Genomic DNA, 69,263 nt, shown 5'->3' on the forward strand with positions numbered 1-69,263 from the left:
CTCTGGGCCCCATTCCCAGAGGGGGAGGAAAGGCTGGGAGACAATGTGACAGCCCCTCACCGGACTGCACAGGCACGTGGGACACGTTGGAGGAGCTCGTCATGTGGTCCAGCATAAGCGCCACAATCTCGTCGGCGGTCGCCATCTGTCAGAGGGAGCCGGGAGTGAGCTGCGTTGGGGGCCTTGGTCTTTGGCCAACCTTCGCTGGGAAGTCCACCTACCTTTATCCGGTGCACGCCAGCCTCCCCGTGGATCCCTGTGGATAGATGCAAGCACTGCTGACCTGCTCGGGGCCTGGGGATTCGCTCAGTGTGGTCTGGTCAAGGATTTTCTAAGCGCTCAGCACCAGGCTAGGCACGTGGGCATGGGGAGTGCGGGCTGGGGGGAAATCGGCAAAATAATGAAAAATACACCGTCTCTGGCTTGGTGGTGGAGAGAGCCAGAACTTTACTTTTTTTTTTTTTTTTTGCCGCCCCGTGCAGCATGTGGGATCCTAGTTCCCTTAACTTTTAACTAGTTAAGTAGCTTAACTAGAGGCAGTCACAGAGGCCAGCTGAGGCCTCTGCCCATCACTTGGGAAGCACAGGAGAGGAAGGGGGAAGGTTTTGCAGCTGGGGTGGCCTCTGAACGGCTCTTGAAAGAGAGGCTGCATCTTGGCAGGGGCAGGGGTATCTGAGAATGGTGGGAGCACAGGCAAGGAGGTGGGTAAGGCACAGAGCCCCTGTGGCCAGAGCCCTGCGTGTGGAGGGCAAAGCTGGTAGAAATCAGGCACGTTGGGCCAGAAGGGCCTCATGCACCCACTTAAAAATACTAAGACCCCCTAGGGGACGGCTCCACGTGAGCAGAAAGACCAGGTACATGGCTCCCAGGGCAGAAGACAAGGAAAATCCCAGGGAGCATGCATGGCTGGACCGGGGAGGGGGCGGAGGTCACAAGCTTACCCAGGCCCAGCTCCACCTCATCGGCTGAGAGCTCAAAGGTGGGTTTGGAACCCGGCACACTGCAGGAGGACAAGCTCACTCCCAGGGTTCCTAAGAGAAATGAGATATGAAAGGGACGACCACTGTGCTCTCGGCGTCAGGCAGCAGCAATGCCTCGGAAGCCTCTTCATCTCAGTGATGGAAGAGAAACCTGGCTCGGGGACCCAAGGCTGCTGTTTTCAGGAGCTCCCGCAGGGAGACCCTCCCTCAGCCCCTGGGGAGTGACTTGGGAGGCCTCCTGTGCTGCTGCTGGGAACCTGCTCCTGGTCCAAGGCGGGGCCTCGACCTCCCCCACCTCCTCCCCGAGCCCTGGGCCAGCACTCACCCATGGCCTTGGCGACCTCGCTCACCCGATCTGTGATCTCCTCCAGCCCCGCACCTGCCTCAGCCAGGGCACCCGCCACCTGCACCCACACAGAGATAGGCCCCCAACGGGAAAGGAGTCACTGTACCACTTGAGGGCAGAAGACAGGCTGGAGCTGAATTTCTAGTTGGGAACAGGGAATCTCTTCGTCCTGCCACAACAACCTGGCCCGCCACATTTAGGACACCTGCCAGGAATATTCAAGAATCCCAGAGCCAGAGGAACTTTACAAATGGAGAGATGGGCCCAGAGAGGGGAGATGATTTGTCCAGTGTCACACAGTCAGTTGGTGGCTAGTTTCTCAATTCCTAGCCTACAGTTCTTTCTCCATGGCATATACACTGTGGCTCACTTTACCCACCTACCCACTTTTTTCCCAAGCATCTAGTATATGCTGAAAAGGGGAAAAAAGGTGTCTAAGTCACAGTCCCTACCTTGAAGGAACTCGGTCTGGGAAGGGGTTGGGGAAAGAGACAACACAAACTGAACATTTCATATGAGGTGGCAAATCCGATGATGGACAGGTGTTATGGGAACACTGAGGAGGGGGTCCTAGCGTGCTTGGTGTGGTGGGAGGGAAAGCCTCCCAGAGGGAGGGATGTCGGCGGTGGGCCTCCACAGAATAGTAGGACGCAGCCAAGCCAAAGGGGGGCTGGACAGGGAAAGGATTTTTGAGGCCAACGACTCAGCAGCGGCAAGGCCCCAAAGGTGAGCCACAGCCCAGTGGTACAGAGAACTGGTGTTAATGGAGCATGAGGGGACCACAGGGATGATGGGAGAGGAACTTGAGGGAGGAGGGGCAAGAGTGTGGTGGGCGCCTGACCGAGGACCCTGGGTTGACTCTGGGAACCCTGGGGGGCTTTCTGTAGGGGAACCACCTGGCCAGATACACATTTTCGAAAGACACCCCTTGGGTGGTGTGGGGAAGAGACTGGGGGGCGGGCAGGAAGCAGGCAGGGGAGCGGGCTGAGGAGGCAGCTGCAGCCACCTGGGCGCGAGCAGATGAGCACTGAAGCGAGGCTGAGACAGGAAGGGCAGGGCTTGGAGGAGGATGTGTGTTTGGAGGCGCTGGGGAGCAGGGTCACCAGGACGGGGCGATGGCTGCAGGTGGGGAAGGGCAGGGAAGGGGCCGGGAGGATGAATGCCTGGATCTGGGCGGACGTGGTTTTGGGGACAGTGGGGCCCTCCTGGATCGGGGAGCACTGGGGAAGGAGTGGCTTCCTGGGGCGGGCGGGGGGGAAGATGGGTGGAAAGGTCCAGCACCAGGTGCTGCCTGGAGAGAGAGGGCTGGGACGGGCTGGCCAGTGGTGTCCCAGGAGGGGACCCTCACCTTGTGTATGAGCACTGTGCCACAGAGCCCGCGCCTGCCTGCCTTCTTCAGGACGGTGAAGGCGCTGTCATCCCCGATGACCACCATCTCCACGGGGATGCCCTCCGCCCGGGCCTGCTCCCGGGCCAGGCCAAAGTTGAGCCGATCCCCAGTGTAGTTCTTCACGATGAGGAGGGTCCCCACTGCGGGAGCAGTCGGTAGGGCCCCATCAGCACTTGCGCTCCCCACAGCAGCCCCTCCCGCATGCCAGGCTTACCTGTGCCCGCCTGGGCCACTGCCCTGATGGCCGCCAGGATGCTGCCCACTGCCGGGGAGGTGAACACAGCTCCCGCAATGACCCCTGTCAGCATCCCCTTCCCTATGAAACCTGAGACAGAGAGGTGGGGAGAGGGTGTTGGGTGGGGACCTGTGCCTGCAATCCCTGGGGCTCCCCACGCTCCTGGGCTTCATGGTTTGGTGAGCCCTACTGTGCACTTGGTGCAGAAGATACCTGTGCTGCTCTCCCCAGATCTATCACCTCCTTGGAGAGGCCTTCCCCGACCTCCCAACTGAAGTAGTCACTCACCCATGCCCAGCTACTTGCTGTCCCCTTACCCTGCTCTCCTGTCTTCACTACCTCACTTACATGCTCTGGAATGATCTCTTTCATTTATGTGTTTACCTGGTTTCTGTCTCCCCAAAGGAGAATAGAAGCTCCATGAGGGCAGGCGCCTTGTCTGTCTGGGTCACTTTTTTTTTTTTTTTGTGGTACGCGGGCCTCTCACTGCTGTGGCCTCTCCCGCTGCGGAGCACAGGCTCCGGATGTGCAGGCTCAGCAGCCATGGCTCACGGGCCCAGCCGCTCCGCGGCATGTGGGATCTTCCCGGACCGGGACAGGAACCCGTGTCCCCTGCATCGGCAGGCGGACTCTCAACCACTGCGCCACCAGGGAAGCCCTGTCTGGGTCACTTTTGCGCCCCTAGTGGCCAGACAGTGCCAGGCACACAATAGGTGCTCACGAATGTTTGCTGAATGGATGGATGAATTTGCCAGAGAGAAACAGGAAAGATACAGAGGATACAAAGCCTGGTCCCTACTCCTCCCCATGCCCCCATCCCCAAGCTCTCATGGAGAGTTCACATGCCTGGCACTAAACAGGAAACAATCCAGGACTGTCCATGTTGAATGTGAAAATGCACAGTGGGAAGAGGAATACTGCGCTAGGCTGGAAAAGTCAGGCAGGCTTCATGGAGAAGGGGACGGCAGGTCAGCTGGGCCTGGGAGGCCAGGAGGAGTCACGGAATCACCGACTATCAGAGCTGGAAAGGCCTGAGAGGTCATTTGGCCCCACCTTGGGCTTTTACAGATGTAGAGACTGAGGCACAGAGAGAGGCCACGACTGGCCCCAGATCACAGCTCAAGGGAGTGGGTGAGCCGGAGCCAGGACTGGGCTCCTGATTCTGGGCCAGGCTCTGTCCTGAACCTCTTAACAGCACCAAAGATCTCCCAGGAGCCCCCTGTCCACTCTGCCCAGAGCCCACTGCCACCTCTGGCCCAGGGTGCTCACCGGCATGCGCGGGCTCATGGCCAGAGCCCCCACCCGACAGTAGTGCCACCTGGCCCTTGAGACTGTCCAGGTCAGAGCGAAGGGCCACACGGTGGCCTTGCAGGAGCTGCAGGTTGGGGTTGCAGGCCACCAGGCCAGCAAGGGCGTCATCGGCACAGCCTGCCACTGAGTTCACTAGCTTCTTGGAGGTCTGTGGGAGAGGAGCGGGATGAGGTTCTGGTAGAGTTGGCAGGGCAGCCCCATCTTGCCCAGCCACGTTGCTATGACTCACACCCCAGCCCACACCCACCCAGGAACTCCAGGCAACAGTGGTTCCTTGAATTAGGCATCTTTTTATAAGGTGGATGTTCCCATGATTTCTTATTTTGCAACTTCTTATTCAGTAACTGATTTATGGCTTAAATTTATCCTGAAGAATGACTCTGATACAAAGAAAATGGGGTAACTGAAGTTCCGAGCATAAAAAAATTAATGAAGCTGGGGGACTTCCCTGGCGGTCCAGTGGGTAAGACTCCGAGCTTCCACTGCAGGGGGCGCGGGTTCAATTCCTGGTCAGGGAACTAAGATCCTGCATGCCGCGCGGTGCGGCCAAAAAAATAAAATAAATAAAGTAAAATAAAATTTAAAACTGGGGCCCAACAGCCTTCTGTCAAAGGAGGAGAAGCCCCAGGTTGGCGCTCCTGTGCCAGGGGAGGAGGCCAGACAGGGCCCACACCCATCTGCTTCCTCTGCAAAATAGGGATTTAATAAACTAGAGTATATGCCCGCTATATAGCAAAAAACTGAGTGCAAAGGAGCTACTCCCTTCTTCAACCAGCTCTGAAAAGCTGGAGCTAGCTGAATGAGGTCTGTAGACTGTGTGCAGCTCCTGCCTTTGTCCCAAACAGTGAAACTGGTGCCCAATAGGGTCAGAGAGGGCCAGGCTATCAGCATCGCCTGGTGGCCTGGGGGAAGCCTGCAGCTGAGCTTTCCCGGAGGCCCCTTCCCCAAGCCTGCCAGAACTCCGTTCCTTCATGCAAACTTTGGCCTTTCCTGGGTCTGGCGGGGGCCAGAGCAGTGACTGTGAGCCACACCTCGTTCTAAGTGCTTTCAAGCACATCTCATTTAATCTTCCAACAACCCTATGGAGGAAAATTAGCCCAGTGAAGAAACAGGCAGATTTACATGACTTTGCCCAGGGTCACACAGCCAGCAAGTGACCAGGTCCACCTGGCTCCAAAGCTGGTTCCATTTTGGCCTTATCGTGCTGCTCTCCCCAGGGGCTGAAGGGAGGCTGAGAGTGGCAGAGGTCCTGTCCTAGGAAGGGCACGGGCTTGTGGCTCTCAGAGCCTGCCAGGGACTGGAAATACGCTATGAAGTTGAGAGTGGGTCTCAATTCCAAGCCCAGTCTCCAGCACCACCACCCTCCAAGAACGTGCTCCCTCGCCATCCCTGACAGTCTATCCTGCCTGGGATTTGCAACCATTCCCGAACCACAGCTAGAGAAGGGCTTGGGGTCCAGTGCCATCGTTGGTTCCCAGTGGCCTGAGGGGATGGAAAAAGAAAGAAAAGTCGACCAGGCAACTATGGGAGGCCCCTAGGACCCTGGTCTGATCAACATCTCACCTTTTAAACTGCAGATGAGGAAAGAGGCTCAGAGAGGTCAAGTCTTTGGTAGAACGTCACATAGCTGGTTGGTGGTAGGCTGAAATTTGAGCCCAGGTCTGCCCAGGCCTGTTTTCCTCCAGATCAGTTCTAGAATGGGCCTGGGGCATGCCCAGGGGCATGCTGAGCCTCCTGCAGTGAGTGTGGATCCCACAAGCCCACACATGCCCAAGGCTCTGGAAGAGGCACTGGGTCCTTCTTCACGACTCCTGTGACTGGTACTGTCTATTACAGAGTAGGCAGCTGGTAATGTTCTAATCTAAAGGCATGACCCAGACCAGGGGCAGATGGGCCCTGGAGGGACTCAGAGGCTGCAGCCACAGGCCCGGCTGGGCCCAGCTGGGAAATGAAGGGAAGTCAGGCCCTGAGACGGAGGATGACCCTCTCTCAACCTCAGGAGGCAGTAGCATCTCTTGGTCAGGGAGCAAGGAACTCCAACATGCCCAGGGCTGGCACCCATACTGCCCCAAGACCAGAGTGCCCTTCCTCTGCCCTGGCCCTCAGGGGACTCACCATGGCGGGGAGGCTCTGAAGGAAGTTGAGTTCACACCTTCGCACTGAGCTGCCGGAGGATGGGCAATCCCGTAGGTGCTACCGGGCCTGAGCACAGTGAAGGTGGCAAGCAGTATCTGCAAGAGGGAGTAGCAACGTGAGCTGCTGAAGGCACTTGCAGCCTACTGGCACAGTCATGCTTTCAGGGCCCTAGTAATTAGGGAGCTGCCCCAGACTTTGATCCAAGTCCAAACTCTAAAATGTGACTTTGATCTAAGTCCAAACTCTAGAATGTGAGCTGGGGATGGAGAAGAGCATGGGGCTGACCAAGGTTCATGCCTGCACCTGGCTGCCAGAACACTGACTGATCCACGTTGGGCACACGGCTGCCTTACGCTCAGGAGTGGTGCCCACCTTATCACCAAGGGGCAAAGTTACCCACAGAGTAACTTCATCTATTACACAGGCCTCGCATGCAGTGATACATTCATAAAGATCTTCACACACTTGCTCTTGTCAGTGTTGGGACCACACCAGGAAGGTGACAGCTGAGTCTGACTCCATTTTGCTTTTGGGAAACCGACCCAGAGAGCTCTGGTGATGTGTCCAAGGTCATACTATTAAGAGCCAGGACTCAAACCTCTGTTTAATTTTTCTACAAATCCCGTGTTCTTTCTACTGATAATTCAATGCCTCTAAAGCAAGGCAGAAAGTCCCAGATGAGTAAAACCACACAGTAAACCACAACGACGTTTTAGCTCCTTTCGGTTCAGTCAGGTTCAGAGGTGTCTTGGAGTCATCCAGGGTCTTGGGCTCACTGCATGTGTCTGCAGTGGAAAGAATCCACACCTGCCTCGGCACCTAGCTCTTACCGGGGGATCTTGGGTAAACCAGTTCCCCTGAGGCTCAGCTTCCTCATCTGTAACATCGGGGCTGCCTCCTCTATGGCCTTGCAGCAGGTGCTTCAAACTACGTGGTTCTCCTCCTATTCCTTGCAGGGCGTGTCTGATGTGGAGCGGCCTGGAAGTTGCAGGGCTAACTGACTGCTTTCCTGGGTCACTAAGGTTCTCACCAGGGAATTTTTGGTTTTGTGTTTGAGGTCAGAATTTGCACAGCCACGGGGGGACTAATTGTGCTGGGCAAGTGGCCTGCTGGGCCCTTGAAACACAAAGTCTCAAACACAAACACAAGCCCAAAGGGGAGAGGGGAGAGCCTAAGGGCCTCCCCCCCGCGCATGCCAGGTGAAGCGGAGTGATCGGTCAATCTAGGGTCAGGGCAGGGTTGGGTTTAGAGGTACTGGGAAAGCTAGCGGAAGGGAGGTACAAACCTCGGTTCTAGTCTGGGAGGTGCACAAATTGTTGTCACCTTCCTCCCCTCTCCAGGCCTCTGCAGTACCTTCCGGTTCCAAAAGGGGGAACAACCCCGAAGGCTCCCGGAGCAGGGAAGATGGAGTGGACGGGGTCTGGGAAAGGGCGAGGGGCGCGGACTAGGGATGAGGTCGGCGGGGCAGCTCCGGAGGAGGAGGAGGCGTCGGTGCACCTCCGCGACCAGCTCTCGCCAGCGTCCACCACCTCAGCAACCGCCACTACTTCCCAAGGACCCGACAGGGAGCCTTCATCCGGGTACTCCAAGCTCGGGCGGTAGAAGGTGGGCGGGGCCTCTGGGGGCGGGGCCTCCCTTGGTTGGCCGCCTCGGCGCCTTGAGTCCTCCAAGAGGCCAGGTGAGCCCGTCCCGTGATGCCCCGCGCCCCGGCCGCTCTGGCCTGCAACGTGTCTCTGGGGCGGAGACAGCGGCAGTGGAGTTCGCCGCGCGCGGGTGGGGGCTCCCTGTCTCTTTGCTCGTGTCCGTCTTTTTTACGTTTCGCCTGAGTCCCGCTGGGCTTCCCCAGGCCTCGACATGTCGTACAACTACGTGGTAACGGCACAGAAGCCCACCGCCGTGAACGGCTGCGTGACCGGTGAGGCTGCCGGGGCAGGAGACCCCGGTGAGGGAGGGAGCTGGGGGGAACCGAGGCCTAGGGAAGCCCGCGGCCCCCGGGTTGCCGCCAGGACCGGGCCCAGGGAATGGAAGGCGCTGGCGGCCGAGGGACCTCCCACAGCCCACGGCTTAAAAGAAGCTGTCTCAACACGCGCCTTTGGGGGAGTAAAAGCTGCTCTTGAGGGTCCCCTTTCGTTCTCGGAGGTCACTTGGCCTCGAGGACAGGGACGCGCCCAGTGGGACAGAGAGTGGAGTGTGAGTTGTTTGTGCGGTGTTGCTTGGGCCGCGAGATTGGCCTCGTGTGGTTAGGGGGGAAGGGGCGGTGATGATGGCGACTTTGGGGCAAGAGCCTGGGAGGTGCAGGAGGTGGAGGGATGTGAGGAATGTCCGTACTCACCCGACAGAGAGGAGTGCGCTTTGCCTGGGGCTGTTGTTTACGAGAGGGAGCTGTTGGAGAAGAGGGTTTGGAATGGCCCAGCCCAGTCCTGGGTTTGCCTTGTTTGTTTATGCAAGAATTGTTAAGGACGCAAATGTCCAGAACCCGGCAATAATCATCTTGAACCAAGTTCTCAACAGAATATGAAGCCCTCAAACTTGTATTTTTATGTAAATCCGAATCATGATTCCGAAAGAAAACTGCTGTTGTGGAGTTGGAGGCTATGAAGGAGTGTGGATGGGGTTTTGGAGGACTGCTGGGAGGGCAAGAGGTGCAAACAAAACAAGGTTTTAAGATAAAGCTCTGAGAGTTGTCTTCGTTTGATCTAGTCTGTTTGGTAAAGATTTTGTGAAAATTCAAATTTGGACTGAATAGGGAGGAACACTTTCTCCAGCATCCCTTAATTAGAGTATGAGTCGGCCACTGCGATAGGAAAAGTGAAATTCGAGGGCACAGAGCCATCTGAAGGGTTTTCACAGTCATTGGCAGTTGAAGGACATGCTGCTCTTAGGCCCAGTCCAGTTTCTTAATCTGATGAGGGAAGTAGCGTTCTTGAATGTGTGAAGTGAGACTCTGAGGATTTGGTGAGAAGGGAGTGAATGGAGGGGACCGGAGAAATATGTGAAGTAAATCGAGAATTCAGGAGGTTTTAGGTAGAAGTGATAGGATCACTTAGATAGTGCTTTGGCTTCAAAAATTAGAGGATCTGTTCTTTCAGGACACTTTACTTCAGCTGAAGACTTGAACCTGTTGATTGCCAAAAATACGAGATTAGAGATCTATGTGGTCACTGCTGAGGGGCTTCGGCCCGTCAAAGAGGTGGGCATGTATGGGAAGATTGCTGTCATGGAGCTTTTCAGGCCCAAGGTAAGTGCTCTGGGTTGGTTGGGCCCAGCAACAAAGGGAGAACTATTAGTTGTAGTCGGTTTTACGTTGTTTTATGTCACTGCTTGCTTAGGATGGGTGCAATAAGGCTTAGGAGAGAAACTCTTCTCTTTTTGAATGGCAGATTTCAATTTATATTCTTATTTAAAAAGCTTCCAAGAAATAGAAGGAGAGATTTGCTAGGGAAAAATTTATCAAGTTGACTTTTTTTTTTTTTAATCAAGTTGACTTTTTAGAAGGGAATATTAAAGCAGTTTGAAATGTGGGTCACCATCCTGTGGGTCATCATAGTGATTCAGAGAGTAGGCTCTAGAGTTAGGGCAGTACTGGCTTTATTCCTTATTAAATCTAATTTTGGGTGTCATCTAACCTTTCAGAGCCTTTTTCCCCCATCTGCCAAATGGGGATAACAGTATCCAGTCCTCTGGGTTATTGTCAAGATTAAGTGATTTAATAACAGGACGTAGCACATAACAAGCATTCATTGTTAACACATCATCAAATTATTATTGTTATTATAATTCGACTGTTTCTATCTGTAAGTGAATCTGATGGGGAAGCAGTGGGTTCAAAATTTAAGTTATAACCCTTTGAACAAAATACTCACTTTGTTGGGGTCTGTGTTAATAACTAAGAGAGACTTTGTAGATGCACTTCAGCTTCCTTCACATTTTTTTTTCTTTTTCCAAGTACTTGGAGGGGATTAGAGGAGGCGTTACATTCATCTTTCAGAATTTGAATGGAGTAATTGAGATTAGCTGATGTGGAACTAGATGAATACGTTATATGTAGAGCAGAGATGAAGAATCATGAAAGTGGACTAGATGTTTACCAGCTTCAGTTCTGGCCTTTCTGTACACACCCTTAGGGTGTGTGCGTAACTAATGTGTGTTACATACTTACCGGGGGTTTTTTCAGGGAGAAAAGAAAATTCTTGAAGAATTTAATATGCTTAAAGGATGATTAAAGGCTAGACAGCATTCCTGTTTTCAAAAGAAACCTCTTTTGATAGTATGATGTTGGTTTCCAGGGGGAGAGCAAGGACCTACTGTTTATCCTGACAGCTAAGTACAATGCCTGCATCTTGGAGTATAAGCAGAGTGGCGAGAGCATTGACATCATAACGCGAGCTCATGGCAATGTCCAGGTGAGGTGGCTGCTTCAGGCTGATGAGAGTTTTCCAGGTAGGGCTGTCATGATTTGGTGAAGAAAACTGTACTGCTGGGGCAGCTCTCTCTCTGTGTGATCAGAGAAACAAGGAGAAAACACTAAGGACTTCTGTAGTTTACTCAGAGTCCAAGGGAGAAGGTAATAATTCACTGAGATTCAGTGTTTTGCAAAAAGGTGTACACTGACATTTGGGCGTCCTGACATGTCCAAAAGACGCCACTAGTTTTACTGCCACTCTTAAAATCATCCTGGGAAGGTGGTGCCCAGCGTTTTCTGTTACTCTAGGTGTTTGAGGTTCTTCGCTAACCCCAGTTTTATTTCTCAGGACCGAATTGGCCGCCCCTCAGAGACTGGCATTATTGGCATTATTGACCCTGAGTGCCGAATGATTGGCCTGCGACTCTATGATGGCCTTTTCAAGGTTATTCCACTAGACCGGGACAATAAAGAGCTCAAGGCCTTCAACATCCGCCTGGAGGAGTTGCATGTAATTGATGTCAAGTTCCTATATGGTTGCCAAGCACCTACCATCTGCTTTGTCTACCAGGTACTGGAGCAGGAGGAGAGAGGGAGAAGCTGTATGGTTTGGCACAGTGGGAGTCCATTTTGCCGGTCAGAATGTCTGGACGTCATGGTAGGGCAGGCAGAAGTGTTTAATGTATTTGTCCTAAAATGTTTTGAATGATACAATTAATATGTGTCAGGTTTTGGTTGCACCTTGAGAGAAGAAGTACTTATCGTGGAGGCAGGAAGCAGTCGGGGGCCTGTAGCAGGCTTTAATCCTGAGATTACACTCTGGTTGTGGGCCTTGGAGATTTTATAGGGTGACCCAGTTTATACTTTGTCTCTTACTGGCATGCTAGGGGATTATTAAAACTTAGCTCTAAGGAAATGATCTGGAAATTCCCTTACAAGCAATGAGAAAATGTCTTGGGGATGCTTTATGTGTCTTCCAAGAAGAGGTACGTTTTGATCAGCACTCACTTTCTGGTGACCGCTGGCTCTTGACTTCTATTTTAGTCTGTGCCTAAAACTTTTGTAGAGCTGATCCTGGGCAGCTGTTCTCTGGGCTAGATCTGTTGAGGGGGTGTGGGGTGGGGGCAGGGTGGCAGAGCACCAGACTACTATGCTTGTATCTTGGTAATATCTCAGCCTTTTAACAAAGGGCCATAGAGTATGAGGTTATTTCACTAGCATGTGGTTGAATAAATGATGGAAGAAAGCTTAGTCCAAGTCTAAGTACTGTGTGTGGGCATGTAAACACTTTTTTTTCTTTTTTTTTTTTTTGCGGTACGCGGGCCTCTCACTGTTGTGGCCTCTCCCGTTTTGGAGCACAGGCTCCGGACGCGCAAGCTCCGCTCACGGGCCCAGCCGCTCTGCGGCGGCATATGGGATCCTCGCGGACCGGGGCACGAACCCGCGTCCCCTGCATCGGCAGGCGGACTCCCAACCACTGCGCCACCAGGGAAGCCCTGTAAACACTTTTTAAACACTGTGTTAAGTACTGGAAATACTGATGTACTTTTGTATATTTCTTAGTGTCACAGTAAGTGCTGTAGTTTTGAGGCTGGTTGATATAAAGTTCATTTGAATAGGTTGAAACCAGCTTAGGAGATTTTGTTTAATCTTATTTACAATACATTAAATATCAGGTCTGAAATAATAATTTGGAATCTCTCTCACTTCTTCAGTTTTGTAAATATCACATCATTAAAACATTGATGTTGGTTATTCAAGGCTGACTCTGTGCAGCCTCAGGGCTGTGGGTTGTGAATGATCTTCATTTCCATATGTGTGTCTCAGAGGCCCAAATCCAAACCCCAGCTTGAATTTATGGTGAAGTTGAGTCTTACCCCTAATCATTGATGGGAAAATCTTTTCATCAACTAAAAATGATTTTTTGCTCCTGTTTTGTGCCCAAAGGTCAATTTGAAAAATACCACGTGAGGGAGTTCCTTGGTGGTCTAGTGGTTAGGATTCAGCGCTTTCGCTGCTGTGGCCCGGGTTCAATCCCTGGTAGGGGAACTGAGATCCGTCAAGCCACGTGATTTGGCCAAAATTTAAAAAAAAAAAGGAAAATACCATGTGAAAGGTAGTCATGCAGAGTGCTTCAGGAGCTGTAAACAATGATGAAGATGTGGGCCCTGCCCTGAACACACTGTCGGATTCCTTCCATAACTTCTTAGAGCTTAGTCTGGCCTTTGATGAGGCCACCCTCCACTGGCCCCATGCCGGCTCTTTTAGTCTCTTAAAGGTGTCTTTGATAGCTCCAGGTCTGAAGTGAGTCAGGATTCAAAAAAAGGAGGGGAAGATGGTGTTGACAATGTCAGGACTGGAGGTTTTGACTAACTTTAGGGGAGCAGCATGCTCTGTTCTTTACCACCACCCTATCAGAATGCAGAATGCATCCGAGAATTGTATCAAACAGAGTTTTGTTTTAGACTGTAATTGATTTTTATTTTATTAAAAAAATTTTTGTTGGAGTATAGCTGCTTTACAGTGTTGTGTTAGTTTCTACTGTGTGGCACAGTGAATCAGCTATACATATACATATATCCTCTCTTTTTTGGATTTCCTTCCCATTTATGTCACCACAGAGCATTGAGTAGAGTTCCCTGTGCTATACAGTAGGTTCTCATTTGTGTCAAACAAATTTTAAAAATTTGTTAGATGTGTTTCACTTCTCAGTGTGTTTGTTTTTCCTCTTTAGCTATTTTATAAGTTCTTTGAAGGTAAGGACCAGAGAATATATATATACATATATCTTATATATGTACATATACACACACAAATGTACACATATGTACATTATATCTCTGTAGTGATTAGTACAGGGTGACAAGTTGATTTTTCTAATTTTTAAATCTCTCTTTGTTGGTTCAGTTGTTAGAAACAGTTAGCCTCGGTCACAGTCTACCCAGACTGTCACAAGCTCAGCTGGTGGCCCTTAGCATGCTGATGGATAAGGTCGGGAAGGCTGGCATGACAGGAGTGTCAGATGCTGACCCTTTCAGGGCCCCTCTCCAGCCCAGGGCACCCTTCGTAGGGACTAATGATTCTACCTTTCCTCACCTAGGACCCTCAGGGACGGCACGTAAAAACCTATGAGGTGTCTCTCCGAGAGAAGGAGTTCAATAAGGGCCCTTGGAAACAGGAAAACGTAGAAGCTGAAGCTTCCATGGTGATTGCAGGTTTGTTGGAGGATTTAGGAAATCTGCCTCTGCCCCACTTCTGGGCCAGTTCCCTACTGCTCCTTCCTCACCTTCTCTGCCCTTCATCTCAGCACTCCAGTGCTGTTGAGCACATGCATTGTTCAGCCCTCCCTTATGTCTCCTACCTGTAAATGTGCTTCCCTTTGTTTTTTGCATTTTTGTCTTTGGGATTGTCTTGTGTTTTACCCTTCCCCCAAAAGTATAACTTCCCTTTATTTGGGGTGGTGGGGTTAACTAAAACAGTGAGATTGATTTGAAGAGTGGCATATGGAAGTTAGTCTCATTATTTTATTGTTGGGCAAAAATTAAAAAAAACTGAAGGGGACCAATAGAGCTTATTTTATCTGGCTCCTTTATTTCACAGATGAGGAAACAAGGCCGAGGGACTTGCCCGTGCCTGGGCCTCACTGACAAAGCCTAGGCTGGAATCCAGGCATCTTTGCTCTTTATCCTATATTCCACCCCCAACACTGTTGTGTGTTTCACCTAGTAGAGAAGTTTTAAAACTCTTAAGTGCAAATTGGCTCTTCTATATGGTAGCCCTGATAATGGGGGAAATGAAGCTAAGGAACAAGGAAAAAAATCTCAGAAACTCCGAAAGAGTGGCAGTAAAAGTACGACCAGGAGTACAGAGTGGGCAGCCTACAATTTCTAAGACAGTAATCTCAGAAAAAGCTTATCATATTCCCTGGACTTTGATGTCTAAAAAATGATTATCTTCAAGGTTGCCTCAGAGATAACTGGATCAGTGCCCTTGCTGCCTCGGGGTTTGGCAGGTCCCAAATGCTGAGCATTTTAATGCTACTCTTTCTCCTGCAGTCCCAGAGCCTTTTGGAGGCGCTATCATCATTGGACAGGAATCAATCACCTATCACAACGGTGACAAATATCTGGCGATTGCCCCTCCCATCATTAAGGTGAGCAGCATTCTTTTCCCTTTTTCTTCTTTCTGTTTGTTCCCCCCCTTCCTTTCCCCACCATTTGTCAGAAGGGGATTCAGAGGTATCTGTCACATTATTCACTATGTATATAAGATGTTGTGTTGGTCATTGGGAATACAAAGAGATTGGCTTGGTGTTGCTTACAAAGAGCTTGCTTGCTAACTAAGGGAGAGAAATAATCAAAGTTTGGTTTATCCTTTCCATTCACTGGGGCAATTTGAAGAAAGGAAAAATTTCGGGAATTCTAATAAATGTTAATGTTTTTAGAGCTCAAATCAGGTAAAATAATATAGTGAAAAATATATATAGACTTAAAAAATTAGTCATAAAAATTTCACCTTAAAATTTCAAGTCATAGAAATGAAGGCTTAAAAGCTTAATTTTATTTTCTTTTTTGAGGATAAATAACAAAATGTGTCGTAGCATGAGTAGTCCAGTCAATACTTACAGCTGCCTCCTCTTTTATGTATTTGTTTTCCAGTAAAGTAATATGTGAGTAAACATTTAAAGTATGTTGAGCTCCTCAGAACATTGTCTTCAAAATAAAACGTCCTCAAAAAAAAAAAAATAAATAAAAAAATAAAACGTTCTCATTTTTGATCACACATGTAATGTGAGCTGAGTGGATTCCTTGCTCATGAAGTGGCTGGGTTTGGCAAAGGGAATGGTCTGCTAGGGTTTATTTTCTGGTTGTGGAGGACGCTTAATGTCTAATGACTGTGTCTTCCCTCTTGGCAGCAAAGCACAATTGTGTGTCACAATCGCGTGGACCCCAATGGCTCCCGCTACCTGCTGGGAGACATGGAAGGACGGCTCTTCATGCTGCTTTTGGAGAAGGAGGAACAGATGGATGGCACCGTCACCCTCAAGGATCTCCGAGTGGAGCTCCTTGGGGAGGTAGGCCCTGTCCCTACTCTTCTACATTCTCCTAGGTGCCTAGTGACCCCAGATGTGTGGTCCCAAACTGCACCTGGGAATTATATTACTTAACACCCAACAACAAATGCTCAGTCCTGCTGTGGAAGTTGGTTTTTGAATGAGTAGATTCTAGAGAATCTCACAGGCAGTGGGTACTACCTCAAGTATTAAAAAAAAAAGAGAAACAAAAAGGATACACTGTAGAATTAAAGGTTAATCTAAGGCTGATATTCAGTTATGGGAAGACGTTCTACAAAAGTATTGTTAAGAACAGTGCAGCAAATTTTAGAGGCCTCTAGCTATTTTGGGGAGACTGGAGCTGTTGGGATTAAAATGATCATTTGGAGCAGGCACCTGCAAGACAAATCATTGATTTTTCTGACTATAGGGATGTGATAAATGAAGAGTCACAAACTTCAGAGATTTAGGAATGATTGTTGAGTGTGACCTGGGGATTTGAAATGGAGAATTGTTTTGGGAATCATGACTGCAGGTGTGATTTTTCTCAGCACATGCCTGAGAGGTGGGTAGGACGGTGTCTGGATCCCACGTGAAGTCCATTCTCATGTCTTTCATGCCCTTGCTTTTCTTTTAGACCTCTATTGCTGAGTGCTTGACATACCTTGATAACGGTGTTGTGTTTGTCGGGTCTCGCCTTGGTGACTCCCAGCTTGTGAAGGTGAGAAGACATTTTCTTCTTTCTGGCTTCTCTTTTGCAGTCTTCACTGCTTCTTCATTAAGTTCTTTCTGTGTTTAGTACCTCTCACAGTTTCTTCAGTTCATCCATATGTCTGCTATCCACCTTTCTACTTGGTTGATTTAGCATCCTACCCTGACTAGCTCTTTGTCCTAAATGTTCATTCAACAGATGTCCCAGGCAAGGTGCTAGGTACTGTGGATACAATGATGAACAAGAACTAGCTTCTACCTTCAAATACGTCATAGTCTAATGTATTTGATCCCCTCTAGAATATGAGAATTTGAACCTTCTCTGCAGAAGAATGCATGCAAACATTTTACATTAATTTCCAACTGTTCCTCTGAAATCCATCCATGGGATGCCAGATTAGAAATCCCTGGCTGGTTAGTGGGTCACCTGTAGGATAGCCATGTTCCTTAGCAGTTCCCTTCTAGAAGCATCCAGTAGAGCATAAGAAGCATCCGTAAGAGCATAAGATCTTCTTAGAGCATAAGAAGATCTAGTAGGGTTGAGTTTCTTTTGGATGATAACTCTCTCTTTAGGGTGGGTCTGGAGCATTCCAGGACTAGCATTGTTCTTTCTTTTTCAGCTCAATGTTGACAGCAATGAACAAGGCTCCTATGTAGTGGCCATGGAAACCTTTACCAATTTAGGACCCATTGTGGACATGTGTGTGGTGGACCTGGAGAGGCAGGGGCAGGGACAGGTAAGGGGGTCATCCTGGAAAGGGATAGTTGGTATGCCCACTCAAACGGTGTCCTCCTGGGTCTGCTTAGCTAGAATGGGGAGTGTGCACTGCAGATAACTTTTAAGAGCCTCACTCACTAATTCCAGTGATGTGAGGATAACTACCATTTATTGAGTGCCTATCTTGGTCTGCCAGGCAATTTACATACATTATCTATAATCACATAAGCACTGTGTTAGATAGGGATTCTTGGCCATTTCAGAAGTGAGGAAACTTAAGGCTGAGAAGGATTAAGCAACTTGTCCAAGGTTACATAACTACTAAATGGCAGGTGTGTCTGCCTTCAGATCCTGTGCTCTTTCCAGTGAACTAGGTTCCCATGGTGGAAACAAGCTTGCTAGGGATAGTGGTAGGAACCTTTTGCTTCTTGGACTAGGACATCCTGTCTGCTTGATAAATTTGAGAGACTTTGGAGATCAACCTCTGCTAAGTCTGCATCCTCAAACCTAGCTCCACAACAAAGGGTCCTTGGATTTAGGTATAGCTTGTTTACTTGCTGAGCATCAGTCTAGTTGCCCCAGTCTGGAGGGGGTTATTTAGAAACCATTTCTCTACTTGCAGCTGGTCACTTGCTCGGGGGCTTTCAAGGAAGGCTCTTTGCGGATCATCCGGAATGGAATTGGAATCCACGAGCATGCCAGCATTGACTTGCCAGGCATCAAAGGTATCCTTTTGGTGGACATAGGATGCAGATCTTACTTGAGTGACTTTGGCCTCATTACATGTCATGAAGACACTTCTGGGGGGGAGCAGATCAAAGAAAGAGTAAAAAAAGTCATAATGCCAAATAAGTGTTAGAAGCTTAAATATATTGAAAAGTTCCAAAGTAAACTTTGGTCAAAGAGAATATTGACCAAAATTGGATAATGGAGTAGAGGAATGGTGGAAGAAAGATTACAAGTGAAATTTAATGTTGTTTATATAAGGGAACTGATAGAATCCCTAAAGAGAGAGGAGACTGAGAATTTCATAGAAAGATGTACATGTAAAGGTAACTTCTAGAACAAAAGTACAGATCTTTGTAAATTCCAAGAGAACTCTAATAATCAAAAAGATCAAAGAAAGACTACATAATGAAAGACTTTTATAATATACAAACAGTAAACATAACCTAAAATAATATGACAGAACTGATATCAAACATCTGTATGAGTAACTCATATATCAGATATCTGGTACCAGTAAACATAAATGGGCTAAACTCAGCTGTTATAAGAAAAAGATGATCAGATTGGATCATAAGGCAAAAATTAATTCAAAGTAGTATATAGGAGGCACATCTTTAAAAAAAGTAATTCAGAATATAAAAAAGTAAGAGGATGAGAACATATTAATAAAAAAATAGAGTTTTATGAATTGGGAAGAGATCATAAAACTACAAAACAAGAGAATCAACTGAAAAGCTGACTACAGGCAATAAGAATTCATTAAGGTAGGGTATAAAATTAATGTACTGAAATCAGTAGTTTTCATGTAAAAACACAATTAGAAGGTGTAATAGAGGGAAAGAGACAATTTACAATAGCAATAAAATACCAAGGAATAAGTTGAACAAGAATTGTGCAAAATCTATGTAAGGAAAACTTTTAAGATACTCTTAAAGGATTAAAAGGATAGATTGATCAAATGAAAAAGACATGCCAAGGTCTTATAAATTAACATTATAAAGCTTTTTCTCTCTGATTTTTATATTTAATGTATTTCAATAAAAATATCAATAGGTTTTTTTTCTTTGGTCCGGGCAAGTCAAAGTCTAAATGGGAAACAGAAGCAGCAAGAAAAGCTAGGAAAACTTAAAAAAGAGCAATGAGACGGGCCTAGTCCTACCAGATATAAAAATGTACTATTAAACCTTAGAAATTAAAAGTTTGGTTTTGGTGCACGAATAGGCAAGAGTCCCATGGGCAGACTCAGATGTCCCGAAATAGACACAACTGTGTGTGGGACTTGAGTGTACAATAGTGGTGGTATTTCAGGTCAGTGAGGTAAAGATAATTCTTTTGAATAAATGGTGTTGGGATAACTGGAGTCATTTGGGAAAAGATAAATTTGGATCCATATTGCGCAGTGTCTACCTTGCTAGAATCTAAATGGATCAAAGACTTAATGTAAAAAAATGAAGCCATACAAAAGCTAAAAGAAAAAGGTGGTGAATTCCTTTCTAATTTTGGAGTGAGGATAGTCAAACAATGACTCAAAAGTACAGAAGCCAAAAAGAAAGATTAATAAATTATCAGCATAAAAATAAAACACTTCTGCATGGCAAAAACAAAACACTGTAAGCTAAGTAAGAAGAAATGGCAAATTGGATAAAAACATTTTGTAGTTCATCTTATAAGCAAGGGCCTAATCTCTCTCAATTCATAAAAAATTTCTAGAAAGACCACAAAATTTCCTGCCCCCAAATTAGCAAAGTACATGGATGGACAGGTAACAAACCTAACTTATAATAAGAGAAGTGCGAATCAAAACAAAATAGCAATACAATACTTTACCAGGTGCCAAAATCGAAGTTTGACAACACATTGTGTTGGTGAGGCTGTGAGAAAATGAGCATGCTCACTGAAAATGTGTACGGAAACTACAACTGCACCTAGTGATTTGCCCCACAAGCCCAATTCTGGGCATCTAGCCCATAGACCTTTATATGTATAAAGTGACATAAATACAAGATTACTCATTGTGGCGTTGTATATTGTGGCAATATACTGAAAAAGGGTCCATCAGTGGGAACTAACTAATAAACTGTTACATCCATACAATTAAATACTGTGCAGATGTCAAAAACAAGGAACTATTCTGTTATGATAAAGGCCCAGGCATATATTAGATGAAAAAACAAGGTACAGACAGTTTGTGATAGGCTATTGTATATATTGGCTTGCAACACAGTGTTTACCTATTTTCCTAAATTAAAAAGAATTGGAAGGATAAACTATTATTGCTTACTTATTTGGGGGCTAGGTTGGAAGGAGAGGTATAGGGGTGAGACTTCTGTGTTAAATATTTAAAAAATAAATTTTGGGACTTCCCTGGTGGTTCAGTGGTTAAGAATCTGCCTGCCAATACAGGGGACACAGGTTCGAGCCCTGGTCCGGAAAGATTCCACATGCCATGGAGCAACTAAACCCATGTACCACAACTACTGAGCCTGCGCTCTAGAGCCCGCGAGCCACAACTACTGAGCCCATGTACCACAACTACTGAGCCCATGTGCCACAACTACTGAAGCCTGTGCACCTAGAGCCCAAGCTCCGCAACAAGAGAAGCCACTGCAGTGAGAAGCCCACGCACTGCAACAGAGTAGCCCCCACTCGACACAACTAGAGAAAGCCCGTGTGCAGCAACGAAGACCCAACACGGCCAAAAATAAAATAAATTTAAAAAAATTAAAAAATAAAAAACAAATTTTGACTTTGAGTCATGGAAATGAATTATCCCGTCCAAAATCAAATGAAAAACTTAAAAATACCAGGCTCAAACAGCTTTAAAAATATCTAACTTCTTCAGAATCTTAAAGCCAGGGAGGAACAGAGTGGGTATTTCATCTCAGGACTGACGCCAAATTTCTTGCTCTTCCCGTGGGGTTAGGCTGCTCCTTCCTCAGATTGTGGGAGCCGAGTGTTGGTCTGTGCTGTGCCTCTTAATCTTTGATCTTTGTTCCAGGCTTATGGCCCCTGCGGTCTGATCCTAATCGGGAGACTGATGACACTTTGGTGCTCTCTTTTGTGGGCCAGACAAGGTAAGATGAGTCTGGTGCCAGCTCCAGGTGCTCATGTGAAGGTTGCAAGGTGGGGCAGCTGGTCTGGCTGACCCTGGCCTTCCATTCTGCTGCAGAGTTCTCATGTTAAACGGAGAGGAAGTGGAAGAAACGGAACTGATGGGATTTGTGGACGATCAGCAGACTTTCTTCTGTGGCAACGTGGCTCATCAACAACTCATCCAGGTAGTAACAGAGAAAAGGGCGGACCTCGTTTACACTTGAATTTGACCTAGAGTGCAGTACAGAGCACTACCGGATTTTTGAAGTCAATTTTTATGGCTCTAAAAGTAATGTAAAAAGGCTAGGGAAAAAATTGAAATTACCTGATCACCCACTACTGAGAGCAACTTAATTAACTCTTTTAACTTTGGAGTTGTTCCTTTTAGCTTTAATTTTTCTTTGCAAATGTATATACGGTCGGCCCTTTGTATCTGCGGGTTTCGTAATACGCGGACTCAACCAACCGTGGATCAGAAATATTTGGGGTGGGAATTCCCTGGTGGTCCAGTGGTTAGGACTTGGCATTTTCACTGAGGGAACTGAGATCCTGCAAGCCAAGTGGCACGGCCGAAAAAAATGGGGAAAAAAAACTTCAGAAAGTTCAAAAGCAAAACTTGAATTTGCTGTGCACCAGCAGCTATTTATGTATCATTTACACTGTATTTACAATTATTTACATAGCATTTACATTATATTAGGTATTATAATTAATCTAGAGATGATTTAAAGGACACTTAAGGATGTGAGTAGCTTATAAGCAATTATTGTTCCATTTTATATAAGGGACTTGAGCATCTGCGGATTTTGGTATCGGCTGGGGGATTCTGGAACCAGTCCCCTGCAGATACTGAGGGATGACTGTATATTGTGTTTATTCACATTTTCTTTTATGGATGGGATCATTATATATATATTTTTTGGGGGGTGGGCAGGGGCATATTGTTTTCACACTAATTATCTCCTGTCTTCTGAGACACATTTTTTTCCCCGTGTTATAATAGTAGTATATACTTATTTGGAGAATACTGAAAAGCACAAAGAAGAAAAATAACTAGTCATAGGCTACCATCCATATATGACTTTTGGCAGCACTTTCAAGGTACTAATTATTATAACCAGAGTTCTAACTCTGTTCAGATCCTTATGTTAAATCTTTCTGTGATATGGGGGGCATATAGCCTTTTGGCACTTTTGTTAGCTGTGAGAGCCTGATTTCTTCGCACCTCTCAACGCCTGGCAGTCTTTTTCAGTTTGGAGTGACCATGATGCTCTTGGTTTTTTGCACACCCTCCTCACCTTTTGAGCCGTTCTCCACACTGAGCAGAGTCAGTGATTTGCCTGTGGCAGGTATAGCACTTGAGAACCTGAGGACTATTGAACTGTCTCTATCTTTTTATCCTCTTGGTCTTCCTTTTAGGCAACAGGCAGTGGTGGGTTTGGTAAAAACCGGAGGGAAGCTTCTGTCAGTTTGTTGAACAAATGTGGGAAATGCCCAGTTACTGACTCATCGCTTTGTCAGTGTTTTCTAACTGGTGGCCTGAATACTGGCCCCAACTCATTTATCTGTTGTTAAAGGGCTTTCCTGTTTTTTTGTTTTTTGTTTTTTTTTTGATTTTCAGAATTATGCTGCTGCCCTGGTTTTGTAATTTACACTAGACCAGAACCTTCAAAAGCTGATTTCCTATTTTATACCAGCCCAATTACTAATGATGGGTTTCTTCTCTTTTTTTTTCAAGGGCAGTATTAGGTTTTTTATTAAAATCTTTAGTCTTCCCCATTGAAGCTTCTGAAACACCTTTGTTCAGCCATCAAAAGGACCACATTTTCTGTGTATGAAACCAGAGTTCTGCTTTCTGATCTCTCCCAAACTATAGCCTTTCCTTTCCCAGAGCTGTGATCCTGCAGCCTCGGCTCGGCATCACACCCTGTCCTTGGTCCTCTAGACCCTGCACTGGGGCTTGAAGACAACCACCCCTCCCGCTTTGGCTCCTCTAGCTTTGAATTACACGTAGACCTTGCTGCCCTTAAAACAATAACTTCTAGACCCCAGAACTTCCCTCCAGCTATTGCCCCATCTCTGTCTTCATCTAGATTCTGGAATCAAAAAAGTCTGTCTACACTGGCTGTCTTCCTTCTCCTGTCTTCACTGCAGGCTGCCCGATATGACCCCTCCTACTATATTGGGTGCACATTCCAGTAGCTGCTGCCTCTTTCTTGAGATGTGTCCCTCCTGAGCTTCTGTCCACTTCCCTCTTTTCTAACTTTCTTTCTAACCCTCTAAATGTGCCTTCTCATATACTTTTTTTTTTTGAGGCTTGTCTTTAACTTCATAGTGATGTCTTTTTTTTTGAATTTTATTATTTATTTTTTATACAGCAGGTTCTTATTAGTTATCTATTTTATACATATTATTGTATATATGTCAATCCCAATCTCCCAATTCATCCCACCACCACCCACCCCCCGCCACTTTCTCTACAATGATGGGCTTCTTTACCAAATGGAAAGACTAATAACCCTTTGAAGTATTATGTAATCCCATTGTAGTTCATTAGTATGAATAATAGCTTGTAGTGTTTCTGCATCCCCCATAATGTTTATAATTCTAAAGGGCTTTCTTCTTTAAGTAGAAACTCAGTTTTGATAAGTAAGGTGTATTGATAAGGTGTATTTGGTAAGTGTTATCAACCTGCTTTTTGTTTTATTTCAGTGATGAAATAAATGTATAAAATGTATTCATACATAGTAAAGAACTTGTATATTTTGGATATTTTATTTATTTTATTTTATTTTTTTTGGCTGTGCTGCGTGGCTTGCAGGATCTTAGTTCCCTGACCAGGGATTGAACCCGCGCCCTCAGCAGTGAAAGCACGGAGTCCTAGCCACTGGACCACCGGGGAATTCCCAGAACTTGGATATTTTAGAGGTCTGATTTTTGGGTTGAGAAAAACAGCTAGACTTGTAGTTGCAGGCCTTACTCCATCGATACCTTTCCATAGGGTGTGTTACCCAAGCCTTACTCAGAGTGAAACAGGCCTTCTCTTTTTCTGCCTGTAGGTATGTAAGCTGTAAGCTGCTTGAAGCCAGTCTTCTTCAGGGCTTCAGCTAAAAATGACATCTTTATGTAATTAATCATGGCAGAACTTTGGAAAAATAAATCTATATGGCAGAGGAGCTTATTCTTAGGGTTCCACCAGGGCAGCATTTACCACCTTCTCACCCCTGTATAGATCCCTGCAGGGGCTTGGAGACATTGCTCTTCTTTCTCTAGATCACTTCAGCATCTGTGAGGTTGGTCTCTCAAGACCCCAAAGCTCTCGTCAGTGAGTGGAAGGAGCCTCAGGGCAAGAACATCAGTGTGGCCTCCTGCAATAGCAGCCAGGTAGTGGTAGCTGTGGGAAGGGCCCTCTACTACCTGCAGATCCATCCTCAGGAGCTCCGACAGATCAGGTGTGTGTTTATCTGTCTGCTCTTTTTGCCCCGCCCTGTTCTCTGGGACTTCTTTGATCCTTGGATTCCTTCCTCTGCTATATTCTTCCTTGTTCAGCCACACAGAGATGGAACACGAAGTGGCCTGCTTGGACATCACCCCTTTAGGGGACAGCAGTGGAATGTCCCCTCTCTGTGCTATTGGTCTCTGGACAGACATCTCAGCCCGAATCGCGAAGCTGCCCTCTTTTGAGCTACTGCACAAAGAGATGCTGGGTGGAGGTGTGTTTCTTTTAAGGACCTAGGTTGGGATCAGAATCAGAATTTGGAACAAGAACTTAATGTACCTCTTTCCCACAGAGATCATTCCTCGTTCTATCCTGATGACCACCTTTGAGAGTAGCCACTACCTCCTTTGTGCCTTGGGAGATGGGGCGCTTTTCTACTTTGGGCTCAACATTGAGACAGGTGAGACTAGCACCTCGAGTGAGGGGCTCTTCAGAAAATCAGGAGTATTGGAGTTGGCAGAGTTCTTAGCCTCAGGGTGCTGCTTTTGAAGCTTCACAATCCAGCTGTGTGTCCTGTTTCATTTCTTTCCTTTTTTCTCTGGATGCCGTTCTTTCTGTAGGCCTGTTGAGCGACCGTAAGAAGGTGACTCTGGGCACCCAGCCCACCGTATTGAGGACTTTCCGTTCTCTTTCTACCACCAACGTCTTTGCTTGCTCTGACCGCCCCACTGTCATCTACAGCAGCAACCACAAATTGGTCTTCTCCAATGTCAACCTCAAGGAGGTGAACTACATGTGTCCCCTCAACTCAGATGGCTACCCTGACAGGTGAGCCTCTTTTTCTTTCCTCAGCAAGAGCCAGGAGTGAGGACATCGTGTTGTTTTCCTCAGACCCTCCCCTCCAGCCTTTTCCTAATGACAAAGTCAGTGACCAGCTGAGATGGGAAGTATAGAGCAGAGGTTTGCAAATCTTGGTTATGCAGTAGAAACACCTTGGAACCCTTTTTAAATGTACAGAATTGTTTTTGAATCCTTCTTAGAGTTTGATTTAGTGGATCTAGGGTTGAGCCCTAGATCTGAATCTATATTTTTAGAAAACCTTTTAGGCAATTCAAATGATTAGTCAAGTTTCAGAACCCCTGATGCAGAGATCTTTATGTATTCCCCTGGAGCAGCGATTCTCAAAGTGTGGCCCCTCATGGCAGCCACAGCACTACCTGGGAACGCATTAGAAATGTAAATTACCAGGCCTCACCCACAGATCCACTGAATCAGAAACTCCAGGGTTGGGCCCAGCAGTCTAGTTTAACAAAGCCTCCCAGCTGATTCTGATGCCAGCATGGTTTGATAGTTTGAGCATCATTGTTCTATATTCGAGTGCTTTAGTATTAAATAGTTAGCTGTTAAAAATCTCAGCCTAGGCCCAACCAGACCAATTAAATAGGAAAATCTCAGGGGCAGGACCAGGCATGTTCCCCAGGTGTGTTTTAGCATAGAGTCATAGTTGAGAACCACTACCCTGGGGTAAGCTAGTGTAATTCTGCCTTGTTTTCCTTCCCCTTATGGAGTTGCCTCGTAGAATCCTTTTCTTCCTTGGGTCTACTCAGTCTAAACCCAGAACCTTCTTTCCAGCCTGGCACTGGCCAACAACAGCACCCTCACCATTGGCACCATTGACGAGATACAGAAGCTGCACATTCGTACGGTTCCCCTCTACGAATCTCCTAGGTGAGGGCAGGGTAGGGGAGCTGCGGGGTCAGGGGTGCCCTGGGGGTTGGTGTGGAGCGCCTCAGACTTCTCCTGAGGGGGCCCTGTTGCTCTGTACTTGGTCTACAGGAAGATCTGCTACCAGGAGGTGTCCCAGTGCTTCGGGGTCCTCTCCAGCCGTATTGAAGTCCAGGACACGAGTGGGGGCACAACTGCTCTGAGGCCCAGCGCCAGCACCCAGGTGAGGGCAGTGGACAAAGAACGATGGTGTGAGAGTGGAGCAAACTGTTCTGTAAAGGCTCAGCTGGTAAATAGTTCTGGCTTTGCAGGTCCTATGATCTCAGTCACAGCTACTCAACTCTGTCTGCCATTACAAAGGCAGCCATAGACAACAGGTGGGCATAGCTGGGTTCCAATAAAACTTTATTATTTATTTATTTATTTAAGAAAAATTTTTTTAAATTGATTTATTTTTGGCTGCATTGGGTCTTCATTGCTGTGCACGGGCTTTCTTTAGCTGAGTTGAGCGGGGGCGACTCTTCGTTGTGGTGCACGGGCTTCTCATTGCAGTGGCTTCTCTTGTTGCGGAGCACAGGCTCTAGAGCGCAGGCTCAGTAGTTGTGGCGCACGGGCTTAGTTGTTCCGCGGCATGTGGGATCTTCCCGGACCAGGGATCAAACCCATGTCCCCTGCATTGTCAGGCGGATTCTTAACCACTGCGCCATGAGGGAAGTCCCAAAACTTTATTAAAAAAAAAATTTTATTTATTTATTTGGTTGCCCTGGGTCTTAGTTGTGGCAGGCAGGCTCCTTAGTTGTGGTTTGAGGGCTCCTTTGGTTGCGGCTTGCGGGCTTCTTAGTTGAGGCATGCGTGTAGGATCTAGTTCCCTGACCAGGGATCAAACCCAGGCCCCCTGCATTGGGAGCACGGAGTCTTAACCACTGCGCCACCAGGGAAGTCCCCAATAAAACTTTATAAAAACAGGCAGTGAGCTGGATTTGGCCCCCTCATTAGAGGCTTGAGAAGAACTTTGAGTAAGCGTGGCTGTCGGTGATTTTGCTACTTGGTAGCCTTGCCTGATGAGTAATTCCTTTTCTCTTAACATCAGTTTGGGTGCTTTGTGTAGGGTATGGGTAACAGTGCAGTATAATAGGTAAGAGCATGGGATTCGGAGTCTGACAGAACTGACTCCAAAGTTTATTGCTAGCTGGGTGACCTTGGGCAACTTCAGTTTTCTCATCTGCAAAATGGTAATAGTTGGACAATATGGAGCCTCACATCACAGACCCAATGGAGATGTTAGCTGATCGTTTTATTCCACGTATTCTCTGCCTTCCTTGCTCGCAGACATCTGTGGTATGGCTTCTTCCCTTAATCCAGAGTAGAAGGTCTTTACATTTTTCTTTTTATTTGCAGTGCTCTCCTCCTCCTCCCATTGAGAGAGGTGGAAGCCTGTCACTTTTCTAGGTCGCCTGAGTTTCTTGTTAGCTTTCTTGATTGTCGTAGCATCACTGTTTTAGTGCTCTTTAATGCCCTTAGATTCTGGCGGTGTTTGGGATTGCTGTGTCAATACCATATGGAATTTGGATCCTTAGCCTTGGTCCCTGAGTCCTCTTTGAAGCCCTCTGTTCTTTAGGCTCCATGCAGGCGGCCAGCCTTAAGGTTTCCTCGTTCAGATTCAGCCACTGTTCCCTGATACTGCCTGGTGCTCACACTGTTGTTCCCAGCACCCGTTCTGCTTTTGAGAGGGGTGATGTGTGTTCTCTCTGTTCCCAGGCCCTGTCCAGCAGCGTCAGCTCCAGCAAGCTGTTCTCCAGCAGCACAGCCCCTCACGAGACCTCCTTTGGAGAAGAGGTGGAGGTGCATAACCTCCTTATCATTGACCAGCACACCTTTGAAGGTGCACATGAGCTCTTTCTGTCATTTTGTACCTACGTCCTCCCCAGGCTAGGCTCTTCTGGGCTCTGCTGTATTACAGGATTTGATAGACACTGGCAGACCATCCTAGGAGGAGCAGAAAGGGGTGGGGCATCTGAGTTGGCCGTGAGTCCAGAGTGCTGGGCCTCCTCAGGTCAGAATAGGTTGGTGAGGAGACAGGAATAGCAGGAGGCAGATCTACTTTGAGCTGAGCTGCGGGCCTCACAGAAGCACAGAAGCGTGCTTGCGTGGGGGTTGTCAGCCAGTCGCATCTCTTCTCCTCCCTTCTAGTGCTCCACGCCCACCAGTTCCTGCAGAACGAGTATGCCCTCAGCCTAGTCTCCTGCAGGTTGGGCAAAGACCCCAACACGTACTTCATCGTGGGCACGGCCATGGTGTACCCTGAAGAGGCGGAGCCCAAGCAGGGTCGTATTGTGGTCTTTCAGTATTCAGATGGTAAGCGGACACAGTCTCCGGATTTTGAGAGATTTGGAACTGGGAAAGTAAGCAGACTCTTTTAGGTTTCAGTCTCAGTTACGCAGAAGAACTTGGGTTAATTGCTGTGACGTGAGACTCATGATGTTTCTCTTAAGCTCTTGATGATCTGAATGAGTTGTGGAGTGTGTGAGCAGAGGCACAAATAAAATCTAGCACGTGTTTCTTCCTTTTTTACTCTTTGAAAGGAAGGAAAAACGGGGAGAGGTGAACTGTGAATAAGGGAACCTGCCGACCAGAACGAGAGTTAGGAATCCTAGTAGGAGTCCTAGGTGTGTTTCCCACTTGGCTGCTCAGCCTTTAAGGTCCTCTTCCCAGCGTCAGCACTTTGAGTTCATTTCTACATCTTTTCCCATCTCCCCTACTCAAGATGGTTCTAAAGACTAGCTGTCAGCCCCGAAATCTCAGATTAGATGGCTGAGATGGAATTTGGTCTCCATCTTGAGACAGAGATCTGGAGTCCCAGGGTGGGAGACACATCCTGGGTGCTGTGTAGAATCACTGCACATCTGGGGTTCACACTTCCAGTGGTGGTTAACCCCAGTGTATACTGACTCTGTATTTCCTGCTTTCAGATGAGTGGTCTTGGGGGCAGGAATTAGAGCCAGAGGGGAAGCATGGGATTCTTTTGATTAGTTAAAGTGTGGGCTCATAAAGGAGACTTAAGAGTATCTTTTTTCCCCCAGGAAAACTACAGACTGTGGCTGAAAAGGAGGTGAAAGGGGCTGTGTACTCTATGGTGGAATTTAACGGGAAGTTGTTAGCCAGCATCAACAGCACGGTGAGGCCCCTCCCACTGGTGTCATGCCTTAGGCCTCACACCATTGTCCACAGAACACGTTTCCCTTGTATTTCCTGAAGCTGCACGTGTGTCATGATTTTAAGGATCACAAAGTAGTGAGTATGGAGGATGGGGTTGGGAATGTGGGGAGCTAGGGTTGGACCGGATGGCATATTTGGTTATGTGAAGCCCAGTCATATCATCCTAAGCGCTGCGGGAATTGAGAAAGGGGTAAGAGCTATGGTCCCTGCGCTTAGAATGTGTTGTGACGTGAGAATATTTCATCTGTGTGGAACAAAATGAGCCAAACCGCGTTATCCTGAGTACGTCCCTGAAATACTAGGCCTGTGAAATATGCCACTTTGCTTCTGGCATGACCCCACCTCCTCCCTTGCAAAAAAAAATGAGTTTCATGGTCAAATACATTTGGGAACTGCTGTATCCTGTATCCTCTTCTTAGAAGCTTCACGGTGCATCTTATCATATTAAAGGTTCTGAGAAGATCAGGAATAGAGAGACATTTAAATACTTTAAATCGACATTCATTCAAGAAATATTAACTGAACACTTGGAGAATACCAGGCACTGTTTTGGTAGTTGGGATGTAGCAGTAGACGAAATGGACAAAGAGCTAGCCTTCTGGGGCCAGTGAGCAAATAGAATACATATGTGTACCCAGGACGATGAGAAATACATGGTGAGAAATAAAAACGGGACAAAAAGCTGAAGGAGTACCAGAGCAAGCATGGGAGGTGGCACTGTTTTTTTGTTTTTTGTTTTTTTTAAATAAATTTATTTATTTATTTTTGGCTGTGTTGGGTCTTCGTTTCTGTGAGAGGGCTTTCTCTAGTTGCGGCGAGCAGGGGCCACTCTTCATCGCAGTGCGTGGGCCTCTCACTGTCGCGGCCTTCTCCTGTTGTGGAGCACAGGCTCCAGATGCGCAGGCTCAGTAGCTGTGGCGCACGGGCTTAGTTGCTCCGCGGCATGTGGGATCTTCCCAGACCAGGGCTCGAACCCGTTCCCCTGCATTAGCAGGCAGATTCTCAACCACTGTGCCACCAGGGAAGCCCCATGGTGGCGCTGTTTTGTCATGTGGTCAGGAGGGTCTTGTTTATACAGTGGCGTTTGGGCAGGTTCCTGAAGGAAGGGAGGGAGCAAGCCATGCCTTGGTCTGGGAGAAGACAAGTGCCAGGAGTCCGGGGCCAGCCTGCGCTCTGCATGGGTGGGCGCTGCTGGGTGCCGGGAGATGAGTCCGAGAGGCAGCGGAGGGCCAGCACTTGTGGAACCTGGTAGGCTGAGTGTGTCAGGACTTTGGGTTTTACTCTGAGGGTGATGGAGACCTCTAGAGGGTTCGAGCGAATGAGTGACATGACTGTAGTTATATTTCGAAAAGCTCGTTGCGCATCCTGGAAAAGGTCGTAGGGGACCAAGAGTAGAGGCAGTGAGATAAGTTAGGAGGCTCTGGTGATGATCCAGATAGCAGTTGCTGGGAGCAGGGTGCTGATAGAGGAGGCGAAGGGTAGTCAGATTCTGCAGATGTTAGTATTGAGGGGCTCTGGTGATGGATTGAAGATGAGGCGTGAGAAGGGAATAAAGGGCCAAGAGTTTTGGCCTGAGTAACAAGGATGGTGTTGCTCTGTACTGATGGGGGGAGGTTGTGAGTGGAGCAGGTTTGGAGGGGAAAGGAAAACTGCTTCTTTCCTCACAACACTTCTGACACCGTATGTGGGGTTTTTAATCCCTATACCAACCAGTTTTCCAACCAGGCGTCCTGTAATTTAATTGAATTCTGACATTAGCCACCCAGAGTTAGTGTCAGACCTCACAGGTTTAAGGGCTCAGTCCCACAAGACTGTCCTTACTTCAAACCCCAGTCCTAAGTAGTGGTCCCCAAACTTCTGTCTGACTTGGTACAAAGTCAGGGGTTCCCCAAATTCCCCCCCCCCCGCTTAGGTTTGATAATTTGTTGCACTGAGTGCAACCACTACAACATTTCATTTGAAATGTTTACTTATATTTAGTGGCATATTACAAAGGATTTTATAAAGGATACAAATTAATAGCCAGATGGAGAGGTACGTAGGGCAAGGTCCAAAAGGGTCCTGTGGGCAGGAACTTCTGTCTTCGTGGAGTTGGAATGCGCTACCCTCCCAGTATGTGGCTGTGTTCACCAACCCAAGAGCTCTCTGAACCCCATAGTTTAGAGATTTTTATAGAGGCTTCTGTATATAGGTATGATCCATCATTAATTCAGTCTCCAGCCTCTCTTTCTTCCCTGGAGAATGGGGGTGGTGCTGAAAGTTCCAAGCTTCTGTTCATGGCTTGGTCTTTCTGGTGACCAGCCCCCATCCTGTAGCTATCCAGGAACCACCAAGAATTGCATCATTAGAACGAAAGACTCCTATCACGTAGGAAATTCCAAGGGATTTAGGAGCTCTGTGTAAAACATTCCTATTAGGAAATTACAAAGGTTTTAGGAGCTTTATGTCAGGAACGGGGGGCAGAGACCAAATGTATATTTCTTCTTATGTTGCAGTGGGGAAACCAGAGGTTTGGTTTTGAAAATGCTAAGTTTCAGTAGTCATCTCAGTGGAGATGTCAGGTAGGTAGGTGGATGAGAGAGGTATGGGTTCTAGCAAGAAGCAGACTGAAGATACCAGTGTGGCAGTTATTAGGTGGCATGTAAAGCTGAGAGTGGTGATCACCTGAGATCACCTACCTGCTGAGAGTGGGTAGAGGAGAGATCTGAAGACTGAGCCCTGGGGCCCGCCAGCCTTTCAAAGTTGGGGCGAGAAGGAAGATTCAGCCAAACAGAGAGGAGGTGCCTAGTGAAGTAGGAGAGGAACCAAGAAAAGTGTTCTGGAAGCCATGGAAAGAAAGTATTTGAAGCAGGAGGGAAGTGATAAACTGCAAGTGCTGTTGGTGGGTCAGATAACATAAGGATCGAGAAATGGCCATTGGTTTAGCTCTTTTGGTTGAGTGGTGGGGATGGAACCTGACTGGAGAGGGTTCAACCAGGACAAGGAGGTGAGAACAGCTAGGATCAGGAAACCCTTTCCAGGAGTTTTGCAGTAAAGAAGAGAGTAATGGGGTAGCTACAGAGGAGTGTCAGCACAGGAGAGTTTTTAATTTTTTTTTTTTTTTTTTGCGGTACGCGGACCTCTCACTATTGTGGCCTCTCCCGTTGCGGAGCACAGGCTCTGGACGCGCAGGCTCAGCGGCCATGGCTCACGGGCCCAGCCGCTCTGCGGCATGTGGGATCTTCCCGGACCGGGGCACGAACCCATGTCCCCTGCATCGGCAGGCGGACTCTCAACCACTGCGCTACCAGGGAAGCCCTTTAATTTTTTAAGTTAGGAAATACTGCTGCACATTTCTAGCTGATGGCAAGGGTCCATTAAAGGAGAGTTGCTGGAGCCATGTTTTGAGTAGCTAAGGGGGCTCTAATGCACAGTGTTGGCTTCAGGTGGTGGAAGCAGGTGGAAATCCTCCTTTGGTTGTGTCCATCTTCTGTGAAGTAGCTGAGAGGAAGGCTGGAAGAGGAGGTATTAGAGTTTTTATTTATTTATTTATTTATTTATTTATTTATTTATGTATGTATGTATGTATGTATGTTTGGCTGTGTTGGCTACGCGTGGCTTTCTCTAGTTGCGGCGAGCGAGGGCTACTCTTCGTTGCGGCGTGCGGGCTTCTCATTGCGGTGGCTTCTCTTGTTGCGGAACATGGGCTCTAGGTGTCCGGGCTTCAGTAGTTGTGGCTCGTGGGCTCTAGAGCTCAGGCTCAGCAGTTGTGGCGCACGGGCTTAGTTGCTCCACAGCATGTGAGATCTTCCTGGACCAGGGCTTGAACTGGTGTCCCCTGCAATCACAGGTGGATTCTTAACCACTGCACCACCAGGGAAGCCCATGGTATTAGAGTTTTGAGGAGAGTGGAGGAGGTATGAATTTAAAATGAGACCAGTCATGCCGGTTGGTGGGTTTTCCTCAGCTTGTAGTTGAAAATTAATTTTACCAAAGTCTGTTTTTGTTGGGTGAGCATGATCGAGGGAGAGAGGGGCAAGGGAGTGGAGAATCCGTAAGACAAGGATTGTGGTGATGGACTCTGGGCATCTGAGAAGCAGTGCAACTGGGGACAGAAGATCCTGGAGTTATTTTTAATGACAGGCTCTTAAGGGGTGACCATAGGAATGGACAAGATAGGTGGGGAAGAGGGGGGTCAGAAAAGGACAGAGATCAGGGTATTGGAAGGATCTTCTCTGTGAATATTAAGGTCACCAAGAATTACTGGGGTGTCATGTTAGGAGAGAGTGATGGCGTGGGGGTGGAGATGTGACAGTGGGGTAGTTGTCTGGTGGTGTGAACTTGAGAGCTGGCGTGTTTAGGAGGCAGGCAGGATGCATGGAAGGCTGTCCTCCCTGTAGTCCCAGTGGTACGAGGGACAGTGGGAGAGAGAATAGCCAAGTTGAGAGGGCCACAGAGCCCTTTTGAAAGATCAGCATTTCAGTTAGACTGACAAGGGATCGGCTAGAGAGCAGGCTGCCTGTGACTAGTGACCCTGTATTCCACAGGGTACAGTGAACAGATGCAGGAATTGGGAGGGGTCAGATTATAAGACGTCCGTTGCTGTGTAATAGAAATACAGGAGCCACATGTATAATTTTAAACTGTCTAGTAGCCACATGAATAAAAGTTCAAAGTAGGTGAAATTAATTTTAGTAATGTATTTTATTTAACCCAGTACATCTAAAGTATTATTTCAACATGTAATCAATATAAAAGTTATTAGTGAGATAATTTTACATTTTTTTCATACCAAGACTTCCACATCTCGTGTGTGGTTTACACTTAAAGCACATCTCAGTTTGGGCTTGCCACATTTCAGGTATTTGTCGCCATGTGGCTAGTGGCTACCATATTGGACAGTGGGGATCTAGGACCTGTTGGGTTGAGAGTGGGAGTCTTGGATTTTGGTGGTGTCTGACCTTGGTCCTGACCATCTCCACGGCAGAAAGGGAGGCTGGGAGCATGAAGAGGGGTGTGTGGGGTGTGTTCCCAGGAGCGTGTGGAGCTCTTGGCCTCTACTTTACTCCACTCTTGGAGGACTGGAGGCCCAGCCAGGCTGGGCTTACCCCAGTCTGGGGTGTTCTGGGCTCCCTTCACTCTGCCGATGGATGTGTGGTAGCCCTTGTAATGATACAAATGACTCTTGGAGTGCATACCTGTGGAGCTAGGGTCCTTTGGACACATCCTGAGAAATCGTGGCTTAATATATTCTGTCCAGAGTGTCTGCATGTGCAGAGGCCACGGGTGGGGCTGCCTGGACCCTGAAGGGTCTGCCAGGGCTGGGCTGTGCTGAGTATCTGTTCATCTATCTGCTGATTCTAAAGCATCTTCGTTCTTTTGGAGCTGTAGTTGTAACTGAAGAAACACTGCAGTGGAGAAGAAAAAGGGGTATTTTCTTCCCTTTGGGTGGAGGGGTGGCCACAGACTCTAGTGCTTTAGAGTCCTTTAGCTTCTGTTGGACTTTCCCATGCTATTTTCTTGGCTCATTGGGTTCACATCAAAAGGTGCCAGGAATGTGTGAGTTTTGAGAAGGGGTTAGAAGAGGCTGTTTGTTGGGAGGTGATCTTGTTCCTTTCTGATCAGGAAATTGGAGATGGATCCTCTTTTTCCAGAGCGATTTCCGTAGGTCAGTTACCAAACTTCCGTCACAAAACCATGTCTTGTCACATGCATAGTATTATTTGCGTTACTGTTTACTTAATAATTTCTTTACCCTGACTCATTTTCTTATATAAAGGAAAACTTTGTATTGTTAGTTTCATGGGCTCATTCTATTTTCATTTTTCATAAATACATAATACTGAAATTAAAAACGTTCATGCAAGTTCCACACCAAACCACTTCACACCCCACATTGCACTTGGGTAAATGGTGCTGCAGATGGAGGCTTAAGGAGGGTTCGGGCCCCTCGAGTTGACAGAAGTGCAATGCCTGTGCCAGGTGCGGCTTTACGAGTGGACGACGGAGAAGGAGCTCCGCACCGAGTGCAACCACTACAACAACATCATGGCCCTGTACCTGAAGACCAAGGGCGACTTCATCCTGGTGGGCGACCTGATGCGCTCGGTGCTGCTGCTGGCCTACAAGCCCATGGAGGGCAACTTCGAAGAGGTAGTGGGGCGGGGGCAGGCTGCTCCCTTAAGCTGCGACCCCGCGGGTGTTTCTTGGTGGTGAGGGATAATCAAGCCCAGTGAGGGCAGAAATGGTCATCCCTGGAGCCTACATTCTGCATCCATTAAGTGTTCTTAGAAACCCCCAACGTGAGCTCTGAGTAGGCTCCGTTTCTGGGCTGAGTTGGCCAGACTGTGGGGAGAATCTCTCTGAAGGGGTGGTTGTTAAACACGGGGCAGGGCAGGCTCTTGGCCAAGTCCCGGCAGTGGCTTGCATGCAAACTGCTGATTGTGTTTCCTTTTGTACCTTGTCTTTTTTAAGATTGCTCGAGACTTTAACCCCAACTGGATGAGTGCTGTGGAAATCTTGGATGATGACAATTTCCTGGGGGCTGAAAATGCCTTTAACTTGTTTGTGTGTCAGAAGGATAGGTGAGTGACGAGCTGTGGGTATGGTCTGCGGGGAATGAGGACGCTGGGTCCTCTCTCAGGCTCCGGTGCTCCTCTTCACAGAGGGTTAGAGTTTCCATGAGACAGGCAGGATCCTCTGCTGTGGAGCAGGGGGGGCTCACCGGGGAGTCTGTCCGCTGCACGCAGTCCTTGTCGGGGCCCCGTCGGGGGGACAGAAGTCTGGGTAGTGAGCTTCTCGCGTTGCCTCGCAGCGCTGCCACCACCGACGAGGAGCGGCAGCACCTCCAGGAGGTTGGGCTCTTCCACTTGGGCGAGTTTGTCAACGTCTTTTGCCACGGCTCCCTGGTCATGCAGAATCTGGGCGAGACCTCCACCCCTACCCAGGGCTCGGTGCTCTTCGGCACGGTCAACGGCATGATTGGTAAGGGTGACCTCTGGGGGGCGCACCCTGTGCATGCCTCCTTCCTGAGAGCAGTGTTCCCGTTTGGGGGGACGAGGGAGAGCAGGGTTTCGCAGAGGAGCCTGTGGCCAGCTCGTCCTTCCTCGTGCTGCTGCCTGGGCTGCTCTTGGCGGGCAGTGCCCGCTCTGCAGCTCCGTGTTCCCTTTGCTTCCTCAGGCCTGGTGACCTCACTGTCAGAGAGCTGGTACAACCTCTTGTTGGACATGCAGAATCGACTCAATAAAGTCATCAAAAGTGTGGGCAAGATTGAACACTCCTTATATCCTTCCCAGAGGTGCCCCCTTGCTAGGAAGCACGTCCTGACCCAGGCAGAGAGCTGCATTACCCTAAGCAGCCTCTGGAAACTGCTGTCCGTTTAGGAAATGTCTTGACTAGGTTCCCGTGGGGAACAGGCTTTTAAAAAACCTTTTCTTATGGAAAATTTCAAACACACAATACTGGAGAGAACAGTGTTGTGTATCCCCATGTACTTATCACCCAGCTTCACTGGTTCATCTTGAAAATGTACATTTTTGTTCCTGAAATGTGTCTGCCTCTGGCCTTTCTGGTGTTGCTTGTCAAACGTAAGTTTAGATCACAACTGTGGAACGTCCTTTCAGAGATCTTGTTGGAGGCAGTAGTGTCTGAGGACCCTCACTAGAGAGGCTAACGGAAGAAGAGGGGAAAAGCAAAGAATGTGCAAACTCCAGAAGCCCAAGGATCAGCCCCCGTGGGACACTTAGGATCCAAGTACTGCTGGAAGTTTGTTTATTATGGGAGAGAGACAAGGAGCCCGAGGGAGGCAGGAGGCGGGAGGGACGAGGGGCTCCCGCTATGAGTCTTTGAGGGAGGAGGGAGGCTGAAGGGTTGGTTTTTGCCACAACCGGCAGGACTTTGGGTGCATCTCTTGTCTTACTGAGCCTCAGTTTGTTTCTTTGTTTATTTTTGGCTGCATTGGGTCTTCGTTGCTGTGCACGGGCTATCTCTAGTTGTGGCGAGCGGGGGCTACTCTTTGTTGTGGTGCGCGGGCTTCTCATTGCGGTGGCTTCTCGTTGCAGAGCACGGGCTCCAGGCACGCGGGCTTCAGTAGTTGTGGCTTGTGGGCTCTAGAGCGCAGGCTCAGTAGTTGTGGCGCACGGGCTTAGTTGCTCCGCGGCATGTGGGATCTTCCCGGACCCGGGCTTGAACCCTTGTCCCCTGCATTGGCAGGAGGATTCTGAACCACTGTGCCACCAGGGAAGTCCCGAGCCTCAGTTTATTAATCTGTGAAGGTCAAGGCTGGACTTAAAGAGTGGTTCTTTCTTCCCAGGGAAGCATCCAGTTCACATGGAGCACTTGTAAAAAAAAAAAAAAAAGAAAAAAAACCATCCATACATGTCCAGGCTCTGAACTAAGAGTCTTATCTGTATTTTGTTTTAATCTGTATTTTTTTATTTTTAAATTGGTTTTGGCCTTGCTGCACGGCTTGCGGGATCTTAGTTCCCCAACCAGGGATCGAACACATTCCCATGGCATTGAAAGCGTAGAGTCCTAACCACTGGACCACCAGGGAATTCCCTGTATTTTTTTAATGTTATTTTGACAATTACTCCAGTTAAGAACCATTGTATGAGGTAATAGCTTATAGGTCTTTGAAATTCTAAAACTGTCCCAAAAGCCATGTGATTTTTAGTTGAAAATGTTGTTTCCTGTTTATCCTGATGATAGTTTTAGATTGTGGTCTTGTGCAGAGGTGGGGGTGACTTATAGTAAGGGTACTTATTTCCAGATAATTGGCACTTTCCTTAACTCACCTGTCCACCTGGAGATCCTTTCATACTGAACGGAAGACAGAACCAGCCACAGGCTTCATCGATGGGGACTTGATTGAGAGTTTCCTGGACATCAGCCGGCCCAAGATGCAGGAGGTTGTGGCAAACCTGCAGGTGAGCTGCTCAGGATTTAGCCCTGGGCCAGTTTCTCAAGTTCCTTGCAGGGCCAGGCATACCAGGAGGCCGGCAGAACTCCGGGGCCTTCCCTCCCTCGGTCCCCACGTTCTAACGGCCCTTTTCAAGTTTTCTTCTACCCACGCGGGAAGGTGGGGTCCAAGGGCAAGGAGATAAAGCTGAGGCTCGTGGGTTCCCCCATCAGGCACCAAACACTGTAACTTTAGCAACGAGGGCACATTTGGGCATGTCTGGGATCTCTGGCAGACCTGTAGGAAGGGGGCAGGGTCAGGATCCTGTAGGGAAGAGAGGTTTCCATGGTGCTGGGGTTTGGGGCATTGCCCACTGGACATGATGCCTCTGGGGAAGTATATACTGGGTGGCAGGCTCCGGGCAGCTTTGCTGTCAGCAGACCTTGCTGACCTGAACCCCCAAGGAGAGGTGTGGGCTTCTGACTGTGAGTCCTTCCTCCCTGCATGGCAGTGGTAGAATGGGGTGCCTCCCTTGTGGTGGGCGTCCTCTTCCCCAGGGGAGCGAGAGCACCCTCACAGCCTCTCCTCCTGCCCCTTCCTCGTTGCAGTATGACGATGGCAGTGGAATGAAGCGAGAAGCCACTGCGGATGACCTGATCAAGGTTGTGGAGGAGTTAACGCGGATCCATTAGCCGAGGGCAGGAATCCCCTTTCCCAGGCCCTCTCTGAAGGCTTTGCCCTCCTGCTCTCCTCCTCCTCCCCTGCCGTTGTCTCTTGGCCATGGGAAATCTTTCCCTAGGCCAGCTGCCCTAGAACCCACGGCCTACCTGTGTGGAAACAGGGATTTTGTAGAACTAAAACCAGTTCGCTGGAGACCTGGGAAAGGGCTGAAGGTGAAATATTTTCTCCCTGGATTTTTACCAGTCTCATATGATTCCAGCCATCACCTTGGGCCACCAAGCCTTGATTGGTGTAGCCAGTTGTCCTCCTTCCAGGGAGCAATTTTGCAGCTCTTTGGCTGAAAGGAAGCTGTGTGTGTGTGTGTGTGTGTGTGTGTGTGTGTGTGTCTGTTTGTCTGTCTGTCTGTCTGTCTGTCTCTCCCACACTCATGCATTGTCCTCACTATCTTTTTATTTAGGTTGGGGGTGTGGGGAGGTTGTGGGTAGCAGGGAGGAGGGGTGGGAGGGGTTCGTCGTCTTTGAAATGAGAGCTTCCTTTGCTTTCTTCTGTTGCCTCTGAGAGCTTTGGTCTGGAGGGCTGAGCACCAGACAGTGGGCTGCTTGAGTAGAAAACCTGCAGATGGTGGATGATCTCTAAGCCACAGCCTTTTTGTCTCTGGGGAACTGCCTTCTTCAGAGGGAAGGAGGTGGGGGGACATGAATTGGTGGTTAGTTTCTGAGTTTTACCTAATAAAGTAGAGTCTAAGAAGAAGGATCCATTTGTTTCTGCTTTTCTTCCCCTTCTCGGCTCTCCAGCATCCCAGTCACTCTGTGCCCAGTTTACTGCAAGCTCCATTCCCTCCTTCACAGCCACTGCAGCAGTCCCTTGTCCTTGCTGCTGGAACATTCCTTTCAAGTAGCAAAATGTCGTCTGTACATCTCCTTTGTTAGGTGATCGCTCTTGGTGGGATCCCAAGGATGATGGATGTCAGGGTTTTGAAATTCAGTGGTCTTTGGTTGCCCTTGACTCTGTAGTCATCGTTTGATTCCCAGGTGCCTGTGTTAGTAATGTCCAGGGCCTGGGGGTTGCTTGGCCTGCCTTTCCTTATGTCATTTTACAGCCAGTTGCATATGGAACATTCAGCCAACTAGCCCCCCAGGCACTGCTCCTCGTGCACTGCCCAGCTTCCTGTTGCCACATGGGCTTTGGATTCTGATTTTATTTCTTCTGGTTTAATTGTGTAAACCTTTGGTGCCTTAGGTTTGAAAATACAGGAGTAGGGCACATTTGGGGTTCACCCTTCTATCCAGCACACAGAGCCTGTCTTCTTTCAGCTCAGTGGGTCAGAGTGTCTGGGCCCATATTTCCACCAGTGATCCAGTGGGAATAAAGGCTGCTCTGTCCCAGCAGTGGAGCAGGGTTGATCCCAGGCATATTGGCTGGCTCCTTTAAGACCAGCCTTTGATACAGTGTCAGGAAAATTGTGGTTTCAAGTTCAAACTGTGGTTTTGAGAGATTCTAGCTTAAAAGGAAAAGAGCAAGGAAGCATCTCTGCTTTGGGGGTCTTCCGGAGTAAGTTTCCTTCCCTGGAGGCATTCCTTGTGTTTCTTTACCGTTCTTTTCCCCTCGCTCTCCTGGGGTTTCTGAGGGTGGAGGATAAGGGTCTTAGGGGAAAAAATAATCATCTCTCAAAAACCACAGTTTGAACTTGAAACTCAACACTGTGATTTGAATTCTTCAAGTCATGGTTTGAATTGAAAAGGCCTGCCCCCATGCCAGAGACCAGCTTTAATGAGGCAGGCAAGCAACGGTCTCCAGATTGTGATTATTTAAAAAATTTAATCCTAGATGGGAGGATTGACTATAAGTGGCCAAGGTCAGAAAAACAGAACGTGGTGGGATTATAATTCTGATGCTTTTCAGTGGTCTGACCTCAGCCACGGAGACCTGCTACGTTCAGTAGAAGGTTATTACTTAACCAGTGGCTTCAGTCTTGACTTCGGAAACTGGAGTCCTTGCAGTTTTTTGTTTCCTACAATCTTGGGTATGTCCACTCCGGATTGAATTCCAGCAATCCTTTGGAAACTGATGTTCTACTGCCGCACTCCCACATCCCCTCTTAAAACCATTAATCACCTCTCCCAGGGTGAAAGGTTGCCTTTGGAGCTTTGCTACAGCCAGCTGGAATGGCTCCTTTCCATGTAGGCGCTGATGAGCTCGCCTCACTCCAGGCCTCTGCACGAATGGACCTTTGGGAGAATAATAGAAACACTGACTCATCACATGACCATTTGGAAGGGTCACAAGCCAGAGGCCTTCTTTCTACAGCCAACAACAACTTGAATCCTCCGCCCTTGGTGGAGGGTCCCTTTTGTAACTGAGAAGCCACAAGCCACAGAACTGGGGAGGAAACACTGAGGAACTAATAAGTGCCCAAACTAGTCCTTGAGGATGAATGATATTAAGTGAGCGACTCTCAGGCTCCAAACTTTGAGAAGCCTCAAGGGCAAACAAACCAAAAGACAAGAAAAACAGAAAATGGTGAAAACCAAACTAAAGACGCAAACTTGATGTGAGGAGCAAGGTGAATGCCATAAGGTCAAAGAAATGGGAAATGAAAGAAATGTCAGGGGCTGTTTAGAAAGTTTCTTTCAAAATTCACTGGTAGGAGTTTAGTCTTAAATGTCCTGAGCTCCTCCTCCTGAGGGTAGATGAGGATTTTCTTTAAGCACAAACTTGTATCTCAGTCATTGCAGCTGCCCACTGACCAATATGGAGCAAAGCCTGCCAGAGTTACAGGGGTGAGATATGGAGGGCTTGGGGCACCATAAAGTAGTCGAGTTCAGAATGGAGAAAGCCGAGGTGTGCGGAAGTGTGAGAGAAGATGGCACAAGGAGTGACAGGTGTGTAAAAGGAACCTTGTCCTGTGTAAATGTGTTAAGAACTTGTGGGTAGCTTCTAGGGCCAGGAAGAATGAGCACCTATTTGACACTGAGTGGTAGTCTAGGTAGGAATGGTAAGGGCAGTGGTGCGATAGATTTTGCGGGCTCAAGTGAAGGAAGGGCTTTGTTTATCCCTACTGAATAATTCAGGGCTAGATTTCTGACTCTGGACCTTGAAGGTGGGCACTGAAGTACTTTGTAAGTGACAGTGAGGAATGCAGTCTGAGCGGCAGAGGGGGAAAGTGCACCTTTGGATGTTTGAGACAAAAAGGAAAGACGGCCTGAGGGTCGTTAGGACTCAGAATGGACATAAATATGGAAGTAGCATTCATCTCACGATACAGAGTATTTTGGCAACCTACTTTTTGAAAATGTGTTACTTAGATGGGTCAAAACTAACAAGGTGAGATAACAGCCCTAAAGTGAACATCTGCAAAAACTCAACCACACAGGTTCAGGTCAGGAGACTGGCTTAGTAGCTTGTGTTTAATAACAAAAAGACATGACAACAAAAAGCATCTGAGGCTTCCCTTTACTGTAAACTTTGTTATGAACCAACAGCATCATGGGGTTGCCAAAAAAGCCAGGTAATATTAGACTGTGTTGATAGAAGTATGGCATCTGGAAGGAAGGAGGCAAGAGTCCAGACCACTGTTGGTGCACCATGTTCATTTGTGGCCACCAGTGTTAAGGACCTTAGTGACAGGCTGAGGTACCCAGTGGGAACTGCAGAGGTAGAACCAAAGGAACTGGGGTTATTGAACTGGGAAGAAAAAACACTTCCTAACAAATGGAGTTATTCAAAATTGGATTGGGCTGCCTTTTGATAGGTCTTCATCCCTGTAAGTGTTTAAGCAAAAGCTTGACTGATGGGGTCTGGGCGGCTAGGGAAGTGTCCTGCACAGAGCTGAAGGTAGAATTTAGTCAACCTTTCAGCTTTCTCCCAGCTGGATGATCTTGATTTTCATCCGCCACCTGCTCACCACTTCCCTGCCTACCATTTCTGACTGTGGCCTGACGCAGCTGCAGAAGGGGGACAAAGAGGAATCTGTGGGTTCAAGACTGTCTAGTGCCCCCTGACCAGGGAGCAGGTGGACCCACTGACCGGCGCACCCAGGGTTAGGGTGCAGACCTGTTGGCAGGCTGGGGGCCGGCCTAGAAGCGCTCAGCAGCGAAACGATCCAGCGTCCCACCTTGTACAACACAGTCATCTCGGGATCCACCTAGACCAGCAATGCCCGGGGCGCGCAGCCTCCTGCTCCAGCCTTGTTCCCGGAGTCTCTTTCCTCCCCGGGCCTCAGTCTGTCGCAGGAAGCCGACTCCCAAACCCGGGCCGGGGGTGTGGGCCGAGGACGAAACCCCGCCCCCAGGGGTCCCTGATCTTTGCCCCCGCCCCGGGCTCCGCGCCTCCCCTGATGGCCACCGGCGAGCGGGCGGGCAGGCGCCTTTCCCTTTTGTGTGTTTCGTTCCGAGGTGCCAGAGACCCCCCGCCCAGCCGTCCGCCGAGTCTCCTCGCGGCCCCGTGCCCCTCCTCTCGGCGTCCCCAGCCCCCCTGCTCGGCTCCGCGTGCCAGCTAGGGGCTCGCTGGTTCGCTCCCCGCGGCGCCAGGAGGAGGGGCGAGGGCCGGCAGCCCCCTCCCCCGCGCTCGCCGCCGGAGACTAGCCGAGCCGGGGGGACCCGCCGCCGCCGGTCATGTGGGCCGGACTGCTCCTCCGGGCCGCCTGCGTCGCGCTCCTGCTGCCGGGGACTCCGGCCCGCGGCTACACCGGGAGGAAGACGCCCGGGCACTTCGGGGCCGAGAGGTAAGAGCCCCGCGCCCCTCCCCTGCCCCTCCGTGGGAGCGCTACCGGCGCGGTGCGGGGAGGTGCGGAGGGGCGTCCCGGAGCTGCGGGTCGGGGCGCCCCCCTGGGCCACTGTCCGCGCGCGGGCGCAGCCCAGGAGGTCCGGACAAAGGGACAGCAGCTTGTGCTCTGGGCGGGTGCCCGTTCTGCGCCCCTGGCCGGGGCTGTCCTAATTGGGATCTGGCGGGGGGAACGGAGATCCAGGCGCTAGGTGAGCCGCTCTGAGTCCCGTGGAGCCCTGACCCCTGGCGAAGGGACCCCGGGACGTGCCACCTGGTCTCCGGACTGGCTGGCTTTCGCTCCCGAACGTGCCCGTGGCTCTGCCTAGGCAGTGCCTGGCCTGCCCCGCGGCTCTGGCCGCTCTGAGGCTGGGGGCTTTCCCTGTGTCCAGGCTCTGCGCACGCCGTGGACCTTGTAGCTGCCGGGGTCTCTTTGGGTTATGTTTCGGTTTCTGCCTGTGTGTGCGCGCGGGCGGGGGTTGGGTGTTTTGCCCCTTTGCTTTCCCGATTGATGTCGCCCTCCCCTAGCGTCTCCTCCCGGCGGAGGCCGGGCCGCCGCGGGCCGAGCGCGTGTGTGCGTGATGCTCCGAGCGAGGGAACACGGTGTCAGCGGGCGGCCTGGCCCGCAGCCACGGCTTCGGGGGCGCGCAGGGGGGCGGCCCCGCCAGGCTCGCAACTCGCACGTGTGTTCCGCAGCCACCGCCAGTTTCTGCTCAGATCGGCCCGGCTCCGCGGCGTGTCAGAGCCTTCCTGCCTGCCACCTGTCTCCCAGTCACCGCCAGCCCTAGGCTCCTTGGGGCGCTCTGGAGGGCGCTCGGCCCCTGCCCACCTGAGGGTGAGGCTCCACCAGCCTCCCGGGAATCCTTCCATCTGCCGCTTTGGTGGCACCCCTGTCCCTTTGAGAGCCCCATCTGAGGAGCAGGAGCTGCCGGCTTCTCCTTCCCAGGCTGCTGCCCTAATCGCTCCAGCGAGGGCAGCGGGTGAGACATCCCTGCTGCATCCCCCACCCACTTCCAGGGCCCCTTCTTCTGTGATGACTTCAGAGAGCGAAAAGGCTCTTGGAGGCTCCAGGGACAGTTTTCTGCAGACGTTTCTGTTTTGCCATGTGCCCTGAGTTTCCCTTTCTAGAATATTTGTCACTTTTGACACAGATTGTTCTCCCGCAGAGCAGACTGGGTCTTTCCATTCATGTCCCCAGTGCCTGCTGCCGTGCCTGGCACATCATGGGTGGGTGCTCTATAAAACACAGTTGGGAAGGGTTTTCTTTTTCTTTTTTTTTTTTTTAATTAATTTATTTATTTTTGGCTGCGTTGGGTTTTTGTTTCTGCGCGCGGGCTTTCTCTAGTTGTGGTGAGCGGGGGCTACTCTTCGTTGCCGTGCGCGGGCTTCTCATTGCGGTGGCTTCTCTTGTTGCAGAGCACGGGCTCAAGGCGCTCGGGCTTCAGTAGTTGTGGCACGTGGGCTCAGTAGTTGTGGCACGTGGGCTCTAGAGCGCAGGCTCAGTAGTTGTGGCCCACAGGCTTGGTTGCTCCGTGGCATGTGGGATCTTCCTGGACCAGGGCTCGAACCCGTGTCCCCTGCATGGGCAGGTGGATTCTTAACCACTGTGCCACCACAGAAGTCCCTGGGAAGGGTTTTCTTGTCCCTATTCTTTTGCAGCAGGATTCCCAGTTCAAACCAGGCTGGACTTCATCATCCTCTGCCCAGCCCATCCCAGAACCAGTTCTAGTCATCGTCTCTGTCCCCCTCCAGGCCCGTGCACATGCAACTCCTGTGTAGAACATTCCTCCATTCTGACCGGCTGCTCCTATTCTCTCTCCAGCCTCAGCCTAGGAAACCTCCCCTGAGCTCCTTGGGCCTCCATAGCCTGTAATGTTCTGGCACTTGTCCCGCTATGTTGTTATACCTGGTTCCTTGTCCGCCCCTTGAAGGTGGGGAAAGTGGCTTGTTCACGGCTGGACTGCCTCACCCAGCCTCGAGCACACTGGATTCCCCTTCACTCCTTTGGGCAACTCACCGATGCCCCCTCCCCCATCCCAGAGATGTCACCTGGGGAATGACTTCTCTCCAGCTCCCCCCTTTCTCTTTACTGTTGGCTTTCCTTCTCAACCTTTCCCTCAACAGCCATTTATTAAACACCTATGATGTGCCAGGCGCTGTCCTTGCTGCGGAGTTGAAGAAAAAAGATGAAGCCCCTGTCCTCAGGGAGTGGTAGGGGAGCCAGGCAATGAACAAATCAACAAACTAATAAGTAATTTAATGTCCCAGGAAGTAAGTGTTATGAAGCAGAATAAAGCAAGGTAAGGGTGGACAAGTAGGCATCTCTGAGAAGGTGACATGAGCAGAGAGACCTTTTACAGGAGTGGGGGAGCTGTGTGTTTCTGGGGAAGAACGTTCCTGACAGAGGGGACTGCAAGTGCAAAGGCCCTGAGGTAGCCATCCCTGCGGCTCTTCATCCATTGCGGTCTTCTATCCTCAGCTCTTAGACCCTCTTTGCTCTGTGTCCACGTGGCAGGCATCTGTAGGAAACTAGTATCTGTTCCCTTATACCTTTGTCTTTGTCCTGCCTCCAGAAGGGACTGACTGTCTGAGGCATTTTTCTATGGAAACTTCCCATTGTCCTCCCGGGGAGTGGGGGTGGAGGAGGTCTCCAGAACTGTTTGTTGACTGACGTACTGACTGGCTGGGAGGCTTTCACTGCCCAGTAGATGAATCCTCCCCTTGGTACAGAATGTGGAAGGTGCTCTCTCCTCTCTTGCAGACGCCGGCTGGGCCCCCACGTCTGCCTCTCGGGGTTCGGGAGTGGCTGCTGCCCTGGCTGGGCGCCCTCCATGGGCAGTGGACACTGCACCCTTCGTAAGTGCCTGTCCCCGTGCCCCAAACATCCTCCACAGCAGGGCGCTCATTCCGTGGGCTTGCCTGAGGGACAGATTGGGGGCCCCAGTCCCCAGTCCCTCACCTGTCTTTATCCTCTCAGCCCTCTGCTCCTTTGGCTGCGGGAGTGGCATCTGCATCGCTCCCAATGTCTGCTCCTGCCAGGATGGAGAGCAAGGGCCCACCTGCCCAGGTAACTGGGGGCGGGCAATGGCTGATGGGAAGAACTCTATTTACACTGAGAATATGCCAGGCACTGGGCAATTGTGCCCTAGCATATCATTTTCAAACAACCCTATTAGGTAGGCATTCTCATTCCCATGTTGTAGATGATGAAACTGAGGCACAGAAGCTAGTGTCTCGCCCAGGGTTACATGGCCAGTAAGTGGCAGAGCTGAATTTAAACTCATGCCTGTTTGCCTCCAGAGCCCCCTTCCCAGCAGAATTTAGGAGGAGCCGGGGAAGGCGGGGGCGGCTGGGACTGTGGAGTGGCGCATGCTCACAGGTGCGGTGCCTGTTTCAGACGCCCACGGACCCTGTGGGGAGTACGGCTGTGACCTCACCTGTAACCATGGTGGCTGTCAGGAGGTGGCCCGAGTGTGCCCCGTGGGCTTCTCGATGACAGAGACAGCTATCGGCATCAGGTGTACCGGTGAGAGGCGTGGGAGCAGCGGGGAGGGGGTGGGCGGGAATGAGGTCCCTTCCCTGTCCTCCCAGGACGGTCTCCGGAGAGATGCCAGAGCAAAGCTGAGACACGAGCAGCTCTGAAGTTTAAGAGTGGGCAGGCAGGCAGGCAAACACAAGAAATATGCCCCTTCTGCTATCTCACAAATACTTACTGAGCACACCTCATGGACCGGGGACTGAGCTGGGGCTGGGGTTACGAGGGCAGTCCCTGCTCTTATGTTGCTTCAGAATGTGAGGCAGGGAGACAAGTAAGGACAATGACAGTCCCCCCCATAATGGGGCCATCACCTGTGGAGTGCCCAGTACCAGGGCCCACAGGGGCACAGGGAACCGGACTGCAGGTGGGCATGATCGCAAAAAGCCTCCCTCAGGAAAGTGACATTTGAAAGATGAGCCAAGAGAAACTCAATAGTTATTTTGTAGAAGTATTATTGGTTCACCATTTTAAAAATTTCCTATTCACAGTCTGTTACTGTCCCCAGAGGCAGCCACCGTGACCAGTTTCTTACCTATCTTTCCAGAGAGTTTGAAAGCCTTTTTTTAATTTGGATTTTGTAAAAATAACCTTTCTTCCCCTGAATATAAAAGTAAAAAATAACTTCTTTGGAACATCTGGAAAGTAAAAGAAGGGTAGAAAGGTGAAAATAAACCTGTCCCAGAAGTCCCTACCCAAAGATATTTGTTAGTAAAATGAAGTTATTTTTTTCCCTGCCCTGTCCCCTGGGTGTGTAGGTGTTTGTGAGTGTGTATGACTGTGGGTATATGTGTGTCAGGCATGCCTATCTGTCTGTTTTATAAAATTGGGATCATACCTTATCTATAGTTTTCGTTCATTATTTTTCTCACTTAACTTTGTCTTGCGAGTAGGAAATAGTCCTCTTTTTTCAGATAAAATATTATAGGTTTATTTAAAACTTAATTCTCACCTTGAGTATGCAAAATACAAACTCCACAAAATGTTCATTTTTTTACTTTGTAGTTTACAAATATACAAAATAGATGTTTGCTTAAATTTATATTACGTATTTATTAAGGCAAGGAACTATATAGAAAAAAACATTTGTTCTGCTTAAGGCATACTTGGGAATAAGCCAGTGTACAAATTATTGCACATCTGAAACCACAGTGCATAACAGACTGCATAAAAAGGTTAAAGTAAACCATGTGTATTTACCTGACTTAGGTCATAAATGTAGATCGGAAGACAAAAATAGATTTTCCCTGTCAAAGTATGCAGCAGTTTGAGAACTTTGGCCTCATTTGGTACCTTTAGAACCACGACTCACCAAGCACCATCGTTTAAGCTATTAAAACACATTTTCTTTTTTTTTTTTTTTTTTTTTTTTTTTTTTTTTTTTTTGTGGTATGCGGGCCTCTCACTGTTGTGGCCTCTCCCGTTGCGGAGCACAGGCTCCGGACGCGCAGGCTCAGCAGCCATGGCTCACGGGCCCAGCCGCTCCGCGGCACATGGGATCCTCCCAGACCGGGGCACGAACCCGTATCCCCTGCATCGGCAGGCGGACTCTCAACCACTGCGCCACCAGGGAGGCCCTAAAACACATTTTCTGTACCTGAATTTCTTCCTCTTCTAAGATCGTAATAATGGCTTTTAGAAGGCAAAGAGAGTACAAGGTGATCTTTACGCTTATATTGCATCGAAACAGTTCAAGGGATTCTGGTCTTCCCTCCCCCCAACTCACGGATCTAATTTATACCCTGATATCCACAACTTCCAGTCACCCCCTTGGCGTTTTGTAAGTCCAGGAATATATATTCAAGTTGGATTTAGAATTGGAATGATAGAAGATCCAGTCACAGACCCCACCTGTGCTTTGTCATTTGATTTCCTCACGTCTCCTGATCATCCAATCACAAGTTGACTTGTTGGGGACTTGACCATGATTGTAGAGTTTTCCGGCTGGGTTCCTCCCCTCACCGGGAAGACAGTGTGAAAGGTAAAAAATACTGAATTCTCGTCTGCCAGTGTGGGTCATATCCACTGTTTGGGGATTTTAAAGTGCCTCTTCATGTGTAAGGCGAGGTGGTCCGACCTCGAAAATGCCCGGTCGCACTAATGACACTGGAAGGGGCAGTGCCCAGTGTGTTTGCCGTAGTGCCTGGTCAGTTCATCTGAGCGGGCAGATTTCCACCCACGGCCGTCCCAGTCACAGTGGTAAGGTTTCTCACCTGTGTGGGTTCGCAGGTGTGCCTTGAGATGAGAACTTTTCCGGGGCCACGACCTTCTCCCCCTCTTTGGCTTGGGCTCCTCCAGCATGCAGGAACCGGGTGGCATGAGCTCTTGGTAATGGAGCGGTGGGACCTGCGGCTGCATCTGGTCGGGCAGCAAGGGAGGGTAGTTGGGCCCGGGGTGGGGATGGGAGCCCGGGGGTAGTGGCAGGGCAGGATGACAGTCCCTGCTGCTCAGCATACAACATCATTTTGAACGGCTGCAGATGTAGCTGCTATAATCTAAGTACCTAGTTCTGTGCTATCCATCCTTAGCTTGTCTGCAGTGTTTCACTGCTATAAATAATGCTGCGGTCAAGAGGCTTCTTGTCAGCCCCTCTGACTATTCCCAGAAAGAGAACTATTGGGTCAAGGGCCCCATGAAGGAGTTTTGGTGCTCGCCCCCCCACACCCCTTCCAGAAGGTTGAAGTACTTTCCAGACACACTTCTCATTGCAGAGGCAAACTGGACCAAGGAAAAGCCAGAGACCAATGTCAAAGCAAGTGCAGGGAAGTGGGGCCCTGGCCATCATCCCAAGGGGCCCAGTGGGATCGGGTGAATCAGGGTGGGCTTCTTAGAAGCGGTGGGTGTGGTCCCAAAGGTACCTGCTGTGGGAAGAGCAAGAAAGGAGAACAGAGGTGACCAGCAGGCATGGGGGCCAGGGGGTGGGAGCTGACCTCGTAGGTCCTCATGGTTCTGAGATAGGAAGGGCTGCCTTGAAGCCGGGCTGGGGAGATCTGTCTCCCAGCCCCCTCCACCCTCAGGCCTGAACCTCCCTAAAGCACTACTTGGATCCAGTCACCCCACCCCGGGCAGAAGCCTCCGGACTCCTTTGCACTCTATCGCTGAGCCTTTACCCACCACCTCTCCAGCTCGGCCTCATGCTGCCCCGGCGGGAACCTGAGCTTCAGCCAGACTGGGCTCCCGGCGGTCCCTGTGCTTCCCGGAAGCTTCTCGGACACTCTGCGCCCTATGGGCCCCCCTCCTGATGCCTCCTGGTCCTCTCAGCCCACCTGTCTTCCAGCACACACCTGCCGTGGCCGGGCGGTCCCTGGTAGGGCGCATACCGCCGGCCGCACGCCGGCCTCTCGTGGGTGTGTGTCGTGGTTGTGTGTTGTGGCTCCTACGTTCTCAGGCTGCAGCCATCTGGAGAGTCAGCACTGTGTCTTAGTGACGTTTGTGTCCTCGGCAGCCCCCCTTCCAGGTCTGCTGCACACAGGCGGTGCTCAATAAGCATTTAAGGGAATTTAATCAGCCTTCCTGCCCACTCCCCCTGCCCTTTTGGGGTTGCCCTGCAGGTGGGACCACTGGAAATAGTGCTGTCTCAGCCAGCGTCTCCGTCGTCTGTTCTGCGTGGGTCAAAAAGAGACCTGGCCCCTCGGCCTCTTCTTTCTGGGGGCATCCCTAAAGCTGTATGACTTACCTGGTGCCTTCTTTCTTCCTGGGGTGGGGGTGGGTTCCACCCTGCTGAGGGCAGGCCCCGTGTGGGCACAGGGTCCTCGTGGGGTGCATATTCTCCCCACACCCGAACCACATTCAGCGTGAGCTATGCAAGAGTGTTTCCTCGCTCCCCAGACATCGATGAATGTTTAAGCTCCTCTTGTGAGGGCCACTGCGTGAACACGGAAGGCGGGTTCGTGTGCGAGTGTGGGCCGGGCATGCAGCTGTCTGCTGACCGCCACAGCTGCCAAGGTGAGTGGCTCTGGAAGGGGTAACGATGGTGCCGTCGCCACCGCCGCTAGGCCCTGATGCTGAACTCACGGCCCTGCCAGGCCCAACGCGTGCTCTCCAGGCATGATTGCGTTTCAGCTTCACCACAGTCCTCTGAGGGAGATGCTGTTCTCATCCTCACTTTCTGGTCGAGGCTTGCCCAAGGCCATTCTGTCAGTAGGGTCAGAAGGAGTCGGCTTGCATGCGGGCGCGTCTGACGCCAGGGCCTTTGCTCTGGACCACGACTCAGTAGAAACTGCTGCTACCATCACTGTAGGGTAGGGGGGCGGTGGGGGTGAGGGAGAGGCCGAGGGGAGGGCTAGGGTCAGGAAGGCAGACTAACCAGAGGGAGGAGGCCACTGAGCCGGGGGAGGGCTGAGGGGGCGGGTGACACGTCCCGGGGGCTCTGTGGGAGAGCCATGCTGCAACAGAGTCACCTCAGCCACCTGCCGGGGTGCTGGGCCGGGCTCTGGAGACACACAGCCAGGAAGAAAACATCCTGCCCCCCAGCGACCTCCCCACTCCCCCCACCCCTGGTCTGGTGGGAGAGGAAGAACAATGCTGTTGGGTCGAGGGGCTTAAGTGCTGTGGGAACCCAGGGGAGAGAAGGAATCTCTTCTCCTAAGTGAACAGGATGAGCGAGACCTTTTAAAATAATGACTCAGGGCTTCCCTGGTGGCGCAGTGGTTGAGAGTCCGCCTGCCGATGCAGGGGACACGGGTTTGTGCCCCGGTCTGGGAAGATCCCACGTGCCACGGAGTGGCTGGGCCCGTGAGCCATGGCCGCTGGGCCTGCGCCTCCGGAGCCTGTGCTCTGCAACGGGAGAGGCCACAGCAGTGAGAGGCCCGCATACAGCAAAAAAAAAAAAAAAAAAATGACTCATTCCTTAAAAATGATTTTTATTTACAGAAATTACGTCAGAAAACATTCTCTCTTTAACAAGGCAGCTGAGACAGAAGCTCCCCTTGATACTGTGGTATCATTTTCTGGGTGTTTGAAATTTTCATAAATTATTTTAAAAGTTTATATATGTATATATTTTTTGTAATACGTGGGCCTCTCACCGTTGTGGCCTCTTCCGTTGCGGAGCACAGGCTCCGGACGCACAGGCTCAGCGGCCATGGCTCACGGACCCAGCCGCTCCGCGGCATGTGGGATCCTCCCGGACCGGGGCAAGAACCTGCGTCCCCTGCATCGGCAGGTGGACTCCCAACCACTGTGCCACCAGGGAAGCCCTTTAAAAGTTTTAAAAGTCATGGCCCTAGCCCCAGGCCATCTCTCCCACTCCCAACCTCTATGCTCCCTAGAGAATAGCCCTGGTGTCTTAGTATCTGCTTGGGCTGCTATAACAAAATAGCACAAACTGGGTGGCTTAAACAACAAAAATTTATTCTCACAGTTCTGGAGGCTGGGAAGTACAAGATCACAGTGTTGGCCCACTCAGTTACTGGTGAGGGCTCTCTTCCTGCCTTGCAGACAGCTACCTTCTCTTTGTGTCCTCACAAGGCAGAGAGAGAGCAAGCTCTCTCATGGCTCTTCTTCTAAGGGCAGTAATCCCGTCATGAGAGCCCCACCCGCAAGACCTCATCCAAACCTAATTACGTCCCAAAAGCCCCACCTCCTAATATCATCACATTGGGGGTTAGGGCTTCCATTTATGAATTTGGAGGGAATGCAGTTCATCCATAGCACTTAGTTATCAATCTGATGAGTGCCCTGCCTGCCTCTACCCAGTATGTGTACATACACACATGTGCACTTACAGAGGTATGATGATAAGAGATGGGTGGCTAACAGTTGTTGAACTCCTGTATTCCCGGCACCATGCTAAGCATTTAACATGCATTTTCTCAATTTTATCCTCAAAATTGTCCTATGAAGTTGGTACTGTTTATTTCCATTTTCCTGGTAGGAATACTGAGGCTTAAAGAAGTTAACTTTCTCAAGATCCCATTAGAGCTTCGATGTGAACCCAGTCATTCTTCTGCCTGCTTTTTTCCCTTCAACAATCTGTCATGAAAATCTCTTCACATCAGGGTCAATAAACTTGCTTTATTCTTTTCGGCTGCTGCCTGGTACTCCGCAGTCCAGATATCCCATAGTTTACTAACTCTTCCCTTATTGATGAACATGCAGATCATTTCCAGCTTTTTCCCAATTTCAAACAATGGCTTGGGGAAGCTTTGACAGAGGAGGTAGTATAGAAGCTGAGTTTTGAGGTATGAGTAGGAGTTTTCCAGCCAGACAAGATGGGAAGGCATTCCAAGCAGATAGGAGAACATGGGCAAAGGGGGAGGGCCACAAGAGCATGGTGCCTTTGGAAGATGGCAAGAATTTGGGCCAGAGTAAAGGTGAGGGGCAAGGAGAGAGGTGGGAAAGGCAGCCCAGGACTCGTGAGCTATGGTGCTGCTTTGGTGCTTGTGGGAGCCTTGGAGGGATTTTAAGCAGAAAGTGGCCTGATCAGAGGTGCCCTTTGGTCAGAACATCCTGGGGGCTCTGTAGAGGGTGGCTTGGGAGGAGCACAGGGAGGGGCAGAGAGACACACAAGGCTGTTGTTATCCTCTAGACCAGAGACAAAGCCCAGGGCACCTGGGCTAGGGTATGGCAGTGAGGGTGGAGAGAAGTGGGCTGTTCCAGGGAGGACTTAGGCGTTGATAGACTGAATGTGGGTGGTGAGAAGCAGAGGGGTTACGAGTCGGGTAGGAGATAGTGATGAGAGAGGTAGGTAGAGAGGACCACGTATTTCCAAAACTCCATGGGGAAATGAGCTCCAGCTGTGTCCTGTTCCCTTCCAGACACTGATGAATGCCTTGGGACCCCCTGCCAGCAGAGATGTAAAAACAGCATTGGCAGCTACAGGTGTTCCTGTAGAACTGGCTTCCATCTGCACGGCAACCGGCACTCCTGTGTAGGTAAGGCAGGGGACCCTGTTGTCTTCACACTTAGGCTGCCAATCAGGAAGACGGACAGGGCGAGCCCAGGGACAGGGAAAAGTCAACAGTCTGGACCTCCTGGTTCCCTGGAGCCTGCAAGCGCTTGAGCCTTTGCTCAGAGCCTGCCTTTCCCTGGGGTTGGCGTGGCTCCTAATGGAAGACCCCGTCTTGGACTTTTCCTGGCCACATGCCACTTTCATCCTGTTATGTTTCTCTTCCACCCTCTCCCAGATACACCCCAAGGATTCCTCTCTGCTCACCCATTTTCTTGGCTGCCTTTGCTCCCCTTGGTAAATAAAGCACGTTATGTCTTGGTTCCTCTGGTTTAGAAGGAGACCCCTGTTTTCTCAGCCCATTGAAGAAATTTCCAGAAAGGGATTGGCATGTTTGGCTTGAGCTTGGCTCATGGGTTGAAGGTGGGGTCCTATGGGCCTGAAAAAAGACCTTGTTCTAGCAGAGTTGGGTGTTTGTCCTGAAGCCTGCCCTGAGCAGTGTGGTGGTTTTTGAGACTCTTTTTTCAGAAGGGCCCATAGCACCCGATGCCCAACAGTGGGTTGGTGGAAGGTTTGGAGGTGAGATTCCCAGTGGGGCCCATCCCCAGCAGCCAGCACTTAATCATTGCTGCACAGTGCTAGGGTATGAGTCACTGGTGCATCCATTAAATGCCTACTGGATGTATGAACCTTCCAAGGAGACTAGCACTAGACTTCAGCCCCATTCCCAGACATTCTGAGTCACACTGGCACCCTGGGGCAGGGAAGGACCCCATAAGAACATGGCAGGGAGACTCCCCCAGCCTTTTGGGGTAAGGGATGGGGGAAGAAGGACCCGGTAGCCCCGACAAGGCAGCCGTCGGTAGCGAGGCTCTCCCGCAGATGTAAACGAGTGTCGGCGGCCGCTGGAGAGGCGACTGTGTCACCATTCTTGCCAAAACACCGTGGGCAGCTTCCTGTGCACCTGCCGACCTGGCTTCAGGCTCCGAGCTGACCGAGTGTCGTGTGAAGGTGAGCTCTGGGCCCCGCCCCCCGGGCCCCACCCTCCCGGAGCGGGCCCTCTTCCATCCCCCTGAATTTTTTTTCAGTTCATCTCGTTTGTTATTTCCAACATCCCCCTTTCATCCTTTCTGTCTCCTCCCACTTCTTTATCCATTCTTTTATTTTCCTTTCACTGTTTCGCCAGCCCTCCTGTTTTCCCCCAAATAGTAAAAGGAAAAAAAAAAAAAAAAAAACACCAAAAAACGATGATAGAGGAGCATGTGACGTAGGAGTCCCAGTAACCTGGGCTCACAGGGACACTTTGGATAGTGTGGTGTCAGATCTCTGCCATGATTTAACAGCATGCCTGTAAACGTCCATATAATGTCGTGTCAATACCGAAGGCATTCTTTCTAGACCAGGGCCAGTTTTCCATCGTGTAGTCGCCCATGATGGTCTGAGCTCAGCCACCCTGTTCCCCCCCCACCCCGCCCTGTCCAACCTGTTTTCTCCCCGTCTCACTCTGATTTGTGACTCTCTTCCTTTTTCCTATCTCTCACCCTTGCCCCTCATCTGCCTCCTTCGCCGCCCTCCTGTTTTCGGACTCTCTCTCTTTCTGTCTTTCAGACTGTTGGGCAGTTGCTGTCCATCTGCAGGGGAAATGTGCACTGTTCCTAAGAGTGTGTGTGTGAGTGTGTGTGTGTGTCTCAGGGGAGGCATCCGCTTGGAAGCTGGCCTGTCTGCCATGGGCCCAGAGAGGACCCTGGGCCCTTCCTCCCCCTAAGCCTCAGCATCTCCTCCTGGGAAGCCACAGCTGGATGGGAGAGTAGGGGACACTCCTGATTTGTCAGGAGTAGGGAAGGGTCAATCCCAGGTCGGATCCCGGAGGGCTTAGAGAATGTCTGCGTGGTTCAGGAAAACCCGAGTCTCCTTTGTGGCCAGCGAGGAAGGGAAGGGAGAAGACTGATTTTGCTGCATGTGAAGCAGCTGGACCTCCCGCATCACCAGCGTGTAACTTTGGGCTGCTCGTGGTACTTTTTCATCAATCTTCTCCCCTCATCATCACTGCAGCCCCATTAGTTTGAGGTTGAACTGGTGGTATTAGATCTATCATGTTGATGAAGAAACTGGCCCAGAGACATTCAGTGATTTGTGGTGGTGGGCCTGAGTCCACGCCCCTCGAATCTCACCTCCTGCCCCTGCTGTCTCCCTGCAGACACCTCTGTGTTTCCGTTTCAGCTTTCCCCAAAGCCGTGCTGGCCCCATCTGCCATCCTGCAGCCCCTGCAGCACCCCCCTAAGATGCTACTGCTGCTTCCAGAGGCAGGCCGGCCCGCCCTCTCCCCAGGGCACAGTCCTCCTTCTGGGGCTCCAGGGACCCCAACTGGAGTCAGGACCACACGACTGCCATCTCCCACACCTGCACTACCCATGTCCTCCGCTTCTGCCCTGACGCAGCTGCTGTCTGCCCCAGTGGCCACCCCAGTGCCTAGTCCCTCTCCGTTGGGGACCCTCAGACCTCCCTCACGAATCCAGGAGAAGGTGGTGGTGACCCCTTCCTTGCCCAGGGGCCCTGAGGCCACACAGCTGGCACCAGGGCCCTCTGCCTGTCGGCACCTGGGAGCCATGCATGAGTCCGGGAGCCGCTGGACAGAGCCTGGCTGTTCCCAGTGCTGGTGCGAGGTGGGTGTGAGGGGTCCTCCGGGCTTCCCTGGTCTGGTGTCTGGGGCATTGTGGTGGCTGGAACTCCAGTTTCTGCTTCTAGGATGGGGAGGTGACCTGTGAAAAGGTGACGTGTGAAGCTGCTTGTTCTCACCCGATTCCCTCCGGAGATGGGGGATGCTGCCCATTGTGTACAGGTGGGAGCTGGTGTGGGGAAGGCTGTGAGTTTCTCACGTGGTACTGCCTCTTCCCTTTCCTAGCCTTTCTGCAGCTGAAAGGCTGTTCTCCAACTTTCGTGTGTCACCTGAAGGGTGATCCCTGGGCCTAGCCCCCAGAGCTTCTGATTTAGCAGGTGCTGGGTAAGGCCCGGGAATTTGCATTTCTAACAGGTTCCCAGGTGATGTTGACGCTGCTGCTTCGGGGACCACACTTTGAGAACCACTGGTCTGTGCTCTCAAAGGGAACTTTTGACCTTCCGGGGATCCTTTTTGAGCTTCGTTCTTTCATTTATTCCTTCATTCAGCGAGTTTCCTCCAGACCCACTCTGCAGTCCCCTCCCCTGCCCCAGTCCCCCTCCTACTGCAGGAGGAGTAATCGTTTATAAATTCTACCCCCGTTCTGATTCCCTCCCACAATCTGCTGGCAATTTTTCATTTGCTTCCCATTGCTCTTAGGATAAAGACCTCAAATCTTACCAAGTCCTTCAGCAGAGCTCCTTAACACTCACCCTGCACGTGAATCGCTGGGAATCTTGTTAAAATGCAGATTCTCATTCAGTAGATGTGGGGAGGGGCCTGAGTGGCTACATTTCTATGAAGCTCCTGGTGGTAAGGTGCTGAGGTTGCTGCACTTTGAGCAGCAGTGAAAAAGTCTTCCTAAGGGTTAAAATGAAAATGCAACTTACTGATTTTCTTAATGATAATTGTGATCTTTTACTGTGTCCCTACTGTGTACTAAGCCCTGAGTGTGAATTGCTGTGTACATTACATCTGAGGTTGTGCATCCTTCCAAGTCCCCTGCAGAGCATGTGGTGGTATTTCCATTTTACAGTAAAGACAACTGAGTCCCAGAGAGGTTGAGTGACACATCCAGGTCCAAGGCCACTCAGGTGACAGGCCAGGTTTGGAACCTGGGGCTGCCTGGCTGCCTTTCCTGCCTTATGGGAATAAAATGCCATGCTTTCAACACAGTTCTGGGTTTATCAGACATAAATGGGACCCTCCCAGGGCACCCTCTGTGGGTGTCTCCTGTAGTTCTCCAGGGGTCTTGGGACCACACCGTTCTGAGTACCTAGATCTGTCACTCCTGGGGCATCCGAGCCAGTGAGAGAAGGTTCCGGTACATTATGCCTGGAAAAGTAATGAGGCCTCAAGCTTCCTCTCCTTTAAGAGGTCTGATGCCTCCACTCCTGTTTGTCTTTCAAAGGCTGTTTTCACAGTGGCGTCATCCGGGCTGAAGGGGACGTGTTTTCACCTCCCAACCAGAACTGCACTGTCTGTGTCTGTCTGGTGAGCATCACAAGATCCCTGAAGCCTCGCGGGTGTTTTCTTAACCTTTGGGGGTTTTAGAGGAAGGGGGAAAGACCGGATGTTAAAGGTGAGCTCGTTGAATGGAGGGAGAGTTCTCAGGTTGTGGATTTTGGTTGCAAGCTGCGGAATTTAAAAGCGTGGGGGATGGGAAACCTGTAGTCTGTGGAGTCAGGGAGGCTTTTGCTGAGCAGAAAAGAGCCAACAGGCAAACAGGGTCCATCTGTCTAGGAAGGGGAGGGGATGCAACTCCCTCGGAAACTTCCTACCAGGGAGGCCGTTTTTCTCTCCAGGCAAAATATTTGCCGGCACAATAAAGGTAGCCGGGTAGGGAGGGAGAAGGCTCATTACCAGACTCAGCTTGTTAAGAGTATTTTGCTTGAGGCAAATTCACTCCTCCAAGAATAGTTATTAAGTTCCTACCATGTGCCAGACCCAGCCAGAGGCTGTCGCTTGGATTGGATCATGAGCACCTGGTGCATACCAGGCAGGGGCTTGGTATTTTCCATCTAGTTCCTCACCCGAGGCTCCTGGTGGCTCTTCAGGGTCGGCTTTACAGTCCCCATTCTACGGGTGAAAAGACTGAGGCTGGGAGGTGGCAGAGCTGGGATTTGAGCCGTGGCCTGTCTGCATCTAAAGCCCAGGCTCTGCCCACCAACCCTCACTGCTTCTCATCATCTTTAACAGCAGCCCTGGTCTGGCAGTGATGGCGGAAGCTGCAATGTAAAGGGGCGGGGCATGTAGATCGCTACCGCCACCCTTATTGAGCTCTTCCTGCCACACTTGTGAAGTGGCCAAGCGCTTTCGTGCCTGGTCACATTTCACTCAATCCTCAGCAACCCCAGCAGAGGTGCCCTTTCCAGCTCGTCTCACAGATAGGGAGACGGAGGCTCAGAGAGGTGACCTACTTTGCCCAAAGTCACATGACTTGGAGGGGCAGACCCTGGACCTCAGGTCTGGCTGACTCCAAAGCCGGGGGCTTTTTCATCTTGACTTCAATTTTTAAAAATTGAGTTTTAAATTTAACTCCTTGGCCGGTATTAGTCACTTGGTTCAAAACTCAGATGCACGGGAAGGTGTCTCTGGTGGAGTAACCTCTGTTCTCCACTTCTCAGCATCCTTCCGGAGCTTCTGTATGCCATGGGAGGGAATGCCATGGTGGGGGCAATGCCATGGGGGGCAGTGCCATGGGAGGCTAAGCGCGTCCATTTTCATGAGGAAGGCAGCGTGCTCTGCTCTCTGGTCTGCCCCTCGTCTTGGAAGGGGGGATGTTGGAAACTACACCATAATAAACCCTGGTACTGGGCCCCAGCACAGTATCCTTGTGTGACCATGGTGGCATTTAAAGGTCTTGGATGGCTTCCCTTTTATTTTTTAAAAATATTTATTTATTCATTTGGCTGCGCCGGGTCTTAGTTGTGGCATGCGGGATCTTCACTGTGGCATGCATGCGGGATCTAGCCCTGACCAGGGATCGAACCGGGGCCCCCTGCATTGGGAGTGTGGAGTCTTAACCACTGGGCCACCAGGGAAGTCCCAGGATAGCTTCCTTTAGGAGGCTTTCATGTGGGACAGGAATCCTGAGGGTGGTGTGAAATAGGGAACAAGCTGGTTCTGTTGGGCCTGACGGTCTACCCTCCCCCACCTGCACCACCTCTCACCTCCTCAGGCTGGAAATGTGTCCTGCATCTCCCCCGAGTGTCCTCCCGGCCCCTGTCAGGGCTCCCCGAAGTCGGATTGCTGTACCTGTGTGCCAGGTAAGGGACTCTTTGTGGGGAGAGGACAGGGTGAATTTAGCTTTTTTGTAAAAAATGACAGGGGTGGAGCGGTGTCTTTTGAGTATGTTTTTTTTTGGGGGGGGTGAGTGGAGGAGAGCGGAAGGAGATTGATTTCTGCTTTAGAGACTCAGATCAAATGAAGCATTTCAAAGTGCCCGTTTTAACTGAGCACCTACCGTGTGCATAGTGGTTTGGATGCTAGATTGGGCTCACAGCCCAGCCTGCCCCCTGCTGGGGTTGGTGCCTTTAACACAGACAGGAAGGGGTTTGGGTCCACCCTTGGCGTGGCTCTGTCCCGAGACTGGGGGGAGGTCTCCCCTGCCCTACTAATGAGTTGGTCCTTTGTTAAAATGTGGTTTTCTTTCCTGAGATGACCTCATGGCCATCACTGCTGGCTCTGGGCCATTGCTCTGTGGGGCCCTTGCCAGTCCTGATCTCATTGAATCTGTGTGGCGCAGCCCTGAGGGAGTACTATTCATAGCCCCATTTTATAGATGAGGAAACTGAGGCTCAGAGAGGTCATCACTGCCCAAAGACACACACCAGTGAGTAAAGGAGCAAAGCTTGAACTCAAGCTTACCTGATTTCAAAGCTAGTGTTCTTACTAAATACTATTTTTCCCTTGACTTTTGAATGCTATTTTAATTTTATTTATTTATTTATTTTTGCCATGCTGCACAGCATGTGAGATCTTAGTTCCCCGACCAGGGATTGAACCTGCGCCCCATGCATTGGAAGTGCAGAGTCTTAACCACTGGACCGCCAGGGAAGTCCCGAATGTTATATTATCTTTAATTAAAACATTTTTTGAACAGGCAATATACTCTCTGTGAGGTAGGAACTGTTAATCCCATTCTACAGATGAGAAAACTGAGGCTTAGGAGAGCTTAAGTATCTTGCCCGTAGTGAGTTGTGTAGCTGGGATTTGAACCCAGTGCCCTCTGACTAAAGCCAGGTGGGCCCCGGCAGGTTTTTAAGGTTGTTGTTACCAGCAGGGATGGGGCGTCTTCAGATGAGCGGCTCTCACTGAATCCTCCCTGCCTCCAGGGGCTGGCAGCATTCCCAGACCTTCCCGTAGGTGTCTGGGGCCGTCTTTTTTCATTTCTTCTTTTCTCTTAGTCTTTAGTTATTCCGGGCTTCCCTTCCTTCTTGGTTAAGGACCTTGTTTTGCATGTGGTTCATTCTCTGTCAGTTTTTTTTTTTTTTTTTTTTTTGGCTGCACCGTTCGGCATGTGGGATCTTAGTTCTCTGAGCAGGGATTGAACCCATTCCCCCTGCATTGGGAGCTCGGAGTCTTAACCACTGGACGGCCAGAGAAGTCCCTCTCTGTCAGTTTTTAACTACCGGTGTACCTTTAGGTGAGGGTTTGGAGGGGAGCAGCGATTGGGCTCTTGGGTGTGGGTGTGCCATGGAGTATTATGGGGGTGTGTTTTCTTCCCAGAGACCCCCCCCCACCCATTTGCTCCCCCTTTTCTTTAGCTGCCCAGAGACCTTGAGCTGCCTCTTCCTTTCTCCTCCGCAGTGAGATGCTATTTCCATGGCCGGTGGTATGCAGACGGGGCTGTGTTCAGTGGTGGTGGTGACGAGTGTACCACCTGTGTCTGCCAGGTAGGGGGCTGAGTGGGTGGGTGCTGGGGAGGGGCAGGGCACACGACTTTCCCAGGATGCCTTGACCAGGAGAAGAGGAGCCGCCATGCAGCAAAAGGGAAACTGAGGCGGGAAAGAGACTAAAGGGGCCTTAGCATTCACCAAGGCCTTCCCGCAGTCTCCTTGAAGTTCGTCCTTCAGCACTGCTATTTATAGAGCACCTACTGTGTGCCTGGGACAATGCTGGGCTCTGGGGACGCAGCTGAGCACAAGACAGCCCCAGCCCCCTCTGTCAGGGGCCCACAGCTAGGTGGGCAATGGACAGGGGAGCGGGGCTCTTAACCAGACTGTGGGCTCTAGGGAAGCCTACCTGGAGGGAGGGATGCTAAGCTGAGACCTGAAGATGACTAGGACAGCCCGGTGAGGAGCTGAGACAGGTGTGCCTGGCAGAGGGCACCGCGTGAGCAGAAGGCGGAGGTAGGAGAGAGCAGGGCGTGTTCTAAGGCCTGGGGGTGTCCATTCCGGCTGGAGCCCGGCCTGCGAGAGGGACTGGAAATGCGGCTGAGGCGGGGATCCTGTTTGGGCTGAGTTCCAAGAACAGGGCCTGGGGTGGGCTTCTCGTGTAAGTGGTTTTCTGAAGGAGTGCTCTTGGGAGAGACTGGCTGGGGAAGCAGGTCAGGCAGGGGGAGGGGCCACAAGAAGAGGGGTCTCGGGATGATGCCACAGGGAGCTCTGGAGTGTGAGGGGCACCGCAGAGGTGGGTGTGTCCAGAGGCCAGGGAGCTGGGCTCTTCTACCTCCAGCATCAGGTGGTTGTAGGTACTTCCTTGCTCCCCGGGGAGTGGGGGTGAATGAACCCTCCAGGCACCTGGAGGACGTGACCCTCATCAGCCAAGGGCGGTGCTTAGGGGAAGGGGTCTGTGAGGGGGCGGCGACAGCCTCTGCCTCAGTCTCAGTCATGAAGGGCTTTGCCAGCCAGGCGGAGGGTTTGGACTTGGAGAGCTGCCAAGGGTTTGAAGTGGTGGAGTGATGTGATGGGACTGGTGCCTGAGAAAGTTCTCTGGCTGCAGGTGAGAGTGGATTGGAGTGAGAGCAGAAAGCTGTTGCAGAAGTGAGAGGAAGAGATTCTGGGGGCTGCAGCTGGGGCAGCTGGGGACCCAGCAGCCACGCAGCCGCCATATTCCTGGGACCCTCTCCCAGCCTCACCCCAGCCCCCAAGGAAGGACTCGCCGTTCCTTCCACTCTTGTTCCCTGGAGATCTGTCACTTTTAAGGGGGTGAAGGCAGCCTGCCGGCCTCCTCTTTGGCCCTCACTGGTTTGTGCCCCCTGGCTCTCTTCCAGAACGGGGAGGTGGAATGTTCCTTCACGCCATGTCCAGAACTGGATTGCCCCCGCGAGGAGTGGTGGCTGGGCCCTGGGCAGTGCTGCTTCACCTGCAGGGAACCCGCACCCATGACAGGTGAGGGCCGCTTAGCCCTGCATCCCAGGCTGCACCCAACACCAGGCCTGGATGCCCGAGCCGGGGGAGGCTGAGCTTCACCCGCTGAGACTCTGTGTGTATGTGTGTGTGTGTGTGTGTGAGTGCTCTCTATGTGTGTTGTGTGTGTCTGTGTGTGTGTGTCTGTGTGTGTTTTAAGTTTGTATGTGAGTGACATCTGTGTGTGAGCTTGTGTACATGTGTCTGCGTGTTTGTGTGTGAGTGGTATCTGTGTGTGTGTTTTTGAGTGTGTGTGTCCGTGTGTTTCTGTTGTGCGTCTGTTGTATCTGTGTGCATGTGTCTGGGTGGGAGTGGTTTCTGTATGTGTGAATGGCTGTGTTTGTGGGGGTGTGTGGATGTGGATGTTTGTGTGAGCGTGCCTGTGTATACCAGGTTCTTGTTAGGCAGGAAAATTCACTAACTGAGGGAGCCAGGCGGCAGCAGCAGGCAGCTCTGGGCCCAGTGGGTGGCTGCGTGGACTCAGTGTGAGTGAGCAGAGGCGTCTGTCTGTCCTTGCTGGGTGGCGCTGTAGGTCCCGCGGGCATTCAGGACCCTCCTCGGCACTTCTGCCCACTCGTCCTCTCTCCCCGCTGTCCCCTGGCCAGGCTGCTCTCTGGACGACAACGGGGTTGAGTTTCCGGTTGGACAGATCTGGTCTCCCGGTGACCCCTGTGAGTTATGCATCTGCCAGGTGAATGACAACCTGCGCGCCTTCAGCTGCTTTCCCCACCCTTCCCCGTCCCGGGCCGGGCATCCCTGCCCCTGCAGAAGCGGGGCCACCTCAGGCCTGTCCCAGTCTCGCTTCCATGCTCTCAAATCCCGTTTTTACAGAAGGGGCTGGGATCCAGGTTATTCTGGCCTCGGTAGATTTTCAGGATGACAGAGCTTGGCAGTCTGTCTGTCGTAAGAGTGCTGTGTGACCCACTGTGCTTGTGCGGGGAGCTGCTGGCCTAAGGAGCTGGAAGTAGGATTCCCAGGAGCAGGGTTTTCACCGGGCACGGATAACAGAGGGAGCTGGGCAGCCCGAGGCCTAGTAGTTAAGGCCTTTTCTGTGAAATGGCGAGGCTTCCTCCATTAATGTGAGTCACGTGACCTCACCTCATCAGAAGCGGGTGAGGGTGCGTGAGTTTTGAGAGTCAGATTGACAGACATGCAAACACAGCTATTTACCAAGAAACGCGATCGTTTTAGCTCACGTTTAAGTACGGTTGGCTTTCCTTTCTACTTTAAGAGAGTTTTTAGTCGCTTGGAGCTTAGAGCTTTATTTCTCAAAATGAGGTCCCTGCACTGGCTGTGTCGTTGACATCACCAGGGGAGCCTTGGTAGAACCTCAAGGCTGCCCAGGGCTCGGACTCAGAATCTGCATCTTAATCCCCCGGTGACTCGAGTGCACATGAGCACGTGAGAAGCGCGGCCTTCAAGTCCCTTTGATGCGCCATTTGTTAAAAAAGCCTTAGACCCTTAGAAAACTTGGAAACGTTTCTTTGGAATTAGAGTGGGGAGCAAAGTACATCCGCTGCCTTTTTTCTCCTTCAGGACTGATCTAGGGCACTCATATTACAAGAAAATAACACAAAACTTCAGCTTCTTACGAAAAAAAAAAAAGAAACTGTATATAGCGCTTTCATCTTCTGAAAGACATTTCCGGTGGAATAGCTTTCTATAAAAATAGGATTTTATTGGACTCCATAGATTTGGGGTGAGCCAGGGTTTCAGGGAAACTCTGAGAAGAGTTTGGATGAGGTTGTGGTGCAGCCTTGGCTGCTGCGGGGAAGGGACGGGAAGCCGAGGAGACCAAAACCCCAGCTCTGGGATATGGGAGGCTTTTTTCTGGAAGGCTCACACCCCCTTTCCCAAGTAGCCGGTCCTCTTTGGGGGACCCCAGCCACCTCCCATCTGCATCATGGCGCCTCTTAGGGCAGGCTCCGGCCAGTTTGCAGCACCGCCCTTTCTTCTGGGGGCCTGTGGGTGGGGAGGTAGGGACTGGCGTGGCAGGTGGGGTCTTGGTGAAGTTCTTCCTCCCTTCAGGCAGATGGTTCAGTGAGCTGCAAGAGGACAGACTGTGTGGACTCCTGCCCTCACCCAATTCGGATCCCCGGGCAGTGCTGCCCTGACTGTTCGGCAGGTAAGGCCCTGCCTGGGGGGCCGGGGATGGCATAGCACCCCCGGCCCCCACATCTGGGGCCACCCTGTATCAGGCTTCTCTGTGCAAAGCACCACACATGCTTCATCTCTGCTCATCCTCGCAACAACCCCATGGGGCAACCCCATTTTAGAGACGAGAAAACTGAGGCTCAGGGATGGAAAGCAGTTTGCTCAAGGGAGGCCCTGTCTGGATGCTGGAAGCAGATACGAAGATATGCAGAGCTTGCAGCCTAGGTGAGATGATAAAGGAACATACCTGTGAGACAATTAGAGAACAGGGAGAGGAAATTAAAGTGATCCTTTATGTTTTAATAGTAATTTTCACCTTTTCCATTATTTCAAAAGTGATATTTTATTATAGAACATTTAGAAAATACAGAAAACAAAGAAAAAAATTAAAAAGGACCCATTATCACTGTTAACTTCATGGTTTTATCTTCCTAGTCTCTTTTTGTGATATAACATCTATCTCCATAACATATCTGTAACATACATCTATATCTATATATCTATCATGTCATAGATATACAGCATATCATAGATGTATGTTATATCTTTTTTTCTTCTTTTTTGGCTGAGCCACACGGCTTGGGGGATCTTAGCTCCCTGACTAGGGATGGAACCCGCACCCTTGGCAGTGAAATTGTGGCATCCTAACCACTGGACTGCCAGGGAATTCCCTATATATTTTCTCTTATAAAATGTTCCTCTACTGTCCCATCACCTGCTTTTTAAAAAAAAAAAAAAAATTATTTATTTATTTTTTATTTTTAGCTGCACTGGGTCCTTGTTGCTGTGCGCGGTCTTCCTCTAGTTGCGGCGAGCGGGGGCCACTCTTCATTGCAGTGCGTGGGCTTCTCACTGCGGTGGCTTCTCTTGTTGTAGAGCATGGGCTCTAGGTGCGTGGGCTTCAGTAGTTGAGGCATGTGGGCTCAGTAGTTGTGGCTTGTGGGCTCTAGAGCGCAGGCTCAGTAGTTGTGGTGCTCGGGCTTAGTTGCTCCGTGGCATGTGGGATCTTCCCGGACCAGGGCTCGAACCCGTGCCCCCTGCATTGGCAGGCGGATTCTTAACCGCTGCGCCACCAAGGACGCCCACCATCACCTGCTTTTATACGTACCAGTATGTGATACATATCATCAAGGTGGCAGCACTCAGTTGGGGCCTCTGTGGGCTTCGGGAAGCAGAGAGGGGAGCTGTAGGGGACCCTCCTGGAAGGAGGGGTTTGGGATTCGACTGAGTGGAGAGGAGCAGAGAGGATGGCTGTGGTGCCTGGCGCCCGGGTTGAGTCTCCGGGTCCCTCCTCCTGATCCTGCCAAGTGAGGGGGTAGGAGGAACGGCTCCCTTCCCTGGGGGAGAGCCCTGAAGTGAAGACGCTGTGATCCCTTTGCTGAGTCCAGCGAGAAAAAGGTCAGCGCCCAATCCAGACATGCGTTCTCTCCCTTCCCCACCCCCCTGGGCAAGTGTCTAGAGAGGCCGTTCGCCTGACCTTTGCTGCCTAGAAACACCTTGGACTTTCTCCCTGGCAAAGGCCAGCCATCCCCTGGCTGGCCCTCACCACATGCTCTCTCTGGCAGGCTGCACCTACACAGGCAGAATCTTCTACAATAACCAGACCTTCCCGTCCGTGCTGGACCCGTGTCTGAGCTGCATCTGCCTGGTACGACCACCCAGACCTGACCCCTGTCTTCGGAAACTCCCCAGAAATAGCCACCAGCTCCTGAACCCTGCAGGCAAAATCCAGAGACCTCCAAGAGAATGGTCACTTCTGGATCATGGTGAAAGCTGGCTCCCTTCAGCCCTGCCTGGGGTGATTCTTTACCCAGGGCCAGAGAAATACTTTTAACCCTGCCTGGCAAAAGTCTTCTGCTTCTGGGTGACCAGGGAGGGTCTTGGGGGCCTTACGGTATAAAATATGGCCCAGGGATTCTCCCTGAGAGTGGAGGTGAGGAACACAAACCCAGGACTCTGTACAGAATCTTTAATATACTCACATTCTCGAGCCCCTGCCACGTGCCAATCCCTGATCTCAGCACGACCTGTTAATTCACGGGGAATCCTATGAGATGGGTACCTCCATCCCCAGCTGCTAGGTGAGACAACCGGGCACAGAGACCCCGCAACTAGTCAAGTGAAGTGCCAAGAATCAATTCTAGTATCCTGAGTCTGCTTCAGAAAGCACACTTTTACCCCTAAGCCATACTGCCTCTCAGCCTAAATGACAGGAATATCATTTAGTGTTTGGAAAATGGAAAAAATAAGTCCTTATTGCTTGTCATGCTAGAGATGTTTCATGCCAATGGGGCTTCTTTGCTGGCGGTGGGTGAAAAGAGACGGGTCTACAGAAAGATCGAGAAACTTGGGGTGAACATCTCTGGCCTCGGAGTGGCCCTGTTCGTTCACAGCCATGTGCTTTGGGGAGCTTTGGCTTCTGGGTCCTTCCCCCTAAGTTTTTGGTGCTCAGCTTCCCTGGGAGGTTCATGGATTTGTTCGACAGGTAGCTGTTGACAGATGAGCTCTGAGGACAAGGCTGGGCCTGGGGGGCTCAGTCTGTTCCCTCACCACGGACCTCTCACCTGACCTTGATGGCTCCGATGGGCAGTCATTGGCTATGTGATGTGTCCTTCACGAGTGACCCATCAGCCCCCCAGAACAAAGGGCCTTCAGTGTTTTCTGTGTCCTGCAGCTGGGCTCGGTGGCCTGCTCGCCCGTGGACTGCCCCATCACCTGCTCCTACCCTTTCCACCCTGACGGGGAGTGCTGTCCAGTGTGCCGAGGTGAGTGGGACCAGCCACCCCTCGTGCAAGCCCCCTGAGTGGGCCTTGGCTCTCACGGCCCCTGTCTCCTCTGCCCCTGCAGACTGCAACTACGAGGGGAGGAAGGTGGGGAACGGCCAGGTGTTCACCTTGGATGATGAGCCCTGTACCCAGTGCATATGCCAGGTGAGCTGGGCCTGGGGACGCTGGACGTGCCGGGCCAGGGGCTGCTTCTAGCCTTTTGTCCTTTTGTGAAACTTGGAGCTCCTTAGCCAGTGTACACCCGTCTTCCGCCTGCCATTCTTCAACTTTAATTACCTGCGGGGATACCTTCGGATTTGATGGTGTTCTCTACCTTTGTTTCCTTAAGGCGGCCCCACTGTGTTTGGCTTCACCTGTTGTTCAGGTGAGGGTCAGGCCCTGCAGCTTCTGCCCCAGATCTTTCTATGGGTCCAACTGCTGGTGTAATAGGTCCTTGAGGGCTCTGCTGTGGAGGGGTGAGATGCTCCGGGCTTCCTCACGTGTGTCCTTCTGCTTCCCCAGCTGGGAGAGGTGAGCTGCGAGAAGATGCCTTGCCAGCAGGCCTGCTCGGACCCCTCCACGCCCCCCAGGGACTGCTGCTCCTCCTGTCCAGGTAAGCGGCCTCTGCATCCTGGAGCCTCACCACCGTCCTTTTCCACTTTGCTCTTCCGCCCAGAAACACAGAACTTGTACAGGGCTGGATATGAGAAACCCAGGCTCAGAGAGGGAACGTGGCCTGCTCAAGGTCACACAGCCAGCACGTGGTGCGCCCAGGCCCAAGCCTGGGCTTGCTGACCCTCGTCAGTGCTATGCCACCATGTGCCGTGCCGTCTGACGAGTCTGTTTACTGTTCCTTTTTCTTCTTCATTTCCTCCTTTCTGAATCTCTTCCTCTGCTTTCTTCCTTTTTTAAAAACTAGAATTTAGGAACTGAATCAACTTTGCAGAAGAATAATTGCTAATATGTATTGAGTATCCATTATGTGTCAGGGAACATCATGTATTGAATGTTATTTCTTTTTTTAAAATTGTGGTGTAATTGACATGTAACATTATATTGGTTTCAGGTGTACAACATAAAGATTCAATATTTGTATATATTGCAAAA

At 50.4% G+C, this 69,263-nt stretch overlaps 3 protein-coding genes across 3 annotated transcripts in view; 2 read left to right on the plus strand and 1 right to left on the minus strand.

The window, feature by feature from the left end:
• The window catches only part of TKFC (triokinase and FMN cyclase), a 7,114-nt gene extending 4,075 nt beyond the window's left edge, over positions 1–3,039 (minus strand). The window contains exons 1-6 of the mRNA XM_079707996.1: positions 2,931–3,039; positions 2,675–2,856; positions 1,306–1,384; positions 942–1,031; positions 222–256; positions 61–145 (exon numbers count right to left, since the gene is read on the minus strand). Of these exons, the coding sequence (XP_079564122.1) occupies positions 61–145; positions 222–256; positions 942–1,031; positions 1,306–1,384; positions 2,675–2,856; positions 2,931–3,024 (565 nt within the window). The 5' untranslated portion in view covers positions 3,025–3,039. The remainder of the gene's footprint in view (positions 1–60; positions 146–221; positions 257–941; positions 1,032–1,305; positions 1,385–2,674; positions 2,857–2,930) is intronic.
• A 5,213-nt stretch (positions 3,040–8,252) lies between these two features.
• DDB1 (damage specific DNA binding protein 1) lies at positions 8,253–39,796 on the plus strand (the record flags this gene model as incomplete). The annotated part of the gene is made up of 27 exons (XM_079708583.1): positions 8,253–8,313; positions 9,488–9,636; positions 10,685–10,801; positions 11,150–11,371; positions 13,901–14,015; positions 14,856–14,953; positions 15,716–15,874; positions 16,491–16,574; positions 17,185–17,301; positions 17,905–18,007; positions 21,010–21,085; positions 21,181–21,289; positions 24,378–24,556; positions 24,654–24,817; positions 24,896–25,003; positions 25,164–25,371; positions 26,176–26,271; positions 26,380–26,491; positions 28,027–28,150; positions 28,459–28,623; positions 29,349–29,443; positions 35,446–35,616; positions 35,938–36,047; positions 36,278–36,447; positions 36,643–36,760; positions 38,273–38,390; positions 38,971–39,796. The coding sequence occupies 27 exons, from the start codon at positions 8,253–8,255 to the stop codon at positions 39,052–39,054; spliced, it is 3,432 nt and encodes a 1,143-aa protein (XP_079564709.1). The 3' UTR covers positions 39,055–39,796.
• A 3,860-nt stretch (positions 39,797–43,656) lies between these two features.
• The window catches only part of VWCE (von Willebrand factor C and EGF domains), a gene marked incomplete at its 5' end in the record, with an annotated part of 29,698 nt that continues 4,091 nt past the window's right edge, over positions 43,657–69,263 (plus strand). Inside the window, 19 exons of the mRNA XM_079709519.1 lie at positions 43,657–43,766; positions 46,566–46,660; positions 46,782–46,871; positions 47,202–47,330; positions 51,168–51,284; positions 54,098–54,214; positions 55,111–55,239; positions 56,449–56,891; positions 56,974–57,067; positions 58,296–58,378; positions 60,066–60,153; positions 61,697–61,782; positions 63,102–63,219; positions 63,843–63,928; positions 65,266–65,362; positions 66,957–67,039; positions 68,066–68,156; positions 68,239–68,321; positions 68,679–68,769. Coding sequence (XP_079565645.1) covers positions 43,657–43,766; positions 46,566–46,660; positions 46,782–46,871; positions 47,202–47,330; positions 51,168–51,284; positions 54,098–54,214; positions 55,111–55,239; positions 56,449–56,891; positions 56,974–57,067; positions 58,296–58,378; positions 60,066–60,153; positions 61,697–61,782; positions 63,102–63,219; positions 63,843–63,928; positions 65,266–65,362; positions 66,957–67,039; positions 68,066–68,156; positions 68,239–68,321; positions 68,679–68,769 — 2,230 coding nt within the window. The remainder of the gene's footprint in view (positions 43,767–46,565; positions 46,661–46,781; positions 46,872–47,201; positions 47,331–51,167; positions 51,285–54,097; positions 54,215–55,110; positions 55,240–56,448; positions 56,892–56,973; positions 57,068–58,295; positions 58,379–60,065; positions 60,154–61,696; positions 61,783–63,101; positions 63,220–63,842; positions 63,929–65,265; positions 65,363–66,956; positions 67,040–68,065; positions 68,157–68,238; positions 68,322–68,678; positions 68,770–69,263) is intronic.

The sequence above is a fragment of the Hyperoodon ampullatus genome, assembly GCF_949752795.1.
Source record: "Hyperoodon ampullatus genome assembly, chromosome: 7".
Classification (NCBI taxonomy): Eukaryota; Metazoa; Chordata; class Mammalia; order Artiodactyla; family Ziphiidae; genus Hyperoodon; species Hyperoodon ampullatus.